General features: G+C 39.2%; 1 protein-coding gene and 1 non-coding gene across 2 annotated transcripts; one reads left to right on the top strand and one right to left on the bottom strand.

Moving 5' to 3' along the window:
- The first annotated feature begins 30,497 nt into the window (after positions 1-30,497).
- LOC112447595 (U6 spliceosomal RNA) lies at positions 30,498-30,601 on the top strand. The gene has a single exon (XR_003035792.1). It is a non-coding gene; the product is annotated as a U6 spliceosomal RNA (small nuclear RNA).
- A 21,974-nt stretch (positions 30,602-52,575) lies between these two features.
- Positions 52,576-53,244, bottom strand: LOC112447532 (basic salivary proline-rich protein 2-like). Its single transcript, XM_024995385.1, has one exon. It carries the CDS (start codon positions 53,242-53,244, stop codon positions 52,576-52,578), a length of 669 nt encoding a protein of 222 aa, XP_024851153.1.
- Positions 53,245-72,089: the final 18,845 nt, after the last annotated feature.

Genomic DNA, 72,089 nt, shown 5'->3' with positions numbered 1-72,089 from the left:
AGGCCTCAGTCGTACCCAGTCCAAGCATGTATCTACTCCTCATTCTGATCCAGACTGAAAGGTCTCCTTCCCCACTTAGGAGGACAGGACTTTGAGAGAGTCCACCAAGGCCAAGTGTCGGAGGTATTCCTCTCAGTCTTTGCTGCTTTATCCCTCCAAAACCCACTAGACATAAGTGTTCCAGGGAGGATTCTAGTCTCAGCAACTGTACTCTGCAAGGCAGGGCATGTTTCTCTCTCTGCTCCCACGATGCCCTAAACAGATCTGTGTTTCATACATACTCTCCACCCCATTACCTTCCCCTGTACCCAGACCGTGATCCCAGGCAGCCTCTGAGACTACAGTCCCTCTGATCTTCTAATCACCGATCAAAACAAAGCTAGCTCCATTCGAGTGGGCACAATGCCTTCATGTCATTCATATACTCGTCCCCATTCTGAGGTTCCCGCATAAACCCTCTGCCCTGAGACCTCCAGGTTTTGCTCTTGATATTCAGACCCATTCCAACTCAAAAGAGCTTTGACTTTCAGATGACTGACTTTGCAGTAGATTTTTTAAAGTCTACCTGGGAGCTCAAAACCCCAAGAATTTGACTATTCATTCCCGTAAGATTACTTCTGCATTTCTTTCAAAGGGCAATATTCCTCACTTTCTCAAATTAGTTTTATTGGGAGAAACGCTCCAGTATGTAAAGAATAAAGAAAAGGTAAACTATATCTGATACTCTTTTAAAATTTTAAACCAATACATAATAAATGAGACACTAAAACAAGATAATAGGTCGTAACATCCAAGATTGAAAACAGTCTTCTATGTTAATTTGCAAAGGAATAGAAATAAAACATTTCAGACTTTGTTTACGGAAGGAAGGTTTCCTGATATGCTATCCTGATAAATTTACAACAGAAACAAAACTGCAGCTTCACTACTGGCACAGATTAGAAAATCTGAAAGGACTCTTACATAAAACAAAGAGTATCCTGGAAAACAAAATTTGCTGTCACAGGTTCATAGATGATGGTTAGAACGTCTTTCCTCGGTGTGGCTAGCACTCAAAGTAACCAAATTCCAATAATAACCAAAGCACATTTTCCCCTAGAGTTCAGCTATTTCCATTTAAAATGAAGTCATGCCAATGAGTTAGCTCAGGTTCTGCTACTGAAAATGTGGTGCATGAACTACAGGCAAAAGTATCAGCCGGGAGTTGTTAGAAATGCAAATTTTTCATATCCCTCCCAAACCTAATGAATCAGAATCCGCATTTTAAGAGAATGAATCCCTGTGATGTATCTAACAGAATCTGAGGAGCCCTCTGGTCGAAGGTATTTCTCTCTTAGTTTCTCTTCTACAAAAGGAAAAAAAAAGGGGGGGAGACATTTTATTAAAGACAGATATAACTATGTAGTAATTAAGGACTCCTTTTTGAAACTCAAAGATAATTTTAATGTCATTTGTAGAGCCTCCAATGATGAAAATGTGTAGATTTATCTAACAAGGTACACTAATGTCAATAAGCCAGCACAATGTATGAGTGAGCCCACACTTTCCATTATCAATTTGTTCCTGCCAGGCTAACACGAATTATATCAAGTCCATTTGTAAGACAGAGTTTAGAGTCTTGGTGCCAATGGATAACTCATTAGATCTCTATCTGCTCTAAAGCATTCTGCTGTGGCCTGAAATAAAATTCCAATCTTTAAACTTTTTTTTCTGAGAGAATTCCCTTTGTGTGTAGTTTCACTGTGTTCAGGAGTATGTGTCAATGGTTGTAAAACCCATCAAAAAATTGACTAGTATAAAGTGATAAAAGAAAAAGCATCAAAGAAAGTGTTATTTACAAGGCTTTTAAAATTTTCATTGGAATAACTTATACATTAAATAAAGTCTTCATAATATGACATATTTGAATATACCATATTTTGGTTGCTTCCATCATAAATTGGAAATCATATGTGGCATGCTTTTCAATAGTGATGATAAAATCTTACTGTGATCATTCACCATCATGAACACTCCCTTATGCACCAATGTATGACCATGTCTCCAGAACCAAAATGAAACTTGGAGTTAAGCAATTATTCAGTAATTTCTAGTGCCAGGTATGGTCTTGGCCCTGGTGGATGCTTATAAATGTTTATTGGTGATGATGTCTTATAAAGCTGCCACTATCTGCTATGAATTACCCAGATTGCCTTTTGGAATGGTGAATGTACTCTAAATAACTCTGCCCTTAATTTTTATTCTTCAATCCTGGCACATATGTCTATCTTGAATAAATTCTTCCAAACTGCCCTGGAATACCAAATTTTGAAGCCTTAAAATGTGCCGTTCCTCTTTTGGCCTTCTAATTCTGTCTATTAAATGATAGACTATTGATGAATTGTGAAGACTGAACCTCAGAATTCACTCTAAATCATGTCTCAGGCAGAGGGAATGGCTTGTTCCAGGCCATCTGTAGTCTCTTTGCTCTTGTGGCCTACGGCACATAATGGTGAGGCAGCTGGTTGTGCTGGAAACACAGCAGAAGGCAGTTCTACCACAATCACCACAATCACCACCCTTTCATGAAGTTCACCGATCTAGAAAGAAATGCGATAATGTCCGCTGGCTACTCACGGTTCAGTGTATTTCAAATAACATACAGGCGCTTTTCATTCTTTAGCTCATTTAATTTTAAAATATCTTATGAGGTAGGGTATTATTACCATTATTTTACAGATAAAGAAAGTAGGGACTAAAGTACTGAGAGCAGGATTCAGAGTCAAGCTGTCTTGCTCCAAAGCCCTCCTCTCCTCTTCCGTTACCATGGCATTCATATTCTTCTCTGACCTAGGCTGCCCCACACGATACCCCATTTGAAAAACACTGTTCAGGTGGAGAGAAGCACCTCTATATTCTTAAAATAGAAACCTACAAACACATATACACTCACAAGTGCAGGTTTAAAATGGAGTTGCTTCTGAGTTATAAGTACTACACATGAAGTGACACTGCTACAAAAGTATCCAATGTAAATGAAACGAGAATTACTATGCCACTCCCTGGGAGAAGGCAATGGCACCCCACTCCAGTGCTGTTGCCCGGAAAATCCCATGGATGGAGGAGCCTGGTGGGCTGCAGTCCATGGGGTCACTAAGAGTCAGACACGACTGAGCGACTTCTTTCACTTTCCACTTTCATGCATTGGTGAAGGAAATGGCAACCCACTCCCGTGTTCTTGCCTGGAGAATCCCAGGGATGGAGAAGCCTGGTGGGCTGCAGTCCATGGGGTCGCACAGAGTCGGACACGACTGAAGCGACTTAGCAGCAGCAGCAGCAGCATGCCACTCCCACTAGATAATATTTAACCTCCCAAACACCCATGCTGCAAATTATGGAATGTTCATGAACGTGAGAATGCATATTCTCTAGATAGACAATCCATGTGAATTCCAATTTCCACGTACAAATGAATGTACACATAGAGACCGCCACTGCTAAGACGCATAAACAAAGGACTACTTTTTTCCAAGCAAAATCCTGAAGGCCCCTGTATTTAGAAGCCCACATCAGAAATTTTGTTCATTCTGTGTGCATGAACATCACTACAGGCTGAAAGCTTATTAACTGTAATCAAGAAGGTCCTTTTGGAATTATCTTCCTTAGCCTACTTCCAAGGGAAATCATTTCTAGGTTTCTTCAGGGCAATGGTTATCAACCAAGGGCTCAGGCTCATCTTCAAATGTTCCAGACCAAATTTACTGTAATAATAATAACTGCTCTTTCAGGATTCTGATCTTTTTAACTGCTGTACATCTTTTCATCTATTTCCATTTCCCTTAGGTAGAGTGCAGACTAAGAAATCATCAGACCCATTTTTTAATCCTGTACATCATCAAAAACAATTTTGATAATCACATTATTAGTGTGTATAACCCCATCCTTCAGAACTCTGCTAGAAGAGTCACCTAAATATCCTGCTCTTATTCAGATGCTCTATTTATATCTACAAATGTCAAAAATTCTAAATGAAGCCTAGGAGCCTTGATTGACAAAGAGAGATGGCTCTCTTTTGTGGCACACAAAAAAATAGTTAATAAAATCCCAGCACCTGCTTAAAACTCATCTTTAAGTTTCTTTAAAATTGTTCTTTGTTAATTCAGATGGTGCACATTTATACTCTGGTTCTGGAAATAGCTTTTTAATGCATGATTATTTGGGAGAGAATATTAGATTTATTACCTTTGCTAATGAACACTTAGATAAAAGTGGTATTCTCAAGGTAAGTATTCTCAAGAGGTGAACTCTGATTACCATATATTAATTTTCATTTCAGCTCAGAATTATATAAAGAGTGAACCTGGTGGCTTTTACATATAGAAAACGGGACCTCTCCAAAGCACACTCTGCCATAATTATCAAGGGTCCCCTCTCACTTTTCTAATGTCACCTATCAGTAGAACCAGAATTCATCATCATGGAAGTAATTTCAGAGGTTTAAAAAAGCAGTGAGTGAGCCTTAAAGACGCAGGATTTATCTTTACGTCTTTAAAACATGTGTGTTAGCCTCGTTTCAGTGAGACTGAGGGGTTTGACATTAAGATGTCCCTTCCCATACACCCAAGAGAATCTCTTACTTATCTGTTCCTTTTTCATAGCAGCATTTAACACAGAGTCAAATGCAGTGGAGAATGCAATCCTTTAGTAAATCCAAGGCACACCTGCATCTCCAATATTGGCGACAATGCCACAACCTTTCTGTACAAATAGTGCACAGCACTCACCTTCTCTGCAGGATCTGTCTTTATCCTGAGGCATCTGTGGCAAAAAGATATACCACGAAGCCACATAACCATAATCTTAACAAAAATATTTAATCTTACAACTAATCGGAATTGAGTACAGAAAAAAATTGACTGCCTTCATGAATTCTAAGTACTAGATGTACCCTGAGCCATCATATATTATGATAGTTTATGCTAGGATATTTGGTGTTCTGGTAGATGTAGAAAATATCAACTTATTGTACACCATTTGCTGCACATCTACATGATTAATTAGCCTGTTTACACTTAACAACATTTGAATCCTGTGTATTTTCTTTAAAAGTATCTCTTCAGATGGCTAAACGTTTTAGTGAAAGATGATCAAAATTAGCATTAAGCATTTTAACTCTTTTTTGGTAATATAACACACATATGGAAAAATTCACAAAAGTGTAGATAGAGCACAGGGAATTATCACAAAAGAAATATATCCATGGAAGCAATACTCAATGAAGAAATAGATTATAGAGTATCCTACAAAAGCCTCACTCCATGTTCCTTCCCAGTAACTACCTCCTCCATTCTCTCCAAAAATATTGCAGTTTAAAACTATGACTGTGAATTCTTTGATAATCCTACATTCAAAAGGTAAATCTCCATTCTCTTCCCCTTAAGAGTGGATGAACTAAAATGTTTAATAATAATTTGGATCACCTTTCACTAAGTCATGTGAAGAGATACTAATTTTTAAAAAAATACACAGGATAAAAAATGTTTAGTTTGCCAGGACTGCCAAATATCACAGACTCAGTCAATCACATAATGGAAATGTATTGTCTCACATTTTTGGAAGCTGGAAGCTTAAGGCAGGTTTGTTTCTCCTGAGGACTCTCTCCTTGGCTTGCAGGTGGCCACCTTTCCACTGTGTCTTCATGTGGCTGTCCGTCTGTGCTGCATACAGGGACAGACAGACATACAAAAGGCAATTTCAGTAAGCCCTGCGTATTTTAATTTGAAGGATTTGGACGAATTTCAGAAAAACTTATTTCCACTTTTTCACCCAAATCCAACTACTCTAACCTCTTGAAAGAGGGAAAAAATACTAAAACTTAATCCATCAAAGAGCATTAGTTTGTTTCTTTTAATAAATCTGTAATCATTCTAAAAATTGTGTTCCCAAAAGAGAAAAGAAAGAATATAAATTTTCCCTAAACCATGCATTTCTTACTGTACATAATAAGATAATATCCTGACACCAGGTCATATTTTAGCTATGCTTTGGAATCTATATAATTAATGGTGTGCACGGAAGTTCTTATCCTAATGGTAGATGAAAGAATCCCCACATCTGGACTTTGCCTATAGTTACTTATCCTTTATCAACAGACGAGGCCCAGTAAAGTTCTGGTAAAACTTAACAAACAGATGATGTATAATGAGGCCTTTTAAAAGTGCTTTCCCATATATAGTTAAAAAATTAAATTAAATTAAAAAAATAATAAAATAAAAGTGCTTTCCCACAGATGCATTTCTGTTTCAAAGACAAATGACAAAGTCCCACAGACTGGGACATGTTTACTGAAAGTGTCATGTTGCTCAGTAACATCCAACTCTTTGTGACGCCATGGACTGTAGCCCTCCAGGCTCTTCTCTTCATGGGATTCTCCAGGCAAGAATACTGGGATGGGTTGCCATTCCCTTCTCCAGGGGATCTTCCCAACACCAGGACTGACCATGTTTAACAAAGCAACCAGAAAAGGTGCAATAGCTGAAGTACAAAATGTATCAGCCCACTATTTCTTACATAAAACACAGGAATCCAGCAAAAGCAATGTATTGACATGAATGTGAACACCTACAACTTAGGCAGACTCTTATTTCTGCTCAGAAAACACTACTTCACCCAAAGAAGAAAAAGAGTTTATCTTTAACAGAAGAATGGATGCTTAATCATTACAAATAGTCTCCCAAATACATAATCTTATTTTCTTCTAATCACTGTTTTTCTTATGCACTCACTAAAGAGCTAAAGACAAGCCACACACACACACACACACACACACACACAAACACTCAAAGAAAAGAAGAGGAAAAATAGAATGAATAGCGGTGCCCAGAATGGGTAACAAGTATTTTAGCTATTATACCGGGGGGTTGGGGGTGGGGGGATGTTAGAAAATACTTTTCAGGTACTGATCTTTCAAACTGCAGTTCAAATGAGAATTTAGTTTGAAAACTTACATTACAGACTTTTATTCATTATATATTTACTGAGCAATCATTATGCTCCAACCAGTGTTTCAAGTACTGTGGATACAGAAGTGACCAAAATGAAGTTTCTGCATTCATGGAGGCTACATGCAAGTGTGATAAATGATGATACAGTAGGGTAAGATGGGCTGGGACAGGATATAAGATGAACATACATACACATAATACTAGGTAGAACTTGGGGAAAAGTTGAAAAATTATTTTTATAAACAAAAGCAGGATAAGGGGATACTTACAGATACTGAGAGCGTACGAAATTTTAGGTGGTGGTGGCAGTGTCAGAAAAGTTTTCTTTCCAACAGTAAAATCTGAGTTGCAAACCAAGAAAAAGAAGTGAGGAATTAGGCTGAATTATGACACGACTTTAGGGAAGAGCATTTCAGGCAGAGCAAATGAAGAAGCTCAGAACAGTAGAAGTGCTTAATGTGGGTGCGGAACTGCCAGAAAGGCATGTGTCTGGAGCAGATTATTAGTGGGAAAAACATGAAGGTAGTGAGATATCCAAGGGTCAGATTATGAAGGCCCTTTCATGTCATACTGAGAAATTTGCAGATTATTTTCAGTGTGATAGGATGTCACTAGGGAGTCTCAGAAAATCTGACTAATGCTTTTAAAACATCACTGTTTATAGACAGAATAGAAGAGAGTAAGGGGGTGAGAGCTAAAGCCCCAAGAAGAGTCACCAGGTCATTACAGAAATAAATGATGGCAGCTTCACGAGAGCAGTGGAGGGAGGGAAATACAGGATACTCAGTGAGTGTGGAGCCACAGAGGCCCGAAGTAGGAGGGAAAAGAAGATGGCTCCGCACTGTTGGCACTGAGCGACTGGGTAAGCTGTTACTGATAGGAAAGAATAGAAGGGAAAATAGCCTACAGTGGACGGAATTCAGGAGTTTTGGTCTGAGACATGCTAAACTGTAAGGGTCTGTTCGATGTCAAAGGTGCATATAGTCAAAGCTATATGGTTTTCATGTATGGATGTGAGAGTTGGACCACAGAGAAGGTTGAGCACCGAAGAACTGATGCTTTTAACCTGTGGTGCCAGAGAAGACTTGAGAGTCCCTTGGACTACAGGGAGATCCAACCAGTCAATCTTAAAGGAAATCAACCCTGAATAGTCATTGGAAGGACTGATGCTGAAGCTGAAACTCCAGTACTTTGGCGATCTGATGAGAAGAAGTGACTCACTGGAAAAGACCTTGATGCTGAGGAAGATTGAAGACAAAAGGATTAGAGGACAGCAGAGGATGAGATGGTTGGATGGCATCACCAACCCAATGGGCACGAACTTGAGCAAACTCCAGGAGCTAGTGGAGGACAGAGGAGCTTGGCGTGCTGGAGTCCATGAGGTCACAAAGAGCTGGCCACAACTTAGCGACTGAACAAGGACAACAATTAGACGTCAGAGTAGAAGTGCTGAACAGGAAACTGGATGCACACACACACACAAAAAAAAATAAAATAAAAGAGGAGTGTCCCACACTGGAGATATGTGTATATATATACATACATACATATACACATGCATACATTCCTACCCATACACACACACACACACACACACACACACACACACAAACATACACTGGAGAAGGCAATGGCACCCCACTCCAGTACTCTTGCCTGGAAAATCCCAAAGACAGAGGAGCCTGGTGGACTGCCCTCTATGGGGTCACACAGAGTCGGACACAAGTGAAGTGACTTAGCATCAGCAGCACATACATACACACACATATGCATACACATATGCATATACACAGCAGGAGATAAACACACACATATATATAATTTACTGGTTATTATATATTATGTAATATAAAATACAGTCACTAGTGTTTAGTTAAATTTAAAGTCTCAGGACTAAGTGAAATTCCCTAGAGAATAGGTTTAGCAGGCATATTCGTTCTAGTGAATCACATCCCTCATTTTAGGCCATGCCTAAAATGGGGTTGGTACTGAGCCCAAACTGAAATTCCTTGGCCTCAGCGAATCACAAACTCCATTTCCTTGGATAACAATGATTTCAGCTTTGTGTCAGGTTCCATTCTGGCTATGAGAAAGGATGAATTCTGGAGCAAAAGCTTTTCCTAATTTCCCATGAAAGCTATCAAAAAGATAATCTTTAAAGACAGGTCTGGATTCAGAAGTGGCTTTGCAGAAGGTAAAGTAGAGAAATAGAAAGAAACTAGCTACTCAGGTTGTCTTTGATTAACTACCAGCTGAACCCAGAATAACACCTGAACTTTTAAGTAAACCAATAAGCATCTTAACTCAAACAGATGTTTTGGTAGTTTTTATTGATTTTAATAAGCATCTGAGACCAAAAACAGAAATAAAGGTAAGGAAGCCAGGGAACGAGGGAGCAAAGAGAAAAGAAAGGAAGAGATGAAGGAAGGACACGGAAGGATGAAGAAAGGGAGGGAGGGGCAAAGGAGAACACACTTCAGTAAGAGCAGTAAAAAGGAAAAATGAACTGAAGGTATTTCTTCTTTCACTTGGGAAGGGAGTTTATCCAACCATTTTCTTGCAAAATCCACAAACATCACCCAGATTTAGAGTAGGATTGAACCTGCAGAGATGTGGCCCTCTCGGGTGGTGAAGAGACCTGCCAGAAAGGGCCTGAAAGGACCTTAACACTTCTCTGTTTCACAAATGGCAACTGACACCTGTGAAGCCCAATGCTCGGTCCATGTTATTACATTATCATGCCAGTATCAGGTACCAACTGATAGAAAGACATTACCCTTCCGCCTGACACTTGCTTCCCCAGTGCCCTCTCAAAAGATGACCAAGGCATCCTGATGCTTCATCCTCACTGGGATCTAAAATCTCAACGGATAAAAACTGGAGTTTTGTTATGTTTGTTATTTAGGGCAGTGTACTCGGCTGTAATTTTAAAAAGATCAATACAACACTATTTAAAATAGTTTTTAAAATCCATTTTCAAACTAAAGCATAACAATAGATATTTCCTAGTGCTGGAATTTTCAAGAAACACTCTAAACAAAATGAAACCATTTCAATTAGCGTGACACTAACTGTGCTTTCCTGGAGAAGGAAATGGCAACCCACTCCAGTACTCTTCCTGGGAAATCCCATGGACAGAGGAGCCTGGCAGACTACAGTTCATGGGACTGCAAAGAGTCGGACATGGCTGAGCCACTTCACTTCAGTTGTGCTTTCCAGGAATGGTGAAGGGACCGCAGGACTCCTTTCCCCTCAGCCTCCTGTGCTATTCACCTGAACTTGGCCTGGGTGCTTGGCAGATGCAAGGAGAATAACTGAGGATTATGTTTATCCTTTCAGTTGACATCTGGGAAAAAAACCCCAGGCAAAAGTTAGCAACCGTTAATTCAAATAAGTATAGCTCCTTTGACAATACAATTGAACATCTTTCTCTTTTAAAGATATAAAGTCTCCTTCAAATCCATCATATCTTTGACCACATCTAAGTTTTGCCACATAACTTACACGTTGGGAAGTTGTTCAGACAACATAGTAAGTACTTTCTAAATTCCTAATAAAGATGCATCAATAGTTACAAAAGAATAATGTTTTCCAACAGCCCAATTTTAAGTAACTTCACACATACCAGAAACACCTGCCAGCTACCTCTATAGACATCTTGCTTCCTAACACTGTATACCTTAAATACTCGAATGTATTATTCATGAAGCACTCCTAATTGATATTTGTTATTCAGATGAACTGCAAAGCTGTGGATCTCACCGTCCTTAAAAAGCATGTCATCTGGTTTATAGGAGATTAGAATCAAATTCAAATATTTTCTCTCCCTTTCTCTCTTTCTTCCTTTCTTAGTTACTTTTGGTTAAGTAATGTTCATACGTATTGTGATATTTGTGACTGGCAACTTGTAGCTTCTATTGCCTAAAAGGGTTTTTTTCCCCCTTAACTCTCTAGGTTACTCACCTGTCTCCTTAAAATGCCAAAAAAAAAAAAAAAAAAAATCTAGCCACCAAGGTTGTCAGAATAATATTCAAAGTGCTTTTGACAAAGTTCTTGCAATTCAGCTGCCTGCTGTGTCAAAGAGCAGAATATTAAAAGCATTACGAGAGAAAAAGAGCATAAATACAGATAAAAGAATTACCACATCAGTCACATATTTGCATTTGAGTAGTTACATTTTTTCAAAACTATACAAAACACCGTTTCAAGTCATAATCCCTTTGTCCTGAGACCTTATATTCCAGTCGTTGTTAATAAAAATATCATGTTTTTAATTTTCAACTTTTATTATTATTATTTTTGGTAAAACGCAAACTGGTTCCATGGTATGGCTATGCTAAGAACCATGATCATCCACCTTAATGGCAACATTTCAACGCAGAGCAAGACGGCTGCATATTTGCAACACACTGGTGAAGTCTCAGATGGCATAATCAAACTCCTTGACCAAGATTCCTGGAGAAACCCCACACTGGTACACCCAGTCCCACAAAAAAATATTTCCTACAGCATCATCACTAAATCCCAAATCACAATTGAGAAAACTGTTCCCAGGTTTCTGGGCGTACTCCATTCACTGCTCTAAGTGTAAATATTTACTCACTGTATATTTTATATAGATAGAGGATTTATTCCTAATTACTGGATTTTAAAAAGTCATCTTGACAGGTTCCTAAATAGATACAGACGAGTGACTAAATTCACCTGCTTTCTCGTTTTCTCTTCGTTGTTGTTACAGCTGGGTATCTTTCTATTGTAAAGTAGGCTTGTTTCCTGGATCAATACCCAAGGAGTCTATCACAGCACATCAAAGGCTTTTTTTTTTTTTTTCCCTAAAAGAGGGAGGAAAATGCCTTAAAGAGTTAAAAACAGCACCGTATTATAATTATGACTTGACACTGATTCTGCTGAATTCATATAATCACAAAACCTTATTGTTAGGAGTCTTGGTTACCTAACTGGTAAGTACTAGTAAATCGCTTCAGTCATGTCCGACTCTATGAGACCCCATAGACGGCAGCCCACCAGGCTTCCCCGTCCCTGGGATTCTCCAGGCAAGAACACTGGAGTGGGTTGCCATTTCCTTCTCCAGTGCAGGAAAGTGAAAAGTGAAAGTGAAGTCACTCAGTCGTGTCTGACTCCTGACCCCATGGACTGCAGCCCACCAGGCTCCTCCGTCCATGGGATTTGCCAGGCAAGCGTACTGGAGTGGGGTGCCAGAAAGGGGCCTGCTTGACCTGTGTGATCAGACCAGCAAAGGCGGAAGCAAACAGTATAACTCAGCCTCTTGCCACATTCTTCTCGTCATTGCTAAAGTCACTACATCCTGACCTGGAATAAAAGAAAACAAAATGAAATCTGAATTCCCGATATTATTTTAAAAGGAATTTCATATTAGGAGGGATAATGTTTAATTTTAAGCTACACACTGAAGCCATGAAAGGCATTTTCTTCAGAAGAGCTTTTAACAAAAAATGTACTTAAAGGACATTGATGCCGAAGCACTATGGAGAATTTACCCAATTAATGATTTATTTTTGCCTTATTCCTTCAAAAATGTTGACATGACATTTATGTTGTATTTAAAATATTATAATACCTATTCTTTTAAATGACACATCTTTGTTTTCTCTGCCTCATGAAGGTTAGTATTTTCCTAGAAGATGTGGACAACATAACTATAGATTTGACAAATTTAAAGGATGCTGTATTTAATTCCTAGAAGGAAGTGCCATGTTTTGAACAGGACTGGGAGTATTAAATTCACTCCCAGATCCAACTTTGGTGCTGGCAAGGCTGGTATAGAATTGTGCATTTTCCTTTAGTGGTTTCCTCTGCCTCAGGTAAAATCAGAATAACCATGTACATTACAGGTGACCTTAATGCTTGTTATTTTTCAAATAGGCAAATAATTTTAAGGAAAAGGTGCATTACATGCACAAGCATGCAAATGTAGCAAATAAATGAATCTATATTTAAGGTTAATTTTTATATCCACAAAAAAATCGACTGCTTATTATATTAACATACACAAAACCAAATGCATATACAAATGTTTAACATATTAACTCTGAAATCACACGACCTGAGTTCAATATTCTGACAGTATGATGATTAACTTTTCTGAGTCTTCAGTTCCTTATATGAGAAAAACCGATCTCCATTATAGCTTGTTTTGATGATAAGCATTGTAAAAATATATTTGAAAGTACTTAGTGCCAAACTTGTAGTCAACACGAGGTAGAAATTCCAGCTATGATTATCATTATACTAGTGCATATGGAACAAGTTAGATACATCACCAGAATATAAATCCATAAAATCAGGCAATCAAAATAAAAAGTGGAAATTTAAAAAGTGAAAAAATAAGATTATATGCTTATTTTATGCTCATATGCAGATGACACCACCCTTATGGCGGAATATGAAGAGGAACTAAAGAGCTTCTTGAGGAAAAGTGAAAGAGAAGAGGAAAAAGTTGGCTTAAAATTCAATATTCAAAAAACTAACATCATGGCATCCAGTCCCATCACTACAGGGCAAATAAATGGGTAAACAATGGAAATAGTGAATATTTTATTTTGGGGGGCTCCAAAATCACTGCAGATGGTGATGGCAGCCATGAAATTAAAAGATGCCTGCTCCTTGGAAGAAAACCTATGACCAACCTAGACAGCCTATTAAAAAGCAGAGACATTACTTTGCCAACAAAGATCCGTCTAGTCAAAACTATGGTTTTTTCAGTAGTCATGTATGGATGTGAGAGTTGGACCATAAACAAGTCTGAGAGCCAAAGAATTGATGCTTTTGAACTATGGTGTTGGAGAAGACTCTTGAGAGTCCCTTAGACTACAAGGAGATCCAACCAGTCCATCCTAAAGGAGATCAGTCCCGAATATTCATTGGAAGGCCTGATGCTGAAGCTGAAACTCAATCGTTTTGCCACCTGATGAGAGGAACTGACTCATCTGAAAAGACCCTGATGCTGGGAAAGATTGAGGGCAGGAGGAGAAGGGGACGACAGAGGATGAGATGGTTGGATGGCATCACCCACTCGATGGACATGAGTTTGAGTAAGCTCTGGGAGTTGGTGATAGACAAGGAAGCCTGGTGTGCTGCAGTCCATGGGGTCGGAAAGAGTCAGACACAACTGAGTGACTGAACTGAACTGAACTTACTTGGTAAAAGAAACCAGTATGCAAACTACTATTATTTTTATTAGACTTACATAGTCTATCAAAGCTCTAAAATACAACAAATTGTGTCATTCCATGCATTCCTTACTGATTTGCTGCAAATAGCTCCATACTTCCTCCCCTCTGAAAAAAAATATTAAGGAAAAATGAATTGCTAAGAAACAATCATTATTATCTAAATACTTTCTATGTCTGAGAACAGTTGACAAATGAAGACCAAAGACAATTAGATTACCTCGTGCTTAGAATTACAAAAGTTACAGTAAATTTACCTACTCAAAACCCAGTTCCATTAAAAGCATTTAGATCTTCCAAATTTGACTTCCGGTGCCTTTCATAGTTTTGCTTTACATTCAAATGTGTTTATTGGTTTATTAGGACTTCTCCAGGAAGTTCTCAGCATGCTAGTGAATTTTGTGTGATTTTAATTATCTGGAAATAAAGCCTAAATCTGCAAGAAGCATGAAAAGGTAAGACCAATATTTGTTTCCTAAATGAGGGTTTAAAAAAAAAAAAATTTCAGAGATTTTCCAAGCATCACAGCATTTAGCTTTAAATTCAAGCCAGATTCATGTTGGAATTAGAACATTCAGTTGTTTCCTTGACTTTAAAAAGTCATAAACTTAGTAATCCATTTATTAAGTATATCCTTAGCTATATAAATCATCTTTTTAACCTTTTTCTAACAATATGTCTTCCACATCTAAACAGAATATGGCTATTCCTTTTTATTATTTTTATTTATAGCAATCACTACCATGTATGTGTTGACTAATCACTCAGTGACAAGAAAATGCGTGCCCACAGCTCTCCACTCCCAGTTAATGTGCTCCAAAGGGAGGTACCGTATGCTGAAAATTCACCTCGTGTTGGGGAGACCAAATTTCCCTAAAAGACACAATGCCAGATGATCTCTACAAGACGAGCTCTACAACAGAGACTATCGAGTGTAACAAATTCAAATGCTCTCGAATCAGAGACAGAAGTTTTCCTTTACTGGCAAAACAATTTTTAATTACACTACCTGTCTCCTCCATGATAGAATTCAACCTCAACATCATTTTCCAGTCCAGAGTCACAATAACAAATACCATAAACTTAGAGTAATGTCTAGCCTTTAAGTAGTTCCAAAAAATGCCTACATTTATAACTATTTCATGTCTTTGTAAATTTTCTTCTGGAGAAACTATTTTTCTTAAAGGACAATGCAGGAACCAGATAATTCTTAAATGTAAATGTAGACTGTTTATCAACTTTCTTTGTCTTTGTCCTACTTTTTAATCTATCTGACTTAAGCTAGTCAGATAATTTTAAAAATTCTAATATAAAAAGTAATTATGAAAATAAAATCATATTTACATGCAAAAATTTGGACAGGAATGTCCACTAAAGCATTGTTCATAATAGCCAAGAAGCAGAAACTAATTGAACATCCATCAATGGATGAAGGAACAAAATGTGGCCTCTCCGTACAAAAAAGGAAAACCTACTGCTGCATGCCACATCAGAGCTGAACGCTGAAAACATTTTGCTAGGTTAGAGAAGCCAGTCACGGAAGACCAAATGTTGCGGGATTCCATCCACATAAAATGTTCAAAATAAGCAAAACAACAGAAAGATAATAGTGGCCGTCCAGGTATGGCATTGAAAGAGAGGGTGGCTAGAAAATAAGGAGTGTTCTAAAAGCTATGATGGAGATGGTTGCATAAGTCTGTGACTACACTAAAAAAAAATGTATAAGTTGGTCAATTGTATGATATACGAATTATATTTTAACAAAGATGTTTTTGAAAAGTAATGGCAAAAAAAAAGAAAAGAAAAGTAATGGCAAATTTCAGCAGTATTGCTGCTATATTTACAGACTGCCTTCCTTCCATTTAGAGGATATCTTTTGAGTAGCAAGCTTTCGAACCAGATATTTGAGGTTAATGTCCTCTTGCCCTTCCCTCTTAGAGATGACTCAGAGGGATGAAGGGAACACTTGTCATGATTCAGCTAGGTGGCCACGATTAGAAACCAAGGATTCTTTCCTCTTACCAGGCTTTTGTCAGTATCAGGAAAGTTTCTTATTTGCTTCTTGTGAAATGGATTTGACCTATCGTAAGTATTCTCTGACAATCCTTTTGTTATACTGTGACCAGCTTCTTTCCTAAAGTATGTATTACTTATTTTTTCAAATGCTTTATCTCAATATGTAAACTGACTATCTTCTTTGCTCTCTTTCTTTTTAAATGGAAGAGCCTCACTATTTATGTGGGAGCTAAGTCTTGCACATTTGAAATCAACCACTTTTATATTTAGAAAACTGTAAAATATTTACTATCTTTATAACAATTAAAAGATGTCTAGAAATTATATAATTTATAAATGTATTTTTTTATTTCTTTCTTTGTCTGCTTAAAAGTCGTCCCTTAAATAAATAGTGCTTTAATTTTTTTTCCAGGCATCAATTTGAAAGTAATAATTCATATCATTTTGACTACAGTTATGGTTTTTACATTTGGTATTTGAATCACTGAAAACTCCAGGGTCATCCTCTTAACTTCATAATCAAGCCTCTAAAACATGATACTCATGTAGGAACTGCATATATTTTATTGGTCATATCCTAACTGATTGTCCTTTGAAAGATGGGATCTGTCTTCCACCCCTAAGAAACTCTAACTTTTCCCCTTCCTCTTTAATTCTTCTGAGAACAACTTTTATTCTGCCCTCTTTCTCTGTCTATTCCAACCGTTTGTTTTAATCACCTTACTTCTCTTTTTGCCCTTCCACCCACTTCCTAAACATTCTCCCCTGGTAGATTTTCTTCCCATGTGAACAATTCATCTTAACTTTTGCCTATAAAGTGTCACAATTTTCTCTCTGAGATTTTGAGGAATAACTGTATCCCACATCTAGAAATAAAATAACTGAGACACAAAGATCATTAACAACATTATTATATGTTAATGTTAAGTTGAAACATAGAGCCTGATTCTTGATATCTACTGTGGACAACCAAGCTACATTGATTAATATAAATTTAAGAAATCAGGCTCAGATTTCACCAAATAAGACAGAAATACTGAAATACATCATCAGTCTTTAAAATCTATCACCATAGTGCCTGCTATGTACGATATTTTTTCTCTAAGTTATTTGCAACAAGGATGCATGCATTTTAAATATTTATTAAAGCCTTGTCCAAAACCACTGATAACGTTTTGCAAAATCATCTCAGGTAGGAAATATGTCCTCTTTCTGACACCACAGTATGTTAAGTATCATGGAACATAGCATTTTTCTGCCTCAAATTCTATGTATGGCTTGCCTCTTTTACTCAAAAAAGAAAAAAAGATTCTTAAGAGTAGCACCCACATCTGAGTCATCTTTTTCCAACCAGTGATATGAGGCAATCCCTTTCCACCCAATAAAACTCAGCATTTGCTGCAGAAGGATGTGCTCCTATCTTCATAGCCCATGGAGCTGTGGCACAGATACAGAATACATTTCAAAGTTATCGTTATTTTTTTTGAGCTACAAGAACTTGATTTATCTTTCCTCTTAACTAAGCAATTATAAAAATAATCGTTATCATCAGAATTAGGGGGAAAACCCTCTCTATGAGCTCTTTAGATCAAACCCAGCTATTACAGAGAATACATTTTTAAAAGCCATAAATATTACTACACCCAATTATTTTTCAATGTTTTCCATATCAAACTTGTCCCTTAGAAACCACGTTGAACAAAATGGATCTGTGTATTTCCCCCAAATGACAGACAGCAAGCATCACACGTGAAAGGTGATCAATCTGCCTGATTGAAGCTCCACCACTCTTCTAAACAAAACTCAGATCCCTGAGGAAGTCAGAAATCCAATGTGAAAAAACAACTTTGCCAACATCATATGAACACTTCTTTAAAGATGGATTTTTGCTTTAGGAACTTCATAGACATTTCATAGCAAGTAGTTTCAATGAAAAATGTATGAGAAGAGACTGTGTAACGGCCTGACCCCACATAGAAAGAATAAGTTTATATTTAAAGAATATAATTCAACAAAGCTCATTTTTCATAATTTTTCACAGAAATATATTTAAATAAAGGGTTATGACCTATTCTAATTCTTCCAAACAAATTTGATCAATAAAGTAGAATAAGGGGTATATACCACATTAACAGACTGAACTCCAATATCAAACCTGTATTTGAATTCATGACCCACTGCTTAACAACTGCAAGACACTGAGCAACGAAGGTGACCACTGTATTTTCTCAACTGAAAGATGAAGTAAATAATTGTTCCTACCTAATAAGGTAATGTGGTTTAAAAGAGATACTGCTTATCAATGGTTTAGTAGAGTACAGGTACATAATTAAAAGGTCTAGATATTTTAAAAATAAAAGTATCATACAATAACAAAGATAACTGAAGTTTTGGAGTTATCTTTATTTCAATTTCTTTTTGAAGTTTCAAAAACAAAAATACATTAAAATAACCTCAAAATGTTACTATTTTAGAAGATAATATCTCATTTTAAGAAACACACTAAAGTTTTAATTTTTGGGAAACATGACTCACTCAAGTAAGACCCAAAATAAAAATTTTAATGTTTTTATAAGAAAGGGGAATACTTCTCATATAACCTTGAGCAAAGAACAATCTCCTATATCTAAGAACATTGCCTCCTTCTATTTTTTCTATTAAATAGGTTGGTAGAGGGTAAGCAGTGGTTACAGAAAAGAAAAGGACACTCTCCCAGGTAGCCAGATTAACACTTGAAACTCGTGTATTGCTTTGGACGCCAAAGAGAAGCCATAATGCCTTTCCATCTGAACTAACTTTGAATGTGTGCATAGAACATGTAATTTAACCACCAGGAAATTCAAATACTTATCAGCAACTGAAAGGCAGAGCAATTTCTCAAAAGGTGGCTGGGACCCAGTGGTCAAAATCAAGCTGAGAAGTAAAACTCCTGTCTTTCAGGGTAAAGGAAAAAGGGAGAGTGAAAAGTGCCCAGAATCCAGTTCTTCAGGGACGCTGCATTAGGCCCAAGGCAGAAATGCAGGCATGAGGGAAACACAGAATTAGGGTAAGGACTAAGTCTTGGGATAATACCCTGTAAGATCATTTAATGGTGTCAAAAACTGAACCTTCTCAAATTTCTCCTACCCAAGATAAGAAAGAGTCTGAAGCTCCTCCTCAGGCTGGAAGCCAAATGGCTCCAATTTGAGAAGACAGACTTCAATGTCTGAGGACTCTCACCCTGGGAAGGAAGACTTCTTTGCAGAATACTGAACAATAAAAAGAATACTAGCAGCATCTAGTGGTCTGCCTATGTAAGTGCCCCCAGACCTAGGTCCTGAGATAGAAGAAAGTGAGATCCTAAACATGGTGAACTACTGATGGACTTTAATGGGTGTCTTATTTCTGGGAGAATAGGAGTGGGAAGAGGGCAACTGTCTAGACCACCATGTTCAAAGCCTCGTGGGGGGAACACAAAGAAGCATAACATGTCCAAAGAGTTTAGTATAACTGTATTTCTTCCTGCACAGTTAGGCAAGAATCCATAAAGTATGGCTGAACATATTGATCTTTTCATATTCTTGATCAATCAATATATAGATATTAGAGTAATGAAGAATTGTGAGAGAGCAGCATATGAAACATTTTCTGCTCTCAAGGTAGATGCAGTTATTCAGCCGACTTAGATTCTATTCCATATTTACACCTGGTATTTTTAATCACCTGCTTGTAGGAACAGTTCTGTAGAATAACATTAAATGAAGGGAGGCTTTTTCACTGCTTGCCACTTATCCAACCACCTAAATCATTCGCCCTATGTCTATGGTACTCAACCACAGTTTATTCTAAATAGTTCTAAGCAGCTGCTGAAATAAATCATTTGGAAAAATTATTATATCACACAGACAATTCTATTAACAATACTGCCAAACATCTGTGCATCAAAGGACACTGGTATAGTTTTTTTCAAAGGAATGCATATTTTTTAAAACTGTCAAAATGATCTTAAAGGGCTAGAAGCAGCTTCTAGAAAAGAAGTGTCTGATAACTGAAAAAAAATTAATTAAGCTCCCCTTTAAAGGTAGAAAAGGAATGAACATTACCTGAATTCTCATTCACTTGGATGCTTTTAAAATATTAAGGAGTTAGTAAAATTGTGCTTCTAACTGCTGTATTAGAATTTAGCTTTGATAACTAAGAATCATTCCTTTTCTGAATGCAGCATAGTTGCACGTTCCCTTTTAAAGCCTTTTTAGAAGGCAGTGCTTTTTATTCATAGCTCACTTCTCTTCTTTTCTTAATTAGTAGCTTGAATGTGATTTTCCCTTTTTTAAACTGAGCAGGCTGTGTAGCTAAATGGTGTTTTTGACATTCCTGCACTGGGGACAGATTCAAAACGAAGGCAGAAGACAATAGAGATTGACTACATACTTCGAGGCCCCAAATGGAGAGGAATGCTGGTAATTACAGGGATTCGGCAACACTTTGTCTCTTGGCATCTGTACTTGGAAAAACAATGAAATAATCATGGACAAATATGATGTGAAATGTGTTTATGGAGCAGCATGTTTTATTAACACTGAGCACAGCAGAGAGATAAGCACCACTTGCTAATTTTAAAATTTCTATGAACTGTGGCAATTAAGCCTAATAATTATTTAAAGAGTATAACAAAGATGAGTCTATTCGTACTGCATTTCAGAGAAAAAGAATAAGCAGAGTGCTAAAGTTCAGTTTGGATGATGTTCCTCCAGTGCAATTCTGTACATATCCTACCTGGTATGATTTGAAACTGGACATACTCCTAACATAGGGCTTCCCTGGTGGCTCAGAGGTTCAAGTGTCTGCCTCCAATGCGGGAGACCCGGGTCCGATCCCTGCTTCGATCCCTGGGTTCGATCCCTGGGTCGGAAAGATCCCCTGGAGAAGGAAATGGCAACCCACTCCAGTATTCGTGCCTGGAGAATCCCATGGACAGAGGAGCCTGGTGGGCTACAGCCCTCGGGGTCGCAAAGAGTCGGACACGACTGAGCGACTTCACTCTCATTTTCATACTCCTAACATACTAGTCTCAAACTGAGGGGTCTCCTCAGGTCACATTTTGTTTCTTTGCTCATTTTTTTCTTGCTTTTGTTGTTGCAGAAACTATTTCTTGGGGGTCTTGTGTGTCTTTGATGTTAATTTTAGAGTGTTAATACACACCATGGGTGCCCATCAGGAAACCGTAGGTCTAATTGAATAAAGTAGTAAATATATTAATTGTTCTTTCCAGAATTGTCACTTTTCCCATTACAAATTTTTCTCAATAACAAACAAACAAACAAAAAAGCCACTGATTGTCTTTAGTCTTTTGATAGATAACTAGGGAAGGAAGGTTTGTTAGACCCGTGGGCAAAGCAAAATTTATCTTCCACCACCTTAGCTGAATGATGACAACAGGCTCAGACTTAGGATGGCAAAACTACCAGAAATTGAATTGAGTATTAAAAACACAAACAGACAAGGTATCAAATTATTGATCATTAATAAAGGTGTATGTCAAGGAAAAATTTTATATATTTTAGTTTGTTTCCAATGGGGGGAAACAAGACATTTCGGTTGATTAGTAAAAAATAGTATTTCCTCTATTTTCTCCCCTCCATGTTTTTGTGCTATCTTTTGCAATTCACTGTCATTTCCTGAGCAATTTTAAAAGATAAACTTGCATATTTAACTTTGCAGCAGGAGAATGAAAACACAATGAATGGCTGTTCTCTGAGTATAAACCAGGGAACGCCAAGCTTTATTCATCTCTGGGTTCTTTCTTCACGGAGCAAGTTTATTATGGCATTTATACTGAAAAAAAATTATTCATTGTATTTGATACAAAAGGGATGTTGTCAATAATTATTTCTGAGCCAGAGTCCTGTCAGCAGGAATGGAGTAGGCTTGCCTCCCCCACCCACAACAGAAAACTTAACACTCTGTCCATTGCTTGTATTTTTCCTGCATTCTCAGCAGGATTATTCCAAAACACTGGTACACACTCCATAGTTGCAGAGGCAATTTCTCATTAGACCTGTAACTTGATAGAGAACCACATCACACAGGCATATGGAAAAGTAAATTGCACCAATAGCTTATTTTCAATGCCTCTCTATTTTATTTGCATCCACATAGTTGAGGAACAGAGCTGACCTCGGGCAAAAAGATGAAGCTGGAAATCTAAGCCCAGCTTCTTTCTGTGGTGTCTAATCCTCCTAAATTATGAATTACCCCCAGACTCCACAACCCCACCCAACCACCACATACATTAAAACATAGGCACATACCTCAAACTCGCCTTGCTCTTTGCTTCAGGTCAAAGGCTGACAGCAATTTCTGACTCCCAACATAAATGATTCTAAGCTGAGATGACTTTCCCTGAGATATTTGCATTTTAATCTAAACTTCTGTTTGTGAGATCTAAAAAACCATCTCCAGTTAGAGGGTTGGGGGAGGTAAGAGATAGTGTTCAATGAAAAAAGATAAAACTGAGAGGGGGAATAAGATACATTTGGGAAGAAGCTCAAGTGGGGAACGTTTTACTTCGCCAAAAAATTGAACTGGCCACCTCTCAGAATCGGTTTTGAAGGTGAGCATGTTCTGTTGTATCAGAGAAATGGAAGGAAACTGTGTACAGAAAGAATCAACATGAGGTAGGTCCACCCACGTATTCTCACAATTCCACAAGCCTTATTCAGCTGCTCCCATTTAAAAGGAAAAAAGGAATGGAGGAATGGAGAGAAAGGGAAGGAGGGAGGGAAAGAAAAGGATCCCCCACAAGAGGCTATGGACCTAAGAAAGCACATGCAAACATCGTCTGTTTATTCCTATCCTAGGGGACTCTAATGCCCATGTCTTACTCAGAATTTAGGTGCTCAAGTCTGCTTATACGCTGAAAATCACATAAAATCTACCATCAAGAATTCTGTTCATTGATGTCAGTTCACTAAATTCAACACAGATCCAGAGCTGTTTTGCTCCCTCCAGTTGCGCAGGCGGATTACTGCCCACTACGAGGGGCAAGCTGCAACTGACTCTGAGTGAAAAGTAGAATTCCGTCTCAGATTATGCTGCATGCAACTTTACTGGGCAGAGCAGCTGACACAATTGTTCACTTATGGCCAAGGAATCCGAAAGCCGCCCTGCTAAGAAATAGTTTGTCAGTCTCAATCTAGCAGAATGATTTAACAGGAGCACCCATCAGCTCTTGACACAGAGACTCTTAGCTTAAGTCAGCTCTACACCTCAGTCCTTTAAGACTGGAACTTCTGGGAAAGGAAGCCCCTGGTGATGATCGTAAAGAATCTCTGAAATGAAAAGCAGCATGGCAGGGAATAAATAAGATGGCAGGAAGAGAGAGTCATGAAGCGAAGCGCTGGCATTAGGTTTCAGCTAAAGCACTGAAGACAAATGCGTGGGGATCCAGAGTACGCTGACAGTCAAATGAAGAACTTTTTCTTATAAAGTTTACTCACATCTCTGAGTGTGAATATATGATGATTAGATCGTGACTGGTAATAGGAGGAACTGCAAGCATTAACACAGTTTTAAAACACTGATCAAGTGATAGAGAAAAGAGGAAATCACAAATTTGATTTCACTATGAAAAAGAAATATTAGTTACAGAAATCCACATAAATTTCATAGCACTGATGGCCTTTTGCTGTGTCAAATAAAAGATATTATACTTATTAAAAGTATGCTAGATTATTGCTGCCTGTTTGACTTTATGCATTCTTGCATTAGTATGAGCGCTGCTGCATGCTCTGCTCACTATTGTTTTTAGCCCAAATAATTGAAATGTAATTTGTTTTGTTTGACATTACATTATTTAGGAAGAATGAAAATGTATATTTCAATACTACTGATAGTATTAATGTGAATTATTTATCAATCAACTATAAGAAGCCTCTTCAAAATAAATATTTATGCCAAACTCAGATTTCTTTTTTGTAAGAAAATATAATACCAATGTCGGAGAAGGCAATGGCACCCCACTCCAGTACTCTTGCCTGGAAAATCCCATGGACGGAGGAGCCTGATAGGCTGCAGTCCATGGGGTCGAGAAGAGTCAGACACGACTGAGCGACTTCACTTTCACGTTGTTCTTTTTATGCACTGGAGAAGGAAATGGCAACCCACTCCAGTGTTCTTGCCTGGAGAATCCCAGGGATGACGGAGCCTGGTGGGCTGCCGTCTATGGGGCCTAGCAGAGAGTCGGACACGACTGAAGTGACTTAGCATAGCATAGCATAGCATAGCATGTCAGAGAAGGCAATGGCACCCCACTCCAGTACTCTTGCCTGGAATATCCCATGGATGGAGGAGCCTGGTGGGCTGCAGTCCATGGGGTCGCTAAGAGTCCGACATGACTGAGCAACTTCACTTTCACTTTTCATTTTCATGCACTGGAGAAGGAAATGGCAACCCACTCCAGTGTTCTTGCCTGGAGAATTCCAGGGAGCGGGAGCCAGGTGGGCTGCCGTCTATGGGGTAGCACAGAGTCGGACACGACTGAAGTGACTTAGCAGCATAATACCTATGTACATATATATTATGGTTCAGAGATGGACAGTTTATTACATTTATTATGAAAAACAATGCAAATATTATTATGCCCCCAATAGGCAAATATTAGTATGCCCCCAAATGCCATTAGCTTATAATGACAGAAGTTTCTCATTCACTTTGCTATTCAATGCTGATAATCCTGTGCAGAGAGCTGCTTTCTTCCGTGCAGTGATTCAGGAATTCAGGATCCACCTACTTTATAGGTCTTCTACCCCAAAGGGCTTTGTGATTCTCTACACCCAGCCAGTAGAAAAAGAAAGAATATGGAGATGGTGTGTCTATTTTTAAAAGGCTTGCGTTACATTATTTCCACTCCATTCCACTGCATTTTGTTTGACTACAGCTGCCCATCACTTTTTCTCCCAGGCCTCTTAGCTCATAAAGTTCACAAAAGCTACTCTTTTGTCTCATTTTCTATTCAGAAATTAAGAACACAGGCACTGAGGACTGAGTAGGACAGTGAGGGAAAGGTAAGTGGAGGTCAATTCCTGATCCTAGGGATCAAGTCATGGATGATCTAACATCAGTACAATCGTGGGGAAAAGGTTGAGCTGGGAGCCACTGGTCCTACATCTTCATCCCATTGGCATCTCTTCCCTTAACTGTTGGGTAAACTCAAAAAAAAAAAGAAAAGAAAAAAACAGTTGTGCTCTTTGAGCCTATGTTTTTGCAGTTATAAAGTAAGGGAACTGTACTAGGGACAACCTCATAAACCATAATTTGAGATTAAATTACTACATGCTGCTGCTGCTAAGTCACTTGAGTCGTATCCGACTCTGTGTGACCCCATAGACGGCAGCCCACCAGGCTCCCCCGTCCCTGGGATTCTCCAGGCAAGAAGACTGGAGTGGGTTGACATTTCCTTCTCCAATGCATGAAAGTGAAAAGTGAAAGTGAAGTCGCTTAGTCGTATCCGACTCTTAGCAACCCCATGAACTGCAGCCTACCAGGCTCCTCCATCCATGGGATTTTCCGGGCAAGAGTACTGGAGTGGGGTGCCATTGCCTTCTCCAAAATTATGACATAAGCCTGCATTCATGAATCAACTCGTGGTCTTGCCAATGGTAAATGTATAGTTCCATTTATTCTTGAAATATTAAAAATAACTCAGAGATTTTATTATTTGTACTCTTCCCACTAAAACTATATTTACTACAAATTGAATTAAAATGGCTCTTTATTGTTGTTGTTGAGCAGCATGAACAGACAGATAATCTGTATTGTTGCTGTTCAATCGCTAAATTGTGTCCAACCCCTTGCAACCCCATGGACTACAAAACGCCAGGTTTCCCTGTCCTTCACTATCTTCCAGAGTTTGCTCAAACTCATGTCCATTGAATCGGTGATGCCGTCCAACCACTTCATCCTCTGCTGCTTCCTTCCCCTTTTGCCTTCAGTCTTTCCCAGCATCAGAGTCTTTTCCCTTGAGTTGGCTCTTCTCGTCAGGTGCTGTATTGGAGCTTCGGCCACGAATGAATGTTGATGTCCTTCCAATGAATATTCAGGGTTGATTTCCTTTCAGATTGACTGGTGCAATCTCTTTGCTGTCCAAGGGACTCTCAAGAGTCTTCTCCAGCACCAAAGTTCTAAAGCATCAATTATTCAGTACACAGCCTTCTTTGTAGTCCAAGGCTCTTTATTGAGCATTTATTGTATTTCATACATTTGGCAAAGTGAAATATATATATCAAGCTCTACCAGCCCTAAGTAGTACAACTGAGAGACATCCCAAGCCAACTCTTAAACCATAATTCCTCATGGCTGTATTATACTAGACTCACAAACCACTGCTGGGAACCACTAGATAAGAAGACTTATCAAGAGGTGATTCTTCCATATCTGTGTATCCATGAACTCAGACCAAAGAGTGAAAAAGCACTTTAGCCCACAATTCCACCTCTAGCCCACAATTCCACCTGCCATTTTTCAGTTTGAATACTTAGTCTCGGTTTCTTTATTTAAAAAAAAAAAAATGAAATTTGTATAGCTAACCCTACCTCCTTCAGATGTCTTAAGTACCAATTAAGTCACTGCTCCAAAGCAATAAAAACCCAACTTCTGAGAATTAACCATATGAACATAAGATAATGCAGCCAACTCAATTATCCATGGTAAGAGATGACAAGGAAAAGTAAGGCTAAATTAAATATACAGGTGTCTCCAAACCACACTTTTGCCAATCACCTAAGCTCTTAGCTAGTGCTAATAAGCTGCAAAATAGATAGATTTGAATTTTATGACTTTACCTCTCCACCCCCTACTCTTGTCTGGTTTCAGTGCTAAGGGGCAGTCAACCACCCTTTAAAAGGCAGGAAAAGCAGAGGCTGGACTGTGCAATCAATAGCCTGGATAATTAGCCTCTGAGTAATTGAGAGAGTTAACTGTCTTATATTAACTTCACCCCATTACTCCCAGAATATGAAAAAGTCAGAACAAGTTGGAGATGAATATCTGCGAGCAGAAGAAAAAAAAGTAGGGTAGTACAGGGGATTTATCTGGGGATTATCCTCTGATGTGAACTCTAATGACACAGAACCACATGACAACGGCCACCTTGCAAGGGAACTCCAAACATGACAAGAGGGCCCACGAGAGCTGTAAGGACCTGCTTCCCCTCGGCACCAAATTATTCTCCTCTTTTCTTCCTACAACAAAAGACTCACTCCAGGCTTTGGCTGTGTTCCCAAAAGATTGGGTAATTAAGCAGGTAAGATTTCCAAGGAGAAATAAATATTTTCCAGTTACTAGACACTGTCATTGGGCTTTGATTCAAATGTGTATAATTTTTGAACAGGGAACATAATGAAAGGAATGTCTCACAAATTAATATAAAGCCCAACGGCATACCTGGCAGCCTCTTACATGAAATCATTGTTTTTCGCAAGCCAGGAATGTCGACTGAGTGCCCATCTTGGAAAATGCTTTTCTCCTTGTAGCATTAGCACTGGTTTTACGGAAGGAAAACTCAACTTGAAGAAAAATGCTCATAAAATACAACTTAAGCCTATTTTTCCTAGCTGTGAAGACATTTTTTAAAAATAGTGATATTGGTTTCCGCATGATCAGTGAAAATTGTGCCTCTTATTCAGAGGTTGAGAAGATAAAGAGAAGACTTAAACGACATGCAGAATTTTACAGAGTGACTAATTCAAATTAGAGGTTTGGATATAGATGCTGGGCTCTGGGACCAGAACACCAAATTACTGTTCTCTAAAAATAATGTACAACTCTGAAAAGTGAAATGGCTAAAATGTTGAGGAAATTCCCCTCAAAATATAATTTTAACTCTGCATTGAGAATGAGTCAAGCACAGGTTGAATGAACAATTTTAGGATGTTGGAAAATGACTGAATCATCACTGGAAGAATGAGCAAATTTTTTTCCCTTATAGTGGTGACAGCTTTAAAGTGATCATTCTGCACTGTCTGTTATCCCTATAGCAAAAAGTAAGATAATGGTTCAACCAAGCACAGTTTACATGAACTTGACTTAGAAAATTTGAAATAATGTGATTAAAAATATATTTATAACTCATTTTATGCAAAGTAGAAAATAATATGAATATAAAAAATTAAATACCTCACAAATTGCTTAATTTCTAAGATGATGAGCTGGCTGAATTATAAATTCATTTGAATCATTAAATACTCCTTTTTTAAATTTATTTTTAATTGAAGGGTAATTGCTTTACAATATTGTGCTGGTTTCTTCCATATATCGACATGAATCGGTCATAGGTATACCTAAGTCCCCTTCCTCTTGAACCTCCCTCCCACCTCCTTGAATTGGTAAATACTCTTCCTATGTAAGAAACACATTTTTGTGTTTTGTATACGATTCAGGGTGCATGTTATGTCATCATTTTAACGTTTACCATCAGCATGATTTAAAATCTTTTTATAGTCTTTATTTTTCAAGTGATTAAGTGGCCATAATGGTGCTTAGTACTAGGGAGTTAAAAAAAAAAAAAAATCCTGGAATCATTTGGTCGTAAAATTTTAAGGCAATAAAATATTGAGACAAAGGCTGTGCCTGTTACCAACTTATTGTCTGCTGGATTCAAATGCATCCTGCATCACCTGCTCCGTGAAAAACAGAAGGACCCTTTAAGTACTTCTTCCTTTGCTAGCTGGCATGATGTGAACATTTGTTGAGAGACTACAGGAAGAACACAGCATGGGAAAAAGCCTTTCCTTCTTGGTTCTGGGGTGCTTCCAGGCTGGCTCCTGCAGCAGAGGCAGCTTATCCAGGGGCACGAACTTGCACTGGCAGCATAGAAGCTTCCAGAACACCTGGCTCCATCACGTGCAAGTGCGGTAGGGGCTGCACCCAGAGTCAGAAGCTTCCGCGGTCATCTGCCTGAGGCCATCTGTAACTGAAGACATCATGGCGAGAGCACTCCCCAGCCCCCTCAGAGGGAGGTTCCTGACAAGTTCCAAGGGACAGATTTCTAGCAAATTCCTCCAGAGCCTCAACACAACGATTTATCTGTCATTCAGCAAGCCACAGCTGGGCTGTGTCTTTTAAGATCTGCATGTCAGCTTTGAAGAGGCAGTTCCTCCTTGGGTGCTTTATCTCACCCCTAGGGATAGGGGCTCCTCTTTACATCATCTGATCCTGTATTTTTTAGAATTTTCTATTATTAGCCAACTCTTAGTAACTATAGTCCCTTGTCATGGCTAATTCTTTATTACAGCTTTCCTTGTTCAAATCACTCAGTGGATTTTGTCTTCCAAATGGACTCTAACTGATACAAACTATGACTGAACCATCCTGATTGTCCATAATGTTAATATTAGGTCACAGCATATATCTTAGAAAATATTCTGAGAAAAGAAAAATGATTTTTAAAATATGCTAGAAACGTGAATATATGTGCATTTGAAGGAGGCATCCACTGCTTATATTTATTCTTCTAAGAAATTCTCTTGAATTATGATAATTTTAAACTATGCTAGGTCTTCAGAAACCCATCCCTTAAATGTGCTTGCTCCCTACACACACATAAGCTTTCACACACATACGCTTTCTAAAATGCTGTCGATGTCTTAAGATAAGCCCCAGTCTCACTAAATGTTGAGTCTCCAAATTATGCATAAATATAATGCTTTATAACTGCAAATATGAAACCACACACTGACCAAAATTACAGAATGTTTAAAAATATTTTGAAATTGCAATGAGGTATGACTTTGTTCTCAATGCAACACTCTTTTATGCATCTCTTACCAGAACCTGTATCATGCTGATCCTGTCTGTTCAGTCAAGTATCTTTTTCCTTGCACTGAAAAGGAGTCACAGGGGAAATAAAATACTAGGTGGAATGGACCAGCACCTAGCTTGCAGCCCATTGTGAATATTTATAGGGCATTTCAGTGTTATTAGTCAAGTCTTTTCCTCAAAGCACTGTTTTGTTTAATATGTGATCAGAATAGTAACTGAGAAAAGAAAACTCTGTGTGTATGTGTGGGTACATGGACATATACGTACATGTGCTCACATCTGTGTAACCTGCTCACTGGCATTTTTCCTGTGGTATTTTTTCAGTCTCCTTCTTAGGCCCAGTTCTGGCTTTCAACTCTCATTATACATACATTACAAAGTTTAGAACTAGACCCTCTTTTTCTTGAGACATAAGAAATGGAAGCAGAGTTCACTTTACGAAAACCAGATAGGCTCTTTCAAGAGAAATCAAGAATTACAGGTAAGCAGCTAGCTTCAGCAGCACCTATGCACAAACTGGAATGGTACAGAGAACATTAGCATGGCCCCTGGGCAAGGAAGTACGAAAGTCTACAACCAACAACCATAACTCCTCTAACTTCAGTTCAGTTCAGTTCAGTCGCTCAGTCGTGTCTGACTCTGCGACCCCATGAATCGCAGCACACCAGGCCTCCCTGTCCATCACCAACTCCCGGAGTTCACTCAGACTCACGTCCATAGAGTCAGTGATGCCATCCAGCCATGTTACCACCTTCTATGCACATACACACACAAGTCACATTCTTCAGGATATTTTTCTTAATATGAAATATTTGTGTCTAATATTTTTCCAATAAATTTTTCCAATTAGTCCATTTGTATGTTATATTTCAGAACCACAACATTTCAGCATCAAAATGAGTATAAGATAAAAGTAAATGATTAAAGGAAGAATACGAAATACAAATTTTTTTTAAGTCTGAAAAAACCCTGGAACTAGGAATATTTATTTTCTAACAAAGCATTGTGTTGACCAAACAAATTGCTCTTGGCTAAGTACCCCTCTTTTGGAGGAAAACAGCACTGTTTGCAATAATTAGAATTATTGAAATGCAACTAAATGACTGAAGTATGTCCAGATATACCAGAAATAGTGATCAGATCAAAGGTTTATGCTTTGAGAGACTGAAATCTAGAATACAAAACATCAAAGCATATCAGGCCAGTTGGTTCTCATTAAGTTTCATATTTAATTCCCATGCCCCCAAAAAGGATATGGCCATCTCCAAGGCAATTATGAACAATCACTCTCTCTTACACAGGATGGTCATAATGAACTTCACCAATCAAGTAACCCAGTGAATTAAAAGTTTGCCACAGTTTCCATACATACTTTCTAAAGTAATGCCCATGCACACACACACACGTGTCTATTTCTTACTTGTAAGAAGAAGGCATTGCCTAAAATATCTCAAGTAAAGGCTGTTCTTTGTTACATAATCCTATCTCATAAAAGTAACTTCACTAATGTGTAAACTCCAGAATAGATTTTTTTCCTTCTGCCAAGAAAACTAAAAGGATCAGAGTTGTGTCACCATTATCTCAGAATGAGATGACATTCTACATTATTCCAACCTTGGACGAGAAAGAATTTCCTAATATGTAGTGATTTATTTTTGATGTTGAACAAGCTAGTTGTGGAAATATATAAGCTGATTTAATGTATATTTCAAAGCATTATGTTGCTATTAGGAAACAGAATCCCTTATCAGAACTAAAGACTTAAGAGCAATAAATAAATTCCCTTTAATAAAACATTAGTCAGAAATAGAAAACACAGTATTTTTCATACTTTTCACTTAAAAGAGATTACAATATGATTCTTAAAGGATTTCAATATAAAAGAATTTTCATGCTATTTTTTTAGCACTAATATACTGCTGATTTCCAACATAAGAAGATAATAGAATCACATATTGAGAAGTTCAGTTCTTTAAAGATGAATCTGTGAAACTTCCTAGATAATATATCTTCGTAATAAATTACATATAAGTCAGAGGTTTAGACTGATCAAAGTGGCAAAGAAGAATCAGTAATTAAACTTCTACTCCATGGACAGATTTTTCGCCCAGGGAAATCTCTACACAGAGTCACCACCACCTGGCTGCTTCAGAAGGCAGGAGGTCATTACAATTAATCTCATACTCTCCTGACATTTAACTCTGGAATTCCAAATACCCTACCAAAATACCCACACTATGATTCAGTCAACCTTCAGAATCACGAGAGAAGCGGAGCTTTACTTTGGCAATTAAATGCCTGCTACATTAAAAAAGAAACAAAACAAACACCTGTTTTAAGAGTTATTCAAGCACGCAGAAAATAAGACCTTTACCCTCCTAGGAATTAAAATATAATTAAGAGAAGACATAAATGTGAAAATTATAAATATAAGCTTGTTTTAAGAGACAGCATTCAAACAGTAAACCTATATCCATATATTAAGTAAACAATGGTTGCAACCCTAGCCAATAATGCATTATTAAATTACTGTATCCAAAATTCTTCATAATTTTTTTAATCTTAAGGGTATTCAAGTACAATATTTTGCTGGCTTACATAGAAAAGGATCATCAGTAATTTCAGACTGCTTTCCTCTTATAAAATGTTGACTCTTAGAAAACTGAAACCTCAGAGACAATATATCCTCAAATTACATTATAAAGTGTTACTGGGATGAAAGCCTTGAACAAGACGAACACTACAGATAATCAAACATTTACTTATGAATCATGGAAATCTTGACTCCCGTAAACAAAATCAAAAACTTGGGCAATGAGATTGACAGGCGGGGGAAGGGGGTGGGGGGCGGGGGGAATTTCCCTCTACCTATCTAGAGAGCTTGTGGCGGGAATAATAATAAAACTGACACAAGAAAGATTAAAAGGCAATAAAGAAACAAAGTTTAATGCATGCACAAAAAGATGGCACAGAAATAGAACAGAAGACATAGCAGAGTGGGCAGCATTTACACTTCTGGACAAAGAAAAAAGTCGTGAACAATTAGCACAAAAGAACTTGGGCTTCAAGTGAAAATAATTAATTAATTAAAATTTTCTGAAGACCTGAAACAGAGCTTGGGCTTTGGATAGTAAATTACAGAAGTAACAAGGCGATTTTGAGTGTACAGATTTCTCAGCCCGAATTCCCACTCTCTGGCCATAGGGCACCCTTGTACCTCGTGTGGGAGGAAACTTTAAATATAAGGGATTTATTTGCTGCTTTTAGGATAAGACAGAGAAGAATCAAAAGTGTTCCTCTTGCACCCACTGTTTCTTAAGTAATTTTAATTCGCAACAATCAATATGCCATCGAGAAATACTTTGGGTTGGCCTATCCAGGACCCCAACAAGGTTAAATCTCTGATGTATAAACTCAAGAGGGCAGTCTCAGTAAATAATTATAGTGCATATTCAGAATTATTAAGTGAATAAAAATAGAGGACTTACAAATCTTCCAGACATATTTTGGATGGTGGGGAGATAGGCTCATTTTTATATTTCACAAACACACATACAAAAATAACCATAAGAATCACAATGATCTCAAAAGGCCCACTGATGAGAAAACCACAACTGATTTAGGGTTAAATACTGCTTTCTCCAGCATGCAGTAACTAATATTTTTTTTTCAGGGTAGACAACAGTTGAGGAAAAGAAGCTGCACACTAATGTTGGCTCTAAAAGGGGGAGACAACAGTTTAGAGGTACCCTCAGATTTTGTTTAGAATTATAAAAAGTTGGATTCCAAACTTCCTTGATGGGGGAGAAATTACTATTTGATTCTTAAGCATCCCGAGAATCCACCTTCACTGTTTCTCAAAGAAAAGTACCAGACATGTTTCCCCCTTCTGAAGTCTGACTTCCCCATGATACATCTTGAACTGAACCATGGTTGACAGTTTTATTACAAATATGTTGCACTTGTAATTGTTACACCAAAGAAAGTGATTGAAAAAAATTTGCAAAGTTATAAAATTGGACTTCAGTTCTACGGAGAATGAAGAAATAAATGTTAGCTCTGAAAATAATATCCTCAGAGATGTATATATCAAGACGAAAAGATTCAAATTTGATTTATTATTCACTTTGGGTATAGCACTTTCTGATCTGGGGGAAAAAAAAAAAAAAACCGTCTGAAATTATTCCACTTTACATAAGCGGTGACAAATCACTACTTACAGATTTCTTTCCAAAAGTCTCTCTATGACACAAAAATTGCTTGAAAGGGTTCTGTGCGTTGCTATTTTAACATCTCCCACCACACTCTACAAATGCCAGTCTGACCACTCTGCCTCTGGGGCTTTCACAAAGCAGCTTTCTTTAAAGGTCACAGGTGAAGATCTGTCTTCTAAGAATGTCAGCTCTCTTGACAGCTCTTCATGATGTCAACATGGTTGATAACTAAAATTTAGGTAAACATTTAATTTGGGAGAGGATTTTATTCGTGTTTGCTAATTGTTTAATATATTAGTTTTATTTCAAACAAAAGGCATCCTGCTGCATTTGCATAGCTTTTAGCTTTAATTCTTCTATACGTTTCATCAGTTAAAATGATACCTTTAGACCTTTGGACCCTTAGGCACTAGGAAGCAGATGTTTTATTTAGAAATAGCGTTCAGCCTCACCTGGGGAAAGGAGGCTTTGTCACAGTCTTCATTAGAAACCCTCAGGACAAAAGAATCTACTGTAAAAGTCTGATAACCCACCTGTGGTTGGAAGAGACTGAATCTTGTAACATTTAGGAAACTATTTTTATGTTATTTCAATTTTAAAAAGCTGAAATAGATATAATAAAGCTTTACTGTTTTCCTACACAACTCAAAAATTAAGTCACATAAGGAAAATAAGCACAGCAAGCCTTCCATCATCAGCTAAGCAAATTATTATGCCTTTCTGAATTAAAAGAAGTTGCACAGAAATTAAGCTTATAATAAAATGAATTCTAATACAAATATGCAATATTTTATTTTATCCTGGTGTTTGGAAACGTTTACTCTCAATACATGAGCAACAGCCCACAGACTAAGCTAATTAGTGTTCTAGACTGTATTAAAATATTCAATTACAAATCAGGTATTTTAAAACTTTTTCTACTAAAACAAACAACGGTTACTATCTTGGTTTTTCTGTGTTTTTTATTTTTTGTTGGAATTTTTTTTAAGTACAAATTGGTTTGACAGTTTGGTAATACTTTTGACAATGATTTAACAACAACCAAAATATACCTAAAAAACTCAAAATGCATCCTACAAAGATTCAAAGGAAATATATATAATTTACAGTTAACATTTTGCCGAAAATACACATCTAAGCATAAGTAGGAGTACGTTAAGGCTGTATATTGTTACCCTGCTTATTTAACTTATATGCAGAGTACATCATGAGAAATGCTGGGCTGGAAGAAGCACAAACTGGAATCAAGATTGCTGGGAGAAATATCAATAACCTCAGATATGCAGATGACACCACCCTTATGGCAGAAAGTGAAGAGGAACTAAAAAGCCTCTTGATGAAAGTGAAAGAGGAGGGTGAAAAAGTTGGCTTAAAGCTCAACATTCAGAAAACGAAGATCATGGCACCTGGTCCCATCACTTCATGGGAAATAGATGGGGAAACAGTGGAAACAGTGTCAGACTTTATTTTGGGTGGCTCCAAAATCACTGCAGATGGTGACTGCAGCCATGAAATTAAAAGATGCTTACTCCTTGGAAGGAAAGTTATGACCAACCTAGATCGCATATTCAAAAGCAAAGACATTACTTTGCCAACAAAGGTCCGTCTAGTCAAGGCTATGGTTTTTCCTGTGGTCATGTATGGATGTGAGAGTTGGACTGTGAAGAAGGCTGAGCGCCGAAGAATTGATGCTTTTGAACTGTGGTGTTGGAGAAGACTCTTGAGAGTCCCTTGGACTGCAAGGAGATCCAGCCAGTCCATTCTGAAGGAGATCAGTCCTGGGTGTTCTTTGGAAGGACTGATGCTAAAGCTGAAACTCCAGTACTTTGGCCACCTCATGCGAAGAGTTGACTCATTGGAAAAGACTCTGATGCTGGGAGGGATTGGGGGCAGGAGGAGAAGGGGACGACAGAGGATGAGATGGCTGGATGGCATCACCGACTCGATGGACATGAGTTTGAGTGAACTCCGGGAGTTGGTGATGGACAGGGAGGCCTGACGTGCTGTGATTCATGGGGTCGCAAAGAGTCGGACACGACTGAGCGACTGAATTGAACTGAAGCATAAGTAGTATTAACATTACAAAAAAGTAAAATAATGGAAAACCATAGGCAAAGGAATAATACAATATCAAGGTTTTGAAGACTGAGAGGACCAAACTGAAATAAAACATCATTTTAGGCTTACCACACCGTCACACGAAGTCTGTGCACAATCATCCATCTGGTTCATAAGAATCAGAACATAAAGTCGGATTGCTCTGGTCCAGCACTGACCATGCGAGAGTCACCATGTTAACTACCCCACGTTCTGACCACTGACCACTCTCCTGCATGCTGGAGAATTCTTAAGGCATTTTTGAAGGACTCCAAGAAGTCATTCACCTCTCCTACTGGGCAAAGTTTAAGAAGGAGCATGGGTTCTCAGAGTTGCTTTTTATTACATAATAGCTTATGTTAGCATAGGGCTGTTACAAACTATATCCCCAGTAGTTACAATGTTCCATCCTTAAACCCGTGCAAGACAGCTCTGCTAACCTCGTTTAGTCATGAGGTATGATAACCATGACATACTGCCGTCTCACATGCCACCGTCAACTTTAAGTTTACCGTCAATATGTAACCGAATCTAAACTGTGCATTTCTAGTTTGGGATTTGTTCTATCTCCCACCCCTGACTACCAGGATTGCATCTTAGCTTACTGGGCACTCAGCTTCATCGTAGATGTACAGTTATCTAGTTGGCAGCCATATAGTGGCGTTTCTCTACACTCAGATCTTCACCTCCAGCTGTCTGTAAGTGTTAGTCACTCAGTCATGTCTGACTGTTTGTGACCCCATGGACTGTAGCCCGCCAGCTCCTCTGTCCATGGAATTCTCCAGGCAAGAATACTGGAGTGGGTTGCCACTTCCTTCTCCAGGGGATCTTCCTGACCTAGGAATGGAACCCAAGTCTCCTGCTTTGGAGGCAGATTCTTTATCATCTGAGTCACCAGGAAACCCCTCCAGCTATCTATGACCAAGCTCAAAATCAAAATCATAATCATGTTGTTATTTTTACTGGTTCACCAAACTTGCAGCAGCTTCAATAACAGTTCATAAACTTAGGTGTTTTAATTTTAATGTTAAAGGTAGCATATACCCTTGTTGCAGGTATATACAATCCTTACATCCCTATATGCTGAAAGAAAGAAAGAAGAAAGAAGGGAAAAGGATAAGGAGGAAAGAAAAAAGGAAAGGAATGAAGGAGGGAGGGGGAGAGAGGGGGAAAGAGAGAAAGAAGGAAGGAAGGAGGGAGGGGAAGAAGGAAGGAAGGAAAAGCTCTGCCTTCACCTGGTTGATTATGGGAGAAAGCTTACCTGCCTGGGTGTCAAATTTTTCCTTCAGTTATAACATGTAAATCCTTGTTTTCAACAACTTTACTTTCACAGCCTTCTTGTTGTGTACAATTTTATTTTCAACCATACGTTTAAAGGAATCTGAGGCCAAGTCCAATATTTTAAACAGAAGCCTGGATGTTGACTGCTCTCTAGCAGTGAAATGTAGTATAATAATCCCTGGGAAAGGAAAATAATAACTACATTTAGTGAGACCTTACTGGCCTTCCTTGGTGGCTCGGAAGGTAAAGAACCTGCCTGCAATTTGGGAGACCCGGATTTGATCCCTGGGTTGGGAAGATCCCTTGGAGAAGAAATGCTACCCACTCCAGTATTCTTGCCTGGAGAATTCCATGGACAGAGAAGCCTGGCAGGCTATAGTCCATGGGGTTACAAACAGTCAGACACGACTGAGTGACTAACAGTTAGAATGTCAAGTTTTCTGCTATGATAGTCAGTTACACTACTCATTTTTCTAGAAAACCAAGCTATTAACACGGACAAGAAGCAGTATGGAGTGCTGGTTTAGTGGTTAGGAAGCAGAGTCAGTCTGCTGGGTTTGGAATGTCAAGGCTAGTACTTCCTTAATCATATAATTTGAGCAAGTTACTTAATTTGTCAGTGTCTTGGTTTCTTCAACTGTAAGATAGAAATAATATTACTTTCCTTATGGGCTTAGCAGTGAGGGGTTTAAATCAGAAAAGGTATCCAATCATACAATAAATACTTAACACACGTGAACTATTCTTGTTAGATTTAATTTACAGGTTAGAAAAGTGGGACTCAAAGAACTTGAGTAAGAAGCCTAAGTCAATAGTGAGCAAAGGTCGGAGCTAGACATCAGCCCTGTCTACAGTCCCTGAGTCAAGCTCCCGTCCACTACACTGGATGATTTCTGAGATCCTCACCTGCAAATCATCCACAATTCTGTGATACACTCATCCAAAGTTAAGTCATCACACTGTTCATGTATTTTTAATGGGCTTATGTTTCTGACAAACTGATTCTTGATCATTTAAAAATACAGAATCTAGCTACTTTGGTACTGCTGTTAGTAAACTATTCTTACATACATATGAAAACAAAAACCTTTTAAACAAGTGCATAGTATTATATCATATGATATCCCACGATCATTTTCACTGGATCTTAATCATCAGATTTTTTTCTCCAGATTTTTGGGAGGGGGACTGTTCTTTATTTTGTTTGTTACTAAGGGCTTCCCTGGTAGCTCAGCTGGTAAAGAATCTTCCTGCAATGCAGGAGACCATGGTTTGATTCCTGGGTTGGGAAGATCAGCTGGAGAAGGGAAAGGCTACCCACTCCACTATTATGGCCTGGGGAATTCCATGGACTTTATAGTCCATGGGGTTAGGGGGATTACTTTTCTTTATTTTGTTTGTTACTAAAATCAAATTGAAATAAATATTCATTTATAAAAATCTTTGTACACTGGCATGACTCGAGGAATTTCTCACACTGATGACAAGATGTCACTGTTGTATACTGTGCTGTGCTTTGTCACTCAGTCATGTCCGACTCTTTGTGACCCCATGGACTGTAACGAGCCAGACTCACTCCTCTGTCATGGGGATTCTCTAGGCAAGAATACTGGAGCAGGCTGTCATGCCTCCTTCAGGGCATCTTCTGAACCCAGAGACGGGAAGGCAAATTCTTTACTGTCTGAGCCACAAGGAAGTCCATGAATACTGGAGTGGGTAGCCTATCCCTTCTCCAGGAGACCTTCCTAACCCAGGAGTTGAACCAGGGTCTCCTGCATTGCAGGCAGATTCTTTACCAGCTGAGCTACCAGGAAAGCTCAATATACTGGGCTATATATACTACCAAATCTCCCTTTAAAAAATTACACCAGTTCACATGCTCATGTGAGTATCTATCTCCCCTCTCTCTTGACATCATTTAAGTAACAACATAAATTAAGAAAAGAAAATTCAAACTTTATCTGCAATTACATTATGTTGGTTGGCTTTTTATTTATTATCTATAGATACTCCACTACGCTTTTTAAAACATTTAATGTAGCTTATAGCTTTACATACATATAAGTGTGACTGTTCAATTTAAAATATAAATAGTAAGGAAAAGGAAAGAGAAGTCCCTCAGTCATGTCTGACTCTTTGCAACTCCATGGAGCCTACCAGGCTCCTCCGTCCATGGGATTTTCCAGGCAAGAGTACTGGAGTGGGTTGCCATTTCCTTCTCCAGGGGATCTTCCCAACCCAGGTATCGAACCTGGGTCTCCCACATTACAGCAGACTCTTTACCTTCTCAGCCACCAGGGAAGCCCAATAGTAATACATACCAATAAAAAGGGCAAGTACATCAGAAAATTTGGGAATATTTACTCCTGATTGCTGGGCACTTCTAGGCAACAGAGATATGGTAAAGAGTAAGATAAACAGTATTGGGCCATGGCAGCTGAAGAGGTGTTGGTGGCCTGGGAAGCAGCTTTGCAAAGATCTCCCCAGAGACACAGGTAGTGACCAGAGGCCCCAGTTCCCAGCATGGAGCTGGTAGTGGATAGGCCCCAGGGCAGACAGTGACTTCTGGGTGGTGAATCAGGTGCACAACCTCAGATATGCAGACGATACCACTTTAATGGCAGAATGCCAAAGGGAACTAAAGAGTCTCTTGATGAAGGTGAAAGAGGAGACTGAAAAAGCTGGCTTAAAACTCAACATTCAAAAGACAGGAGTGCCTCTGTCTTGGCATCCAGTCCCATCACTTCATGGCAAACAGATGGGGAAACAATGGAAACAGTGACAGATTTCATTTTCTTGGGCTCCAAAATCAATGCAGACGGTGACTGAAGCCACACAATTAGATGATGCTTGCTCCTTGAGATAGGTATAACAAACCTAAATAGCATATTAAAAAGCAGAGATATCACTTTGCTGACAAAAGCCTGTATAATCAAAGCTATGGTTTTTCCAGTAGTCATGTATGGATGTGAGAGTTGGACCATAAAGAAGGCTGAGCACCAAAGAATTGATGCTTTCTAACTGTGGTGTTGGAGAAGACTCTTGAGAGTGTCTTGGACAGCAAAGACATCAAACCAGTCCATCCTAAAGGAAATCAACCCTGAATAGTCATTGGAAGGACTGGTACTGAAGCTGAAGCTCCAATATTTTGGCCACCTGATGTGAAGAGCTGACTCATTGGAAAAGACCCTGATGCTGGGAAAGATTGACAGCAAGAGGAGAAGCGGGCAACAGAGGATGAGATGGCTGGATGGCATCACTGATTCAATGGATGTCAGTTTGAGCAAACTTAAGGAGACAGTGAAGGACAGGGAAGCTACGTGTGCTGCAGTTCATGGGGTTGCAAAGAATCAGACATAACTGACTTAGCAACCGAACAACAACAAAGATAAACAAGCCACTGGTGTCTTGTAGCTTATATCTTGGTAGAATTCATAAATTTAAATATGAATAAAAATTACTTCAGTCACTGAAGAAGTATATCAAAAAAATAAAAGTGTAACAATGAGTAGGGTTATTTTAAATAGATTAAACTGAGAGAGAAAATGACTACACATGTAAACTAAAGAACCATTCAAGAGGAAGCAATCAATCAGGTTTTAATCACCAGTTGGGAGAGAAAAGCTCTTTTGGAAGAGCGAGATGAGCCTCTTGGTTGGTCCATGCCTTTGATAATAAGGGGAAAAGGCAGCTTAAGACAATCATTACATTAAAGAAAAAAATAGTTCTCATTTTCAGATGATATGTTCCCAAAATTCATGGAAATCACTGGTTCTTAATCATTTACCGTATACAATAGGGAGACAGAGGGAATTAAATTTCATATCCAATAAAGGTATATATTAAGAACATCGAAAAGTAGAAAACAGACATGTTTCACTTGCATTACTGGCTAATACAAAGAATCTCACCATTTTTCAGTGAAATTGTTTTCAGCCTTCTCAGAAGACCTCCAAAGTTTCATTCCCAAGTAAAGATATGAAATTAAATATGATTTCCTGAAAGTCAGGGATGAGGCGAGACAACCGGGGTATTTATGAGTCTCTTATTCTGTCGTGCTGGAAACTGTAGAATGTTAAGCAGACTACTGATTCACTAGAGAAATACTCCTAGTCAGCTCAGGTTTGTTTATAACAACAGACAAAGGAGAGACATAGCTCATAGATCAGCATGTCATAAAACAGAGACAGCTTACTGCCAAGGGCAAATTTAGAACTCAGAATGAAGAAAAGATATGTACCCACACAGCAGCCAGACACAGAAATTCAAGCGAGATAAAAAGGGTACCAAATTATAACTGCCATATATAGCACAATAAAAATCACAAAAAGAACTCAATTCCAATGTTGTAATTAGAAATTAATGGAAAAAATCTCAACAAAACCTTCAGAGTAGAAAAACAGCCCAAAGGGAGCCACCTGAAATGATTTACCAAATTAATGATTAATTGTCAAAGGACCTATGCAAGCAAAAACAGAGAAGATTTTTTAATTATGTATGAAAAATTCTACAATGATAAATGTGAAAGCATCAATGAGAGGCACTCCTATCTGGGGAAATAGTTAGTTCAGTTCAGTTGAGTTCAATGCAGCCACTCAGTCATGCCCGACTCTTTGTGACCCCATGGACTGCAGCACGCCAGGCTTCCTTGTCCATCACCAACTCCCAGAGCTTGCTCAAACTCAACTCCATCAAGTCGGTGATGCCATCCAACCATCTTATCCTCTGCCATCCCCTTCTCCTCCTGCCCCCAATTCCTCCCAGCATCAGGGTCTTTTCCAATGAGTCGGTTCTTCGCATCAGGGGCCAAAGTACTGGAGTTTCAGCTTCAGTCTTTTCAGAGAATAGTCAGGATGATTTCCTTTAGGATGGACTGGTTAGATCTCCTTGCTGTCTAAGGGACTCTCAAGAGTCTTCTCCAATACCACAGTTCAAAAGCATCAATTGTTCGGTGCTCAGCTTTCTTTATAGTCCAACTCTCACATCCACACACGACTACTCGAAAAACCATAGCTTTGACTAGACGGACCTTTGTTGACAAAGTAATGTCTCTGCTTTTTAATATGCTGTCTAGGTTGGTCATAGCTTTTCTTCCAAGGACCAAGCATATTTTAATTTTATGGCTGCAGTCACCATCTGCAGTGATTTTGGAGCCCAAGAAAAGAAAGTCTCTCACTGTTTCTATTGTTTCCCCATCTATTTGCCATGAAGTGATGGAACCAGATGCCATGATCTTCATTTTCTGAATGTTGAGTTTTAAGCCAACTTTTTTATTCTCTTCTTTCACTTTCATCAAGAGGCTCTATTTTTGGATCATAGAAATGCAAAAGCATTCCAGAAAAACATCTACCTCTACGTTATTAACTACTTCAAAGCCTTTGACTGTGTGGATCACAACAAACTGTGGAAAATTCTTCAAGAAACGGGAACACTAGACCACCTTACCTGTGTCCTGAGAAACCTGTATGCAGGTCAAGAAGCAACAGTTAGAACTGGACATGGAACAACAGACTGGTTCCAAATCAGGAAAGGAGTATGTCAAGGCTGTATATTGTCACCCTGCTTATTTAATTTATATGCAGAGTATATCATGCAAAAACCTGGATGAAGCACAAGCTGGAATCAAGATTGGAGGGAGAAATATCAGTAACTTTAGATACACAGATGACACTACCCCAATGGCAGTAAAAAAAAAAAAAAAGGAAGGAAGGAGGAATAGTTATATTTAGTTCAAATAGAAGGAGAAAACCTGAAGAAAACAAAAGTTATAGGGGAAAAAAAAAGAATTGTGGTAAAAAAAAAATCACAATTTGCCCCTCTTCCCTCTTAGCTCTTTGGCTGGCAATTAAAGTGATACAAAGTGGATTAACAAGAGAAAAATAAATTTATTTTTTACATTTGGGGAATCTACATAAACATGAAGAATCTCAAAGATAGTAAGGCAAGATGAGGTTATACATACTATTCTGGACTAAGAAGAAGAAGGTAGCAGTCTGTGACTTCAAAGGGAAATACAGTAATCCACAGAAAGATGAAAATAATGTTTCGCAAACAGATGTTTGCTGGGCCACCTAGAGACACTAGAATGCAGAGAGGACTTTGATCATATGGGCGTTGCTAGGTCCTTCCCTGTTTAACACACTTAGCTCAATACTTTAATATAGTTATCCACAGTGATAACTCCTTTCTGGAGCAGGTTTTCTACCCTAAGTTTTTTTTAGGCAGTGAGGGTGAAGTTCAAAGGCTCTTCCTGAGTCTTTTAGGTCCTGCTTCTTTTCAGCTCTAAATAATCCACATGCCAGAGCAGCACATCTTAGAGCAGTTTGCCCTGAACTCTCCCTCAGCCTCAGAAAATTTTATCAGAAACTTCTTCCACATCCTCAAGAAACAGATAACTGGTATAAACACATTAAAGGCACAGGAAAGAGCCACTTTGGATGGAAGAATCTTAAGAGAGTTTGTTGATGGTCTGATGTTATTTCCTTGTGAAAATTAGTGTCCTCATCCAAACCCATTTGCGAAGGAATACCTTCCCTTAAGACTTTGTTAGCAGCAATATCGCCTTTTTCCTGGTTCCCTCCTGAAACCAACGAGGACCCAGTGGGGCTCTTGGGCACAGAAGCCTTTTTCTGTCCTGTTTCTAGTTTTTAGCAAATAGGCTTCAGCCTCCATGACCTTTCCTAGGTTTCAAAGAAAGCGAAAAGTGAAAGTGAAGTCACTCAGTCGTGTCCAACTCTTTTCGACCCCATGGACTGTAACCTACCAGGCTCCTCTGTCCATGGGATTTTCCAGGCAATAGTACTGGAGTGGATTGCCATTTCCTTCTCCAGGGGATCTTCCCGACCCAGGGATCGAACCCAGGTCTCCCGCATTGTAGACAGATGCTTTACCATCTGAGCCACCAGGGAAGTCCAAAGGATAGGTTCAAATAGTTGTTGACTGGGGAAAAGAGGTAATATAGGGAAAAGGATGCAGCAGTCAAAAAATACCAGCGCAGCCTTAGGGCAAGATCCTGGCCCCTTCTCAAAGGATACACAGAAGAACATCTTTGAGCTCTTCTACAGTACTAAATCCCCTCAAATGGAAGATGTTAACCACTTGATGAAGCATTCTTCATTTCAGAGAGGGTCACAATCTGATAACCTTGAGGACCGGAGAAGCTCACCTAGAGACCACCCGAGGCCAGATGAAAGCAGTGAAGGCCCTGCACACGTCCCGACGCTTATCAGCACCCCTGCCCTTGAACCACTGTTACAGAACTCCTCACAAAATCCGTGGGTTGGGACATAGAGTTTTTGAGGGCACTAGCCCACCATGTCCCTCTTTGCCTGGCAAAGCAATAAAGTTATTCTTTTCACCCAAAATTCTGTCTCTGAGATCCAATTCAGCACCAGGGTACAGATGTCAAAGTTTCATCATCCCTCCCAATTCCTTTCTAATCAGAACAGACGTTAACCAAAGGGGTGGTGGGAGGAAGTTTTCGATGTTATGTTTCTTAGCAGTCTTTGGCATTGCTCTGGGACATTGCAGGATGTATACCATTACTATCAAGTCCCTGATTCTAACTTTGAAGAGCCTCATTTACCTTAATGTTACCAGTGGGAGGAATTGGGGGAAAAAACCTTGCAAGGCAATTAGTTTGGTACAACTGAAAGAACAAAGAAACGACAGGAAAGACATTGTGCAAACGTGTGACTTTTCAAAGCTGTTCTGCCTTGAGATAAGCACAGTCAGATGCTTAGCAGAGAAAGGCACAAGGAGGAGTCTGAAATGCGCCACGGTTCTATGCTCACTTATGAGTCAGTTTTAAATTTACCCTCAATTTGATTAATATTACATATTGACAAATGAAAATAGGCTTAGAGGAAATTCACTTATGAATGGAGACATGAATATTTGCAAATAAGACATAAGCAAATTAAACTCAACAGTGCATCTATCATGATCAAGTTGGTTTTAATTTAGGAATACAAAGATTTTATAATCATAGGAAATCTCTTTTAACAGAAATGTATTCAAATAAGTGAACGCTTTTGACAATCTCGATATACTTCAAAAGCACATGTGATAATCAATACTTATTTCTTATACATATTTTAAGAAATGAGCAATTCATCATTATGTATAAAAAACAGTATTTTTGGCAATTAAATTCTAAAGGTTTTGTTAAGCAGACTAGAATACTGCTTTCCCAATACTATTTAACATTTTTCTTAGTGTTATACATAAATCTGTGGCACAGGAAGAAAAATATAGCAATTGGAAAGGAGGAAACAAATATTCTCATTGGCATAACTCTTTTTTGGTAACATCCTTAAAATGCAGCAGAAAATTAATTATGCCTGCATGCTAAATTGCTTCAGTTGTGTCCAACATGCGACCCTATGGACTGTAGCCTACCAGGCTCCACTGTCCAAGGGATTCTCCAGGCAAAAATACTGGAGTGGGTTGCCATGCCCTCCTGCAGGGGATCTTCCCAACCCAGGGATCGAACTCACATATTCTGCAGGTGATTCTTTACTGCTGAGCTACCAGGGAAGCCCAAATTAACTATAATCAATAATTAAGTTAAGCAGGGTAGCCTTATAAGAAAAGTAGTAAAAGCAAATAATTATAATTAGTTATCACTATCAGAGGAAAACAATCTTCCTCTTCCTATCTAGGTTTTCCTGGTTGGTCTAAGAATTAAACTGATGTAAGGCAAATTAACAGAAGAAAAGCAAATAAAAACTGAATAAGAAGCATATACATGTAACCCAGCAGGACCTACGGGGCCTTCTGTGGACAGGTTCCCCCATATCCCCTGCTTTAGCTTCTCTCTGAAGTACCTAGATAACAGCATGTGTGTGCTAAGTCACTTCAGTCATTTCCAACTCTTTGCAATCCTCTGGATCATAGCCCACCAGGCTCCTCTGTCCATGGGGATTCTCCAGGCAAGAATACTGGAGTGGGTTGCCATGCCCTCCTCCAGGGGATCTTCCCAATCCAGGGACCAAATCTGCATCCCTCATGCTTTCTGCATTGGTAGGTGGGTTCTTTCAACCCACTCCAGTACTCTTGACTGGCAAATCCCATGGGCGGAGGAGCTTGGAAGGCTACAGTCCATGGGGTCGCAAAGAGTCAGACACGACTGAGCGACTTCACTTTCACTTTTCATTTTCATGCATTGGAGAAGGAAATGGCAACCCACTCCAGTGTTCTTGCCTGGAAAATCCCAGGGACGGGGGAGCCTGGTGGGCTGCCATCTATGGGGTCGCACAGAGTCAGACGAGACTGATGTGACTTAGCCGCAGCAGCAGCAGCAGGTGGGTTCTTTATCACTAGCACCACCTGGGAAGCCCCTAGATATCAGTATTGGATACAAATTTCGTGAGTTGTTTTGCAAATATAAACCTCCCCTCCCCCAAATGGAAGACGTTACCTACTTGATGACCATAAGCACATAGCCCCAGGCCTCCTGGAGTCTAAGGACTGATGTAGTTATCTCTTGTGACACCATCCTCTTCCCTCATCATCAGCCAATCAGAGAACTGTGCACGGTCTGATCACATACCCTGTGGGCCCCCTCCTTCATCTGGCTTTTTAAAAATGCTTTGCTGTAACCCTTTGGGGGGGCTCGAGCTTCTGAGGGCACTGTGTCCCCTCATCTCCTTGCATGGCCTTGCAATGAACTTTTCTCTGCTCCAAATTCCGTTTCATTTGTTGGGCCTCATTGTGTGTCAGGCACACGACCTTGCGTGAACACCCAGGAGAGATACAAGAAAACTAAGGAATTCATCAAAAGGACCTCATCTTAGATACCACACTTAGCCAGAGACAGAAGCGGATTTGAGGGTGGACAGCGTCAGTTACTGGAGGATGCCGGGAAAGCACGGTGAGCAAGGTGACTATGAGGCACGCAGGTTTGAGTCACTACCCTCTCCACTGATGTTTCTAGAGTTTTGGTCATCCTCCACTTCCAGGTATAGAGAAGGAAAAACCTTACAAATGGAGATTCCCCTTACAAATGTCTCTTACAAAAGGGCAACTGCCATATGGTTTTTAGAGACCTTCCATGTCTATTTCTCAGAAAATAACCAGCTTAAAACAATATGCCAAATACTGTAAAGCAATTATACTTCAATTAAAAATAAATAAATTTAATTTAAAAAAATATGCCAAAGTGACATATTGCAGGGAGGCAAATTCTGCTCCACTAAACTATAAACTATAACTTAAAAAATGCAATCATATAGGAAACACAATTTAAGTATTTCATATATTTATGAAAAACATATAAAATACTAAGATTTGAGTAAATCATGAGCCATTCCCTTTCTATAAATCATAAAGATGATTTATGTAAAAATGCAGATTCTTCCAAACTAATATCTAGGTTTAATGCCACTGCCAACAAAACTCAGATGGATAATTTCTGAAGTTAGCAGAATGACTCAAGTTTACAAGAATTAACATATCTAACAGGTAATATATTTTTGATAGAGGAAACGTTGTTGTGTTAAATACTAAGATATATATTATGTCAGGCAGGAAGAAAAGGTCTTCTACCCTTCTAGGTTCATCTGGTTAGTCTAAGGATTAAACTGATTTGAGAAAAACTAACAGAAGAAAATCAAACAAAAGTCTGATAATACGTATACACGGGAAAGAATAAGGAAAACCAAGTGACTCACTGAAATGACAGAAGCCCTCACTTTTATACCATCCACAGCTCAGAACAAAAGTGCTTATGAGAGGCTACCAGGAAAAGCCCAGAGAACAAGGATAAGATTGTTATGCATAAGTAAGCCATTGTCTTCTCCATTGTTAAGAGTTTCCAGAGATTTGGTCATCTTCTTCTATTAGTTCAAAGAAGTATGTGTTAGTTGCTCAGTTGTGTCAGATTCTTTGCAACCCCAGGGACTGTAGCCAGGCTCCTCTGTCCATGAAATTCTCTAGGCAAGAATACTGGAGAGGGTAACTATTCTTCTCCAGGGGACCCAGGACTCCTGCACTGTAGGCAAATTCTTTAGTCTGAGTCACCAGGGAAGCTGACACCTTAACAAATGGAAATTTCCCTTATAAAGATAAATGTCTTTTAAAAAAAGGGTAACATCCCTAGTTGGTTTTCAGAGTTTCCCCCTGCCTGCTATTTCTTAGAAAACTAACCAGCTTAAAACAATTAATATGCCAGAGATGCATTTTAAGGGTATAAATTATCCTCCCTTACAATTACAAATCTACAATTATAAGAAAATGTTATACTGGCAGGAAAATTTACAGACATAAAAATAAAAGATATTTCTGAAACAGATCTTTGTATAAAAAAGAATTTAATATGTGATACAAAGGACCATGGAGACCAATAATAAAGCGATAAATTATTCAAGAGAAGGTGGGAAAATTTAATTATTTATTAAAAAAAAATTCTTGTTTGCAGAATATAGCATCTGCAGTCTGTGTGTGTACTCAGTGGTGTCTGACTCAGCAACACCATGGCCCATGAGGCTCTGCGGCCCATGAGGCTCTGCGGCCCATGAGGCTCCGCTGCCCATGAAATTTCCCAGGCAAGAATACTGGAGTGGGTTGCCAGTTCCCACTTGAGGGGATCTCCCCGACCCAGGGACGGAATCCATGTCTCACATCTCCTGCACTGAGAAGTGGATTCTTTGCTTACCACTGTGCCCCCGGTAAGCCCCACTACAGAGCGCGTGTGCATGCCTGCTGTCTCTTCAGTTGTATCCGACTACTTGCGAGCCTAGGGACTGTAGCCCACCAGGCTCTTCTGTCCATGGAATTCTCCAGGCAAGAACACTGAAGTGGGTTGCCATGCCCTCCTCCAAAGGATCTTCCCAATCCAGGGATGGAAACTGTGTCTCCTGCATCTTCTCCTTTGCAGGCATATTCTTTACCCCGAGCCACTAGGGAAGCCCCACTATACAGCATACTGCAATACAAATCTCAGATGAATCTAAAAAGCACTATCAGAAAAATAAGGACTTATATAATTGACTTCAGAAAGGGCAAGAACTTAAGTAAATAAGAAAGGAAAATAAACATTTATGTGTATGTATTTGTGCAGTTGTACAAATTTTTTTAACAGCATGCATGTCAAAAAAATTAAAGGAAATTAAAATGCAAAATAAAACTTGGACACAATTTTCACATCTAGTAATCTTGAATGATTTAGAGACAATCAAATCTGTGTTACTGCAACAGGGGCTTTATGTCCAAGGAAGGGAATAAATTACATGTCAGGTTTTCTTTTTCTTTTTTCGCCACTGTAAGCAGATAAGGTAAGGAGTCCCCAGAGGAAGAGGACCAGACATAACTTTTTTAACATAAGAGGAGCCATTTTAGGTCTAAGCCGTTCTGTAATCTAAATCTGGCCACAGGTCATTCTCTGGCAGCCCACAGATTAGGACTCTGAGCTTCCACTGCAAAGGGGCACAGGTTTGATCCCTGGTCAGGGAACTAAGAGCTCACATGCCACACAGCACAGCCAATAAATAAATAGGTAATTAAACCTGGCCACAGCACTTGTCCTTGCAGAAGAATAGGTCCCCGTGGGTTATGATCTGCCAAAAGAAGGTAAAAACAGTTATTATCAGGCTAAGGAGATAATTTAATAATAACAAAGATAATAAATTAGCTATAAAGACTCCCAGTTCTGTTTCTATAGTAAAGATCAGCCTGAAGGACATTCTTGAGCTATTTCACAGAATTCAGACTCTTGGAATACTCAACCACCGGATGAACTGGAACCTAAGACTGTAGACTGTTTACTGTCGACCTTTTCTAATCCTTATCACTTTAACTAGAGTGTGAACTCTGTCAACCTCTGCCCCAGTTCTACTACCGAATTCTCCTCTGCTTAAGCCACCTAATAAATATGCATATACCCTTAGCTTGAAACTTAGCAGTTTTGCTGTTTGGGGAAACATTGCTTTAGGAAAGATCTATCAACGGTGTTCACCTTACTTGCTGCAAGTAATAAATCGGTCCTTCTCTTGCTCTTTGACTTGATTGTATCTTTTGGCTCTACACCCACTAAGAGGCAAACCCAGTGCTTAGATGCTAGAAGCCTAAGAAATAAGTAAGAAGAAACAGTTGATCATAGTCAACTATGTGATTCCTGATGCAACCTGCTTCATAGTTACATGCCTCCTGAGCATAAGCCTGTTTGCAGAGGTACACGTAAAGAAGAAACAAGCAAAATGAAGGGCAGTAAAAAAAAAAAAAAGGATTATTTTTATTGATAAGGTTATTTTCGTTATTATTCTATTTTCAACCTAAGTAAGGAAAGCAAGGCAATGGGGGTGATAAAAGAAAGGAAGGAAGGAAGGGGAAGAGAGAGGGAAGGAAGATGGGAAGGAGAGCTGGGCTTTGAATTTTGAATGGAATGAATGAAAGATTATATGCAGGAAAAGGGAAAAATAATTTTTCCTCTACCCTTCTAGATTCTCAGTTGAGAAACCCCTTGAAATAACAGGAGAAAAACTAACAGAAACTTAATAGCATGTATATCTCCAATGTACATGGGAGAACCCAGGAAAAGTGAGTAACTCTTCCAAAAGGCCCAAGCCACCAACTTACATACCATCTCCAGTTAAAGACAAAAGAGATATTGTGAGGCGGGGAGCCCGTTAAAGGAGGCTATGAAGAAAAGCACAGCAAACAAAGGTATGGTTGTTACACAGATTTAAGCCAGTTGCCTGCTCCAGTGATAAAGAGTTTCTAGAGTTTCGGCTATCTGCCTCTTCCTGGGACTGCAAGGGAGACACCCTGACAAACAGAGATTCCTAATAAATGTGAATTCCTCTTACAGAAAGGTAACTTCCCTTCAGCTTCCAGAATTCCCCTGGGTCTGCAGTTTCCTAAAAATAATGAGCTCAAGATAATTCTTATTCCAAACATGTCTATTAAGGGGAGGCAAATTCTGTTCCCCTTTAATATTAAAGGTAGATGATGTGGATAATCTGTGTGAGTCTATTTACACATGGATGTTTTTATCAATAAATATGTATAAAGTACTGGCTTCCCCAGTAGCTCAGTGGTAAAGAATCTGCCTGCAATGCAGGAGAAACAGGTTCAATTCCTGGGTCAGGAAGATCTCCTAGAGAAGGAAATGGCTACCCACTCCAGTATTCTTGCCTGGGAAATCCCATGGACAGAGGAGCCTGGGAGACTACAGTCTAAGGGGTTGAGGTAGAAATTGCTAGGCAGTCAGGGTAGGACTCTGAGACTTGGGTCTTGTTTTCAGTAAACATGTCGCTCCATTAACCTAGACCTATACCCTCTGACTGGAATTCCTGGAATGTGTCCTTGGCCTGATAAATTTTCAGCACTCAGGTCCAGGGAAGGGCAGTAATTCACATCCCCATATGCCTGAGGGAAATGCCAACTGGTGATCACTAATCTTTAGCCTCCTAAAGCATTTATTTTATTCTCTCTTACAGAGGGAGGGTGTGTCTCAGTCAAGAACCTAAATGGGTATAGAGAAATCTATTTTTCTCCTCCAACGTGCAACATGTGAAATAATTCATTTTGAGATACTGCACATACCACTGTCATTGGCAACTTTCCATTTCTGTGGTTAAATGAAGTTTCAAAAACTCTGCTCAAGTCTGATCTAAAGGCCTTACTGATCTCGGTCCTTTGAGAAGTAAAACTTTTCAAAAATACAAAGTAGGAAATTGTGATCACTAAGCCACAGTTACCACTGTGATGTTCCCTGTATATGGCTTATTCAGGGCCTTACAAAAAAGAACTCAAAGTAAGGCGGGGGCCTCTGAAGCTTCAGCCCCATGCTTCTTCAAGGCTGCAATCCTGTGAGCTATTCTTGCACTGGCCTTTGATGTAAAATACTGAAAACATTGGATTTTCCTAAGAATACCATTTTAAAAGGAGGAATTTCTGGGATTGCTTTTTTCCTACTGCTGACCCAGAAAGACCTACCAATCCATGGGCAAGCAGATTGAGACTGTGACAAGACCGTCAGAGACTGCTCAGTTCCAACGGAGGACCTAGAGCCATCACGCTCCACGGCAGGGGTGAATCACAGCTCCTGTTTCCATAAGGCGGAGGACCTACAGCCATCACGCTCCACGGCAGGGGTGAATCACAGCTCCTGTTTCCATAAGGCGGAGGACCTACAGCCATCACGCTCCATGGCAGGGATGAATCACAGCTCCTGTTTCCATAAGGCGGAGGACCTAGAGCCATCACGCTCCACGGCAGGGGTGAATCACAGCTCCTGTTTCCATAAGGCGGAGGACCTACAGCCATCACGCTCCACGGCAGGGGTGAATCACAGCTCCTGTTTCCATAAGGCGGAGGACCTACAGCCATCACGCTCCATGGCAGGGATGAATCACAGCTCCTGTTTCCATAAGGCGGAGGACCTACAGCCATCACGCTCCACGGCAGGGATGAATCACAGCTCCTGTTTCCATAAGGCGGAGGACCTAGAGCCATCACGCTCCACGGCAGGGGTGAATCACAGCTCCTGTTTCCATAAGGCGGAGGACCTACAGCCATCACGCTCCATGGCAGGGATGAATCACAGCTCCTGTTTCCATAAGGCGGAGGACCTACAGCCATCACGCTCCATGGCAGGGATGAATCACAGCTCCTGTTTCCATAAGGCGGAGGACCTACAGCCATCACGCTCCACGGCAGGGATGAATCACAGCTCCTGTTTCCATAAGGCGGAGTTCCAGAAAAAAGGGGAACTGGACACTGGAAAAATTCCAGAGTCAATTCACTATTGCGGTACTCCTGGGTTGCTTTTTCTTTCCACTAATGAACAGGGAAAGAATTCTTTCTACCACCAATAATGGAGAAGCATCCATAAAAGATGTAATTGTCCATAAAGACCATTTCTGAAATACAGATGTTGTGATCAAAGATGTTCTAGCCTACATTTGCTCAATGAATTTACACTTATGTTCTCTTCTAGCCCGTGGGCAATTGATGCCTTAGTCACTGTCCCTGAAAACGTTCCAATTTAATCTCACTCAGTTATAATCACTGCCTTGGTTATTCATTCTATTGCACTTTGCATTCAGTTCACAATGCTCCCAGTCCGCTGGCCACCACTCACCCATAATATGGCCATTTCATTATTCCAACAGCCATCTCCTTTATCAGTCACTCCTTTCTTTATCAGTCACTGCCAGCAACGTGGGGAATGACTTGCATTCTGCCGCCCTTGGGATGTGACCGCAGAAAGCTCCTTCACATCTCTAGGAGGCAACTCATCAGTCTGAACTGATTTTTCAAGTCAGCTCCTTGCCCCATGTGGTCTATTTCGATTCTATCCATTTATGCCAAGGATGGAGTATACATGCCCTTAAGCAAACACCAATGCCAATTTGAGCCCATTTTCCTCCCCTGTTTTAGCCAAGCATGGCTACTGCCTCTAAACTCTCATTGCGTTTCCTTCGGCCACCACATCTGGTTGCTGTCCTAGAGTTTTATTGCCCCCATTGACTAAAGTACAGGATTGATTTCTGCACTGGGAGGAAAGAATTTAATTGGTGAATAGCAGTCACTTTCTCCCTCCCTTGCATTCAGTGAATTTACAAGCTATCTCAGTATTTCAAAACACCAGGGCCTCAGGCAGGAGTAGCATTTGAATCTGAGCTTTAGCCATCTATCCACCCTGAGCACTCAGTGACCAGTGAAGTCAGGTTGTTACTTAGAAAGCCATTAATAGGCACCAGGGGATCCTAACACATTCTCTCTCACACACATGTCAACAGTCAACTTCCTAAAGAATAAAGACCCAATATAGCAGCTCTCCACTTTCCTTTCAAACTCTGTCCCTACTCATTTAGTTTTTGTGTATCCCAAATTAAATTATTTAAGGTATTTTCCCTACTAAAATTATAACTAAACATATTATAGAAGACAGAAATATTTGTCAGTCTTTCTCAAAAATACAAGAGTTATGGTAAATATCAATACGTTTAAAAGAATAACTGCTGTGTGGCAAGATTAAAATAGCAAGCCCAGAGCCTACACTAGAGAGAAGATGGTACACCCTTGAAGGACTTGCCTCCCTGCGAGAACACCCACAAGTTCTGTACCACGTGTCTGCCTCAGCAACAGAACCACTTCAGTTCTATGCTAGAGAACCAAACTACATCTAACCGCCCTGCACCCTGGCATTGGACAAAGCCAGCTGTAAAGATTAACACATGGAAATAAACGCCATGTCACAGGACAAGGATTCACTGAATAAAGTCATTTATTTTGTTCACGGTGCAGAGGGAGAAAACCCACACTAAAATCAAACAGGAGAGAGAGTGAGTGGTCTGACTGTGAGATAAACTAAATGGGCGCTTGCGAATCTGTGAATGGAAATCAGGGAGGAGTTAGTAGTTTTAGAAGCATAAAAGGTCTCATCCCCAACCCTCACTTGCTATTCACAAATAATTATAAATTTGATATAAAGAATTATTGTAGAGATGGATTTTTTTTCCCATAATGACTACTTGTACTATTTTTCAAACTTTCCATCAATAAATTTTCTCCAAAATATTCTTCTGCTGATGTACAAAGCACATGCTAAAAATGCCAATCAGCTATTTGCTATTTCCACACCAATAAAACATAATTAAATGACTACATGAGGATGAGAAGGAAGTCACACAGAAATGGCAATGTTTATTTCGGTTCTCCAGCATTTTTTTCTTGTTGAAATGCTGTTAAGGATCAAGCAGTAAGCAAGTCCCCTCCTCCCTGCCCCACCTAGGGAGGATATTTAAGTTCAGTTCAGTTCAGCCACTAAGTCCTGTCTGATTCTTTGTGACCCCATGGACCACAGCACACCAGGCCTCCCTGTGCATCACCAACTCCCGGAGTCCATCCAAACCTATGTCCATTGAGTCAGTGATGCCATTCAGCCACCTCATCCTCTGTCATCCCCTTCTCCTCCAGCCTTCAATCTTTCCCAGTGTCAGGGTCTTTTCAAATAAGTCAGCTCTTCGCATCAGGTGGCCAAAGTATTGGCGTTTCAGCTTCAACATCAGTCCTTCCAAGGAACATCCAGGTCTGATATCCTTTAGGATGGACTGGTTGGATCTCCTTGCAGTCCAAGGGACTTTCAAGAGTCTTCTCCAACACCACAGCTCAAAAGCATAAATTCTTCGGCACTCAGCTGTCTTTATAGTCCACATCTCACATCCATACATGACCACTGGAAAAACCATAGCCTTGACTAGACGGACCTTTGTTGGCAAAGTAATGTCTCTGCCTTTTAATATGTGATCTAGGTTGGTCATGACTTTCCTTCCAAGGAGTAAGCGTCTTTTAATTTCATTGCTGCAGTCACCATCTGCAGTGATTTTGGAGCCCAGAAAAATAAAGTCAGCCACTGTTCCCGCATCTATTTGCCATGAAGTGATGAGACCAAATGCCATGATCTTCATTTTCTGAATGTTGAGCTTTAAGCCAACTTTTTCACTCTCTTCTCTCACTTTCATCAAGGGGCTCTTTAGTTCTTCTTCATTTTCTGCCATAAGGGTTGTGTCATCTGCATGCCTGAGGTTATTAATATTTCTCCCAGCAATCTTGATTCCAGCTTGTGCTTCCTCCAGCACAGCGTTTCTCATGATGTACTCTGCATAGAAGTTAAATAAGCAGGGTGACAATATACAGCCTTGACATACTCATTTTTCTATTGGGAACTAGTCTGTTGTTCCATATCCAGTTCTAACTGTTGCTTCCTGACCTGCATACAAATTTCTCAAGAGGCAGGTCAGGTGGTCTGGTATTCCCATCTCTTTCAGAATTTTCCACAGTTTATTGTGATCCACACAGTCAAAGGCTTTGGCATAGTCAATAAAGCAGAAATACATGTTTTTCTGGAACTCTTTTGCTTTTTTGATGATCCAACAGATGTTGGCAATTTGATCTCTGGTGCCTCTGCCTTTTCTAAAACCAGCTTGAAGATCTGGAAATTCACGGTTCATGTACTGCTATAGCCTGGCTTGGAGCATTACTTTACTAGCGTGTGAGACGAGTGCTATTGTGTGGCAGTTTTTGCCAGCATCAGGGTCTTTTTCAATGAGTCTGTTCTTTGCATCAGGTGGCCAAAGTATTGGGGTTTCAGCTTCAACATCAGTCCTTCCAATGAACACTCAGGACCAATCTCCTTTGGGATGGACTGGTTGGATCTCCTTGCAGTCCCAGGGACTCTCAAGGGTCTTCTCCAACACCACAGTTCAAAAGCATCAATTCTTTGGCTCTCAGTTTTCTTTACAGTCCAACTCTCACATCCATACATGACCACTGGAAAAACCACAGCCTTGATTAGACGGAACTTTGTTGGCAAAGTAATGTCTCTACTTTTTAATATGCTGTCTAGGTTGGTCATAACTTTCCTTCCAAGGAGTAAGCATCTTTTAATTTCATGGCTGTGGTCACCAGGATACTAGGAGGATACTAGGGCTATTCTTAAAAGACAGATAAGACACTTTGTAAGTAACAAACAACTAATCAACTATAACTTACTCTTGCGTTATAAGAGTCAAGCAAAGTGTTACAGGAAAACAGAAAATAGAATACTGTTCCTTCATTTGGAGAAGCAGGAGAGGTATTAGGGAAAACTTTGGAAACAAAGCTGCATTTGAATTAGGTCTTCAGCACTGAGTGGGATTTTGACAACTGAGTAGTAAGAGTGGGAGGACAGGGCCCGTGTGAAACGCAAATGGTTAGTAAAGGCAGAGGATGGGAGAAGCAGGAAACACTTGGGTTACAACCTGTTTGCTATCAATGTTAAAGTAACCATTAAATTCCCACTTGATTTTGCTTGTATCATAAACTTCTGATCTGTCATGTACTCTTCTCAAAGGCCTTTTCACTACCAGCATGGCTAGTGAGGCAAAGGATGTGATGATAGTTTCTAACAGAGACGACAAAGCTGAACCAAAAGAAAACCGTAACCACACTGAACAACTATCTGAACACAAGCTCAAGCCTTTTTCAACTTACAAAGGAATGGCTTCTTAAAATTTGTCCGGACTTACATATAATTTTATCTCTTGTTATGCAGAAGTCTTGACACCACGCTTATGGCTGGGAGCAACACCACCTTTATGGCAGAAAGCAAAGAACTAAAAAGACTCTTGATAAAAGTGAAAGAGGAGAGTGAAAAAGTTGGCTTAAAGCTCAACATTCAGAAAACGAAGATCATGGCATCTGGTCCCATCACTTCATGGGAAGTGGATGGGGAAACATGACAGACTTTATTTTGGGTGGCTCCAAAAATCACTTCAGATGGTGACTGTAGCCATGAAATTAGAAGATGCTATGCTTCTATGCTATTAGAAAAGCTATGACCAACCAGGACAGCATATGAAAAAGCAGAGATATTACTTTGCCAATAAAGGTCCATCTAGTCAAGGCTATGGTTTTTCCAGTGGTTATGTATGGATGTGAGAATTGGACTATAAAGAAAGTTGAGCACCAAAGAATCGATGCTTTTGAACTGTGGAGTTGGAGAAGACTCTTGAGAGTCCCTTGGGCTGCAAGGAGATCAAATCAGTCCATCCTAAAGGAAATCAGTCCTGATTATTCATTGGAAGGACGGATGCTGAAGCTGAAATCCCAATACTTTGGCCACTGATGCAAAGGACTGACTCATTTGAAAAGACCCTGATGCTGGGAAAGATCCATGGGGTGCAAAGAGTCGGACAGGACTGAGCAACTGAACTGAACTGAACTAAGCAGAAGTCACAATAAATATACTATTATTCTAAATTTTATGACTTAATTCTGACCAACAGAACTGACAGGACAGTATGGAAAAAAAAAAAAAAAACAGAGTTTTTATGAAGAAGATGTGGTTTGGAGTCTGCCCATTAAAAATCATTTTTTGAAGCAAAGTTTTACTATATATATAATAAAGTAGAAATTACCTGTTTTTCATATATATGGTAGCATTTTAGGTTCAGAGTAGATAGTTAACGTTTTGTTGATATTACTGTCGGATATAAAAAAATTATTAAGTCACCTAAATTTCATAGCAAACAACTAAATGTTTGATATAGCCTAGACTTCAGAAGAAAGTTCAAAACACTCAGAGATAAGATGCCTATGTCTTCAGAGCCTTAGATTCTGAAAGGAAATAACATTAAGAGAAATAGAAGATTGCAAAAAAAAATTAAATTTACAGTATTGATTCATTTGCACTTTAGTTCTCTTCATCCATATAAAAAGAAATGCATAAAGAATTATACAGGTTTGTAGTCTGCTTTCCTGAATGGCATTTTTTGCATGAATTATCTCAAGGCAAAAATATAAGAAGTTAAATCAAAATCACAAAAACAACTATAGTGGATAATAAAATGGCACTTAAAGTATAAGCTTAAGCTATCAACCTATCAGTAAAGTCTGTTAAAAAGGGGCCGATCATTATGCTCTAATAAATTATGATATATTTTAGAAGCATGACTATTCCAGAAACATAAAGTTGCACAACAAAGTATGTATTCTCTGATTTCAGCTCTGTAAAGTATAAATTTAGAGTGGGTTAACAGAAATATACCAAATGATTGCAGTATTTACAACCTTGCAAAATAAATCATTTTCTAAAAGACAGCCCATGTCATAAAGATACTGACTTATTATTTCTTAAAATTAATGTGTGTGAGAGTGTGCATGCATGCATATGTGTGTTTAAGAGGTATTCGTGTGAAAGAGGAAGCAAATATGCAGAGGGGAATAAAGCAGAACAACAATAAGCAAATGTTCAGGTTTGTAGAATAGATCCGTATTTGAAAAGAGAAAAAAGCAGAGAAAAGTTTCTGTTTTGAGACAAACATTGACCCCTTTACCCTCCCACACATGCTCTGATTAGCTCAATAGTAGTCTTTATCTGATCCAAAGCCTTCAACCTTAAAAAAGCACTCATCTCTATGCAAAGCAATTAGGGGGAAAGTGTGCCCTGCACAAAGGAGAGGTTCTCAATAATGATGCTTTGGCCATCCAGAACAACATGGAAAGGGGACAGGCACTAATGAGTCAGGTCTGCTGGAAATAGAACACATTTTAGAAATAAAAGGCTCTGCTAGAAAGGGCATGATTCCATCCCTCAAGGTCATGATGTCGTCCATGCTCACATTTCTGGATATCATATGCTGAAATTAGAACAGTCCTCCCAAGCTTGGTTAGCATCTGCTGAAGCAGGTCAGCAAAATGAAACCCATTTTAACACAATTTGAAATTCTAATTATTTCAAAATGGTCATTACTTCTGGGGAAATTATTCCAGGAGCATATACTTGTTTAAGAATGTCCATTTAATTTTGTTTCTTGCTCTCAAGCATATGAGCAATCCTGGGGCAACTCACCAAGGAAAAAATTTTTAAATTCCAGTTCCCTCAAAAAGTAACAATAAAGCTAGAATAGTAATATCTGAAATAGACTTAGATTCTCAACCCATGACTTAGCACTGCAATTTAAGTAAAATATTATTCCTAAATCAGAGTTTAAGTTGAAATTTTAGGACAGGCACTGGTAGGATTTTCCAAAAAATGGTCATGATAAAATTTCTGGTCCCACTTAGCTTCCCAGATCCTTGCCTCTCTCCCACCAAAAGGTGTGGTCTATTTTCACTCCTCCAGAAACTGGGTGGGACACTGTGATCACCTTGGAGGACAACACGAGAAGAGATGCTGCGTGACTTCTAAGACTAGGTCAAAAGAGGCAGTGTGGCTTTCACTGGCTTTCCGTCTGTTTCTGGGCATGAGCCTTGGGAGCGGCCCTCTGCCAATTTATAAGACATCAGTTACACCAGGGTCTTGCCCCAAATTTGGCAAGTTCACATAGAGAGACCACAGAGGCAGAGGGAGGCACCCAAAGAACCCTTCAAATAATCCAGCCCCAGCCTTCAAACTTTCTAGCTTAGGCCATGGACACTGTGGAGCAGAGACAAGCCCATAAAACTGTGAATATAATAAATGATGTTTTGTGCTATTAATTTTCAGGATGTTTTATTACACAACTACAGGAACTGAAAGAGCCACATACAAGAAATATAGCCTGAGCTTGTAGAAAATGTTCCATTTAATGAATCTGACTCTTCCCTCCATCTTTATTATCTTTGGGGAATGGTGGAACACTTCTATATCAGATTAGATTCTTTTAATGAAATAAGAGAATATCATGTCCCACCAAACACACAAATGATATGATGGCTATTAAATACTCTGAACTGTCAGAAAGATCAAATGAAAAAATTTGCAAAATTTTCCCAATTAAGTTCTAAAGATCTATCCTTTCCCCACTTTTCCTGGGACACTTTCATCTCCACCCCTACAAACACATACACATTAATTCTAATATGGCCAAGGGATAAAACAAATAACAAGCCAGATCACCTCTCTTATTCTTCACCTCTCATCTCCAACATTCCAGCAGCTTGTCCCTAACAAAGTCCAAGCGAGACAAATTACTAACTTGAGGGGATTGTCAGAGGAAATTGACAACCTTCACTGGAAAATCTCCTCACAGAAAGGAAGAATAGTTTTAAATGAAGGATTTGCTCAGTGCTTAACTTTTGGTTAAAAAAAGAAGGTTGACATCTAATCAAATTTGTATATTTTTGCTATCTTTACATACTTGCCACTGTTATCATAGTAACAAAAAAGTTTTTTATGACCTATAAAGCACAAAGGAACTAAAATGCCTCTTGATGAAAGTGAAAAAGGAGAGTGAAAAAGTTGGCTTAAAGCTCAACATTCAGAAAGCGAAGATCATGGCATCTGGTCCCATCACTTCATGGCAAACAGATGGAAAAACAGTGGAAACAGTGTCAGACTTTATTTTGGGGGCTCCAAAATCACTGTAGATGGTGATTGCAGCCATGAAATTAAAAGATGCTTACTCCTTGGAAGGAAAGTTATGACCAACCTAGACAGCATATTAAAAGCAGAGATATTACATTGCCAACAAAGGTCCTTGACTAGAAGGCTATGGCCATGGTTTTTCCAGTGGTCATGCATGGATATGAGAGTTGCACTGTGAAGAAAGCTGAGCGCCGAAGAATTGATGCTTTTGAACTGTGGTGTTGGAGAAGACTCTTGAGAGTCCCTTGGACTGCAAGGAGATCCAACCAGTCCATTCTGAAGGAGATCAGCCCTGGGATTTCTTTGGAGGGAATGATGCTAAAGCTGAAACTCCAGTACTTTGGCCACCTCATGCGAAGAGTTGACTCATTGGAAAAGACCCTGATGCGGGGAGGGATTGGGGGCAGGAAGAGAAGGGATGACAGAGGATGGGATGGCTGGATGGCATCACTGACTCAATGTACTTGAGTTTGGGTGGACTCCGGGAGTTGGTGATGGACAGGGAGGCCTGGTGTGCTGTGATTCATGCGGTCGCAAAGAGTCGGACATGACTGAGTGACTGAAATGAGCTTAACTGAACTGATCTGAACTGATAAAGCATAAAAACCTCTTCAAAAGAACTCAAGGGGATAAGAAAATAAATGTCTCTTTCAGAAAGAGAAATTAAGAAAACAATCCAATACTATAGCATCAAAAAGAGTAAAACATGTAGGAATAAATTTAACTAAGAAAGTGAAAGATTTATACACTGAAAAGTGAAAGACATTGATGAAACAAATTGAAGAAGACACAAATAAATGGAAAGACATCCCCTGCTCATGGATTAAAAGAATCAATATTGTTAAAACACCCATAGTATCCAGAGTGTCCTACATATTCAAAGAAAGCCCTATCAAAATTTTAATGACATTTTTCACATAAATACACAAAACAATCCTAAAATCTGTAAGATATCAAAAGGACCCTAGGAGTCAAAGCAATCTTGAGACAGAAAAAAAAAAAAAAAACTGGAGACATCATACTGCTTGACTTCAAACTATATTACAAAACTACTATAATCAAAACTACGGTACTGGCATAAAAACAGACATGTGAAACAAAGGAACAGAATAGAGAGCCCAGCAACAAACCCACACATTTATGGTCAATTAATTTATGACAAAGCCAAAAATACACAATGGGAAGAAGATAGTCTCTGAAATACATGATGATGGGAAAATTGGGTCGCCACATACAAAAGAAGGAAAGTGAACCCCCATCTTTACACTATACAAAAAATCAACTCCAAGTAGATTAAAAATCTGAATGTAAGACATGAAACCATAAAACTCCTAAAAGAAAACATATGGGTCAGCTCCTTGGACCCTGGTCTTGGTAAGGTGTTTTTTTTTTTTTTTTTTTAACACTAAAAACAAAGGAAACAAAAGGGAAAAATAAAAAAAAGTTGGATTAAATCAAACTAAAAAGTTCTGCTCAGCAAAGGAAGACATTAACAAAATGAAAAGACAACCTATGAAATGATAGAATTATTTGCAAACCACATATCTGGCAAGAGGTTAATACACAAAGCACGAAAGTAACTCACTCAACCCAACAGCAAAAGAAGCAAATAACCAAATTATTAACAATAAGTGGACAAAGAAACTGAATAGACATTTTTCCAAAGAAGACATACAAATGACTATAGGTACATGAAAGGGTGCTCAACATCAGGTATCATCCCGGAAACACAAGTTAAGACCACAATGAGATATAACCTGATACCTGTTTGGATAGCTGGTATTAAAAAACAGGTGAGAGATAATGTTGGCAAGAATGTAGAGAAAAGGGAACTCTGGTACACAGACGATAGGAATGCAAACTATTAGTACAGTCACTCTGGAAAATAGTAAGAAGCTTCTCAAAAAATTAAAAATAGAACTACGACAAGATCCAGCAATACCACTTCTGGGTATATACTCAAAGGAAATGAAAAAATTATCTTGCAGAGATATCTGTATTTCCATGCTCACTGCAGTATTCCTCAAATAGCCAAGGTACGGACACCAACTAAGTTTTTGTCAAAAGATGAATGGATCAAGAAAATGTTTTTACACACACACACAGACAAGAATATTATCCAACCTTTAAAAAAGGAAATCGTATCATTTATGACATTATAGATAAAAACGGAGGGCATTATGCTAGGTGAAATAAGCCAGACCAAGACACCTACTGCCTGATGTCACTTGCATGTGGAATCGTAAAAAACAGCAAAGTCAAACTCCTAGAAAGAAAGTAAAAGAGTAACTGCCAGGGGCTGGGGCTGGCGGGCAATGGGAGAAGATTTCTAGAAGGGCGCTGGTACAGGCAAACAAACCTTCAGTTAAAGGATGACAGGGTCGGGGTTGAGGACGGGGAAACAGGGGGATGTTGCTGGAAAGGTACAAACTTCCAAGTGTAACAAAAGACCCAAGGACCTTTCAAGGACTCGAGTTGACAGTACTGTATCGCGTATCTGAAATTTCATAATAGAACTTAAAATGCCTCACACATACACACAAGAAGGTAAATGTGTCAGGTGGCAGATGTGTTCACTAATTCAACGGATTCAACGGTAGGAGTCTTCACAAAGAGGGTAAGTACATCGGATCGTGCGGCCTGCTCAGTCACTCAGTTATGACTGACCCCAAAGGTATGGACTGTAGCCCGCCAGGCTCCTCTGTCCATGGTATTTTCTAGGCAAGAAGACTGGGGTGGGTTGCCATGTCCTCCTCCAGGGGATCTCCCTGACCCCTGCGAGGGATCGAATTAGCATCCCCTGTGTCTCCGGCACTGGCAGGCAGGTTCCTTACCACTGTGCTACCTGGAAACCCACTGTCAATATTCGGTATCTTACAATCTTGTCAGTTTTACCCAGTGAAGTCAGAAAAGACTTTTTTTCAAAGAAAAACAATAGCCTTTTTTTTTTTAATAGTTATTCCAGTATTTATAGAGCAGCTAGAATGTGCAAAGGGATGTTCTAGGCATTTGGGGATAAGAAGACCTCATTTAAGAACGTGTAGTGTAGGAGATAAGGCCTGTTTATAAAAAAGGTAGAAAATAAAGAAATAAAAACAGATATCGTTTTTCAAATATATGAGAGATTGCTTCCATATGTAGAAGAATGGTGCCATGAAAGACCTCATAAATGAAACAGTTCATTTGAATATCTGGGGAAGGACCCCCATAAACCTTAGAATTTGGGAAATGTCACTGGAATCAAGAGAGCATGAGAAAGCGAGAGGGGAAACAGGATCAGAAAGGTAAGTGAGGACTATGTTAAGGCAGGACATTGGAGTCCTTGAAACATAGGAAACTTTAAATTGATTCTTTAAGTAATGAATGAAGGAATATTTTTTTGGAGTAAGGGAACGACATGAGGCTTCCCTGGTGGTCCGGTGGTTAAGACTGTGCTTCCATTGCAGGGGTCACACGTTCGATCCCTGGGTGGGGAACTAAAATCCCACATGCCTTGTGGCACAGCCAAAAAAAGAGGGAAGGGGATGATATAATACATTCTGTCCTTCAGAAATCATGCTTTTACTTCTACATGGTACTTTATCCTGAAAAGCACCTCAGGGTATTTTATCTCCTCTCCCCATCACAAACTCTCTGAGACATGTAGAGACTATTAGCAAAGTAATTCACCATAATCACAATGTTATTTGCAAAAACCAGACTCAGGGCCAAGTCTTCACCAAAGCGCAGCTGGCCTTCTCCTGAAATGAGCAGTGAGCTGGGTGTGGTATTTGAGAACACAGGTGAAGAGACAAGTCAGGGAGGGTTTAGATGCATCCCAGAGGAAAACAATGAAAGTGGTGATGTGTTAAGGCATATTAAGTTAAAAATTCTATGAAATGTTTCTCAGTTGCATTAAAAGCTCAAAACTTTGAAAAAAAAACAAAAAACAATGAGAGTGGAAACAAGATGAGACATGTCTGATTGATACAGGAAACAAAATTATCCAGGTGCAGGATGTTAAACCATATTTCTCACTGAAGAGGTAGAGATTATAAAACCTTTGGATGTTGTTCCACATATATTTCCCTCAGTAAATCATCCTATAATTTTAATATATTTCATATATATTCATATATTCAAATGAATATACCAGATCACCAAGAACTTCTAGAGAATAAATGCCCAAGACTTCCACAGAGAAGACTCACTGGCAATATAATTTTCCAGTTTATAAAAGGAGAATTTATGGACCTCTTAGTAACCAAATTATCAGCAGATAAAATTAAGTGAAAAATGCATACATTTCTTCTAAAACAACATAAAATCTTAACTTTTCTTTATTTCATGAAGTTTATTTTTACACTGGATAAAGAAAATGTCAAGATCTAACTCTTACAGTGGAATCTAAGTCTTCAAAGCCCAGTATTACAAAGAAGTTCAAAAATATTCAAAATACCTAGCAGTAAACATTTCCCTTGTATTCACCTCATTCTCCATCAAGAAAATGACTACCAGATAAAAGGATAAAGTACTTTTTCCTTTGCCTAAATCTTAAAACAAGTCATAAAAGTTCCATCAACCCATTAGACTGATATATACAGACCTAATTTTAAAAGTCCAGAAATGCATGCTAAGCTAAGCCTCAAGCATTTGAAATTTCAAAACAATTCAAAATTGTTTTGAAAATCATTAAGAAAAACATGGTAAACTGCAGTTAGTCTTGAAGATCTTTGCAGATTCACAAAATGCTTCCACATCATGGCAGTGGGCCCCAGTGCTCCACGGAAACTGGAAAGTTTTGTTGTATTTCTCTTTCCCCACAAATTATTCTCCTTTCTTCCCTAGTAACTGGTCCTGTGCCTCATTATAAAGGGAAAAAATACCCAGTAATTTATAAACATAAAATCACATCAAAGAGAAACAGTGTCAAATGAATATACCAGAGCCCCAAGAACTTCCAGAGAATAAATGCCCAAGACTTCCCCAGGGAAGACTCACCAGCAGAGTTTCAAGACCTACATGAGCAGGAAAGGAACTGTATCAATTAAAATGTTGCTACATCACAGAATCACCTTCTCTCCCTTCTTAACAATTCTGCCAAAGCTACCCTCATAGGCAAGGGTCAGGAGGTACCTTTCATAGTTGACAATCAAAAACAGCCGCACATGCCTGGCAGGATGAAGATTCTGTGAGCATCTACCAAAGAGACAGCCTAGAAGCAGGGTTTGTGAAGCAAGGACAGAACTCATCTAGATGTTCATGAGAATATACTCTATTAAAGTCTAGGGAGAAAGGGAAAAGGCTGTTTTCTCCCAGGAAAAAAACGTGTTCGCACCTGTACTCACGTGAGCGTCATCCTGTGACACTCGGATCTCTGGACGCATTCATCACCAATCTTTCCCAGATGTTGCTTTCTAAGTAGGAAATATTTAACACTGGAGGTGCTGAGTGGGCCCTTCTGCCTGTAACAAGACCACCAACCGTACAGAAGGAAGTAAATCACGAGGGAGAGAAGTGCCATCAGCTTTCCTTCCCGTATTGTAATAGTTGCATAGTCACTTCATCATTCAGATAGCACTTTTTTTAATCTCATTGAACACTGCTGAAAATACTCTTCTGTATACAGAAAAGTATGCTGATTGCAACTCAATTGGCTTAATCGTTTTAGCGTTTTGATCTTAAGGGTCTTTATTCATCTCAGCCTTTCCCATCAGAAGAAATATTCTTGTATGATCACCTTTCATCTACTAATTTGCTTGACTTGAAAGTCACTCAATGTCTGTGAAAGTTCTATTTTCAAAATGTTAAAGGGATTAAAAAATCTATGATACAAATTGCTGAAAAAATGTTTAAAAAATCCATTTGTAATACTGTGGGTCATACACCTTTTATTTTTTTATTCCCATTAACTTTCCATATATTTATCACATTCTTCCTCAAGTGCATCTTAAATTTCAATCTAAGACTCCATGTGCTCAGACTCAAGAAAGAATCGCCACTTTCCTCCTGAATCTCCTGTGCAGGGTGTTGGCTGTTTTCACTTGTAATCTGGTCTTGATATACTACCTTGACACACTAATAATAAACATGATCTCTCCAAAAAGAAATAAATTTGCAGGGCAACATGCCAACAACTTTGAATAGCAAGGTACCAGTGGCATTTACATCCCACGCAGATCTCCCCTGTTGGCAGGACACAGACATCTGTCAATATTGATGCTGTATCACATCGCCTGGCGTTCTGAAGGAGTGTTTCCACATAACAATGAGTGGGACAGCTTCAGTCCCAGACTTCCTAACCATGCTCATCTCCTCTCTCCCTTCACCTATTTTCATAGGTAGAAGGTTGATGGTAGCAGGTCACAGAAGCAATTCCTAATTATGAATATCAAACATTAGGAAGAAAAAGGCCAGAAGGTGTAGGTAAGTCACATGTTATGGCTTCCAGCTGAAAATACTATAGTGAATTTTCATGGATTGTAGAGTAAAATCTCAGCTCCTTCTAACGGCTTGGAAACCTTGAGGGGTCTGACTCCAATGCCCCTCTTCCACATCAGCTTTATCTATACAAAAGTTCCCCCTTATCCATGGAGGGTACACGCTGAGATCCCCAGTGGATGCTTGAAACTGTAAAAACTAATGAACCCTATATATACATGCATATATGCATATGAAAGTGAAAGTCCCTCAGTCATGTCAGACTCTTTGAGGCCCCGTGACTCTACAGTCCATGGAATTCTCCAGGCCAGAATATTGGAGTGGGTAGCCTTTCCCTTCTCCAGGGGAATCTTTCCAACCCAGCAATGGAATCCACGTCTCTTACATCTCCTGCACTGGCGGGCAGATTCTTTACCACTAGCCCCACCTCAGAAGCCATATTATGCCAGTCCTGAGCTCAAATGTCTACTGCGAAGAGCAGCCTTTCCCAATACCTCATCCAAGCAAACCACCCACTCTGACAGGCTGCAGTTTCTCTCGTGTCATCACCGCTCCCTTGTTATCTCATTCTTACGTTGCTTTCTTTCCACTCTTTTTGTCATAAGGCTTCAAGCTCCATGAGGGCAGAGACCTTGCTTCCTTTTGAATGCCTAGCTCTTGACATAGAATCTGAACATATATTGTGTATTTGTCTAAATACATGTCTAATTAATTAGGTATCATGACCAGGAGATTGGATCTTATTATTTGAAATGAGATTTGAGATCCAATCTCATTATTTGGAAAGTCATTTAATTTCTCAGAGTTTAACACTGAAAATAGTCTTTCTACTTCTTCCATGGTGTGAAATGCAAACTGCATAATCTACATGAAAGTGACATAGAAACTGTAAATATTACCCAAATATTAGTTGTTATTTAAAAGAAATAACTAAATGGGAGAATGAGTCTAGTTGTCTAACAGCCAAAAACTTAAACGTAACTCCCTTCAAGTCCTTATTTTAGAACTCTGGGTAAACAGTTACTTCCCTGAATATCCCATTCTTCATGGCAAAATGATGGTGACAAGCCTATCCCTTCTCCGTCTTCCCGACCCAGGAATCAAACCAGGGTCATCTGCATTGCAGGCGGATTCTTTACCAACTGAGCTATCGGGGAAGCTCGTATAAGGATCACATATCTCATCTAAACAACTGTAAAACGTATGTGTGAATATAGACAAAAAGTTACCTCTAAAGGAGCAGAAACAGGCCAAGACAGCCTTAACTTTCTCCTCAGCTTGAACATCTAGGGGTCTTCCTGACTATATGCCTGATCTTTCTTTCCTTAGAGTGTTTACTTTAGAAAAGTTTCAATGGTAAGCTTTTTCTCCACCCCTTTGGGAACTAAATCTTCTCTGTGCTAAAACCCAAGAGAGTTTTCCTCTAGGCCCTGGGGCACATCCTTTCAAGATGTGATCATCAAGAAAGATAGTGCCCCATCTCCAAGTCCCTGTGAGAAGGCAGAAGCTGAACTCCGATAAGCAATACTTAGCACGGATGGTCTCGTCACATTTGCCAATGTCCTCCAGGGCTTTTCCATTAATTCACCCCAATCTTCAAAAGCTTTCCCCCTTTCGTTTTAGCAGAACTGAACTCAGTCTCTCCCCTCCTGCAGTAAGCACAACCACAAGAGCCTTGAATAAAATCTTCCGTGCCAGTTCACCTTGTCCAGTGCCATTTTTCTTCAGCACATTATGGGAGTGAAGATACCGACCCTTTGAATTGAGCTCACTGAACTCCACCAAGACAATCTGCATCAGATTAACAATCCCTGACAACCTCTCTCAAACTTTTCTAGCCCTTTTTTTTTTTTTTTTTTAATGGAGATTATCTTTTAGAGCAGGCTTAAGTGAAGTGCAAGTCACTCAGTTGTGTCTGACTCTTTGTGACCCCATGGACTACACAGTCCATGTTATTCTCCAGGCCAGAATACTGGAGTGGGTAGCCTTTCCCTTCTCCAGGGGATCTTCCCAACCCAGGGATCGAACCCAGGTCCCCCGCATTGAGGGCAGATTCTTTACCAGCTGAGCCCCAGAAGAAGTCCAAGAATACTGGAGTGGGTAGCCTATCCCTTGCCCAGAGGATCTTCCCAACCCAAGAATCGAACTGGGGTCTCCTGCATGACAGGCAGATTCTTTACCAGCTGAGCTATCAGGGAAGCCCTAGAGCAGGCTTAGGTCCATGGCAAAAATGGAAGTGAAGGGCAATTTCCTGATTTTCCATATACTCCCTGCCGCTACACCTGAAAGCCTCCCCTGTTATCAACATCCCCCAACAGAGAGGTATATTTGTTAACAACTGACGAACTTACATTGACACAGAATAACTCAAAGCCCATAGTTTACTTTAGGGCTTACTCTTGGTATTGCACATTTTATGACCTTGGAGACATGTCTAATGACATATACCCGTTATTACAGTATCATACACAGACAGTATTTTCAGTGCCTTAAAGTTTCTCTGTGCTCAGCCTATTCACCCTCCTGTCCTTCACACCACCCCACCCAGAAACCTCGGGCAGTCTGGGTTTTACTGTCCCCATAGATTTGCCCTTTCTGGAATGTTATATAATTGGAATTAAATAGTATGGAGGCTTTTCAGGTTGGCTTCTTTCACTTGGTAATATTCATCTAAGATTTCTGCATGTCCTTTCACAGTCTGATAGCTCACCTCTCTTTAGTGTTGAATAATTCTCCATCATCTGAATGGATCCTAGTTTGTTTATCCATTCATCTACTGAAAGACTCATGGTGCTTCATGTTTTGGCAACTATGGATAAAACTGCTAAAAATATCTGTGTGCATGTTTTAGTGGAAATGTGAGCTTTCAGCTCTTTGGGGGAAATGCCAAAGTGTGCAATTGCTGAATCACATGGTAAGTATATGATTAGTTTTCTAAGCTGCCAACCTGTCTTCAAAATGGCTGTGCCATTCTGTATTCTCATCAGCAACAAATGGCAGTTCCTGTTGCCCCGTATCCTCTCCAGCACTTGGGAGTCTGAATTTGGGGCCTTCTAATAGGTGTGTGGCGGTATCTCATTGCTGTTTTACTTTACATTTTCTGATGATATATGATGTGTGGCATCGTTTCATATGCTTATTTGCCAACCATCCTTCTCTCTTTACATTCTCATTTCTTGTCTTTTCTGTGTTAACTATTTGAAGAAAGCATTATTATCAAGTTTCTCCCTATAATTGATGTTCATACGTAACTAATTTGATGACAGTGATTGCTTATCTAATTTGGACAACCTTTATAATACTTGGTATTGTTGTGAACTCAGTCTCTGTTTCTGTGAAAGGAGTAGGGTAACTCAATCCCTTTTAAACTCTGCTATTTGCTGAATCTAAAATGCTTTTCACCAAAGAGGAAATTAAAAAAAAAATACCTAGAGAAAAATGAAAATGAAAACATGACAATCCCAAACCTATGGGGTACAGCTAAAGTAGTGATAAGAGGGAAGCTGACAGCAATGCAAACTTACATCAGGAAACAAGAAAAGTCCCAAACAACCTAGCCTTACACCTAAAGCAATTAGAGAAAAAAGAGCAAACAAAACCCAAAGTTAGTAAAAGAAATCATGAAGATTGGAGCTGAAAAAAAGTGAAATAGAAATGAATAAAGACAATAGAAAAGATCAACAGAAGTAAAAGCTGGTTATTTGAAAAGATTAATAAACCTTTAAACAGACTCATCAAGAAAAAAAAAAGGAGAGGGCTCAAATGAATAAAATCAGAAATTAAGGAGAAGGTACAACCAACACACAGAGAAACACAAAGGGTCATAAGAGCCTACTGCAAGCAACTGTACAGCAATAAAGTGGACAACTTAGAATAAACAGACGATCTTTAGAAAGGGACACTCTCCCAAGCCTGAACCAGAAAGAAATAAAAGATAGGAACAGAACAATCGCAAGTAACGTCATTGAAACAGTAACTAAAAAGCTCCCAACAAGCAAAAGTCCAGAACAAGATGGCTTCACAGATGAATTCTACAGAACACTTAGAGAAGAGTTAATGTCTATCTTTCTGAAACTACTCCAAAAATCTTCAAAGGAAGGAACACTTACGAACCCATTCTATATGACCACCATAATCCTGATACCAAAATCAGGCAAAGACAGCACAAAACAAGACAATTATATGCCAATATCACTGATGAACACAAGCAAAAGACTTCAGCAGAACACCAGTA

The sequence above is a fragment of the Bos taurus genome, chromosome 7 (genome assembly GCF_002263795.3).
Source record: "Bos taurus isolate L1 Dominette 01449 registration number 42190680 breed Hereford chromosome 7, ARS-UCD2.0, whole genome shotgun sequence".
Lineage (NCBI taxonomy): Eukaryota > Metazoa > Chordata > Mammalia > Artiodactyla > Bovidae > Bos > Bos taurus.
The sequence above is the reverse complement of the archived record's forward strand: the minus strand, read 5'-3'. Positions and strand labels throughout refer to the sequence as shown.

Bases quoted from the DNA above. Each gene is read 5' to 3' on its own strand.
- LOC112447532 (XM_024995385.1), bottom strand. From the start codon at position 53,244: ATGGCTGTAGGTCCTCCGCCTTATGGAAACAGGAGCTGTGATTCATCC.